The sequence below is a fragment of the Triticum urartu genome, chromosome 2 (assembly GCF_003073215.2).
Source record: "Triticum urartu cultivar G1812 chromosome 2, Tu2.1, whole genome shotgun sequence".
In the NCBI taxonomy this organism is placed as follows: domain Eukaryota; kingdom Viridiplantae; phylum Streptophyta; class Magnoliopsida; order Poales; family Poaceae; genus Triticum; species Triticum urartu.
In genome coordinates this window covers 75124030-75196118 of record NC_053023.1, presented here as the reverse complement: position 1 = coordinate 75196118, position 72089 = coordinate 75124030, and the positions used below count along the sequence as shown (strand labels likewise).

At 46.3% G+C, this 72089-nt stretch overlaps 2 protein-coding genes and 2 long non-coding RNA genes across 7 annotated transcripts; all 4 read right to left on the bottom strand.

The window, feature by feature from the left end:
* Positions 1-19004: 19004 nt before the first annotated feature.
* On the bottom strand, positions 19005-20691 carry LOC125535142 (probable glycerol-3-phosphate acyltransferase 2). The gene is made up of 2 exons (XM_048698192.1): positions 20537-20691; positions 19005-19887 (listed from the first exon to the last, which is right to left on the bottom strand). The coding sequence occupies exons 1-2, from the start codon at positions 20689-20691 to the stop codon at positions 19005-19007; spliced, it is 1038 nt and encodes a 345-aa protein (XP_048554149.1).
* A 4581-nt stretch (positions 20692-25272) lies between these two features.
* Positions 25273-28032, bottom strand: LOC125541090 (probable glycerol-3-phosphate acyltransferase 3). Its single transcript, XM_048704576.1, has 2 exons — positions 27312-28032; positions 25273-26316 (listed from the first exon to the last, which is right to left on the bottom strand). Exons 1-2 carry the CDS (start codon positions 27984-27986, stop codon positions 25408-25410), a joined length of 1584 nt encoding a protein of 527 aa, XP_048560533.1. The 5' UTR covers positions 27987-28032; the 3' UTR covers positions 25273-25407.
* A 2977-nt stretch (positions 28033-31009) lies between these two features.
* On the bottom strand, positions 31010-32444 carry LOC125535909. Its single transcript, XR_007294855.1, has 3 exons — positions 32307-32444; positions 31843-31982; positions 31010-31463 (listed from the first exon to the last, which is right to left on the bottom strand). It is a non-coding gene; the product is annotated as an uncharacterized LOC125535909 (long non-coding RNA).
* A 6-nt stretch (positions 32445-32450) lies between these two features.
* On the bottom strand, positions 32451-36551 carry LOC125535908. Of its 4 annotated transcripts, none has more exons than XR_007294854.1 (5): positions 35583-36551; positions 35285-35467; positions 34610-34753; positions 32724-34340; positions 32451-32518 (listed from the first exon to the last, which is right to left on the bottom strand). It is a non-coding gene; the product is annotated as an uncharacterized LOC125535908 (long non-coding RNA). The 4 variants fall into 4 exon arrangements; XR_007294852.1 differs by adding an exon at positions 34428-34516 and having other exon boundaries at positions 32452-34340; XR_007294853.1 differs by having other exon boundaries at positions 32452-33939; positions 34102-34340; positions 35583-36550.
* Positions 36552-72089: the final 35538 nt, after the last annotated feature.

Here is a 72089-nt window from a genome sequence, read left to right as displayed (position 1 = left end):
AATGAATATAAAATATTCTAATAGCTACCGCTAGTGTGTGATTAGCAGTGGGACTTCCTGCGCTCTTTCTTCGTCCACCGAACGCACAGTCTTGTTCATTTCCTTTGTTTTCAATTCCTTGGTGTTGTACTTGAACTCATTCCCTATTCCTGCACATTTTTACATTCCTATGGCTTAGAACCCTTTAAAAAGAACGGGGCCTAAAGGAAGATAAGAGTGAACTATTTGGTGGCGTTCGAGAGCTTTGTCTTTTGCACCTCTCCAACGTGTAGATTAGCACCCCCTAAAGAAATGTGAACTTGGGGATACATCCACATCTTTAACTTTTGTGGTTTGTCCAATCCTACACCTTTGTTTTTGTTGGTTGCTTACTAGCTTGTTTGCTCTTGCTTACTTAGTGTATTAACTTGTTCGCCATATAAACTTTTTCCACCATAGATTGCATATCTAGAGAACTTACGTTATCAGCACATCCCTAACGTTCGAAGTTAAGATTTTAAAAAAATAGTTTCCCATTCACCCTCTCCCCTTAATTGACCTCTTCAATCCTTTCACACATATATCAGGGAGCGACAATACATCGCCTGATCGCAATGAGCAACCATCCATGGACCTCCCCAATTAAACAGCAGGGTGGGGACATGATCTCAGCCAGTTTCTGGGGAGATTTTTTTAGTTTTCTTCTGTTTTTATCTTTAAATTTGGTGTGGAAGTATATATACTTACTCATATTCGACCTCTAGTCATAATCCTACATCTGAGCTTCTCCACCATTGACAAACCTTAAAGCTCGATTGATCTTCATCCCTCCACTCAAACTCTACTAAACTTTGAGGATGGAAAGAGATTCACACGATTTACACTTGGACCTAACCAATTTAATATCTCCATAATTTACACTTGTTGCTCAGAGATTTAGGACTCCTAGGCAGTAGGAGTCAAAGACTGGAAGCTTCCTTGTGTGTTTTGTTCTCCAAGGAGTTTGTGAACATTCGGTGGTCGCCTTCAAGACCAACCACAAGCAATTTGTGGCTAATTCGTTGGACATAAGTTAAAGGGAGATAAGAGTGAACTATTTGGTGGCGTTCGGGAGTTTTGTCTTCTGCACCTCTCCAACCTCTCTAACGTGTAGATTAGCACTCCCCAAAGAAATGTGAGCTGGGGATACATCCACATCTTTAACTTTTGTGGTTTATCCATTCCTACACCTTTGCTTTTGTTGTTTGCTTGCTAGCTTGTTTGCTCTTGCTTACCTAGTGTATTTACTTGCTTGCCATATAGATTTTTCCCACCATATATAGAGAACTTACTTTATCAGCACATCTCTAACGTTGGAAGTTAAGATTAAATAATTGTAGTTTCCTATTCACCCCCTCCCATTAATTGACCTCTTCAATCGTTTCACACATATAGCAAGGAGCAACAATACATCGCCTGATCGCAATGAGCAACCATCCATGGACCTCCCCAATTAAACAGCAGGGTGGGGACATGGTCTCAGGCAGTTTTTGGGAAGATTATTTGTTTTTTAGTTTTCTTCTATGTGTTTTCTTCTTTTTTTCATCTTTAAAATTCGTAAACACTTTTTAAATATTTGTGAATATTTCTTTAAATTATAAATATTTTTGAAAAATGTTAATATTTTAGTTCATAGTTTTTACAAAAAAGAAAATTTTAAAGTTAACATTTCATAAAATTCACATAGTTTTGTAAAATCCACAAACACTTTTCTTTTTGTCGTATTACGTTTTTAAAATCTCCCAAAAAATACTGGCAGTCTGTTTTCCTTAGAGCCAATTTTTCCTCGTGAAATTAGCACACATCTTTGGTACATCGTGGATTAGGACTGGTGATGCTCAGTTCTTGCAGTAGAGCTTTAGCCTTGGCATCCTCCGCATATCCATCCACGATGGACTCCAACCAGCGAGGGCAGCAGAGGGAAATAACAAACAGTTCATTCTCGGAAGGTTGTCGAGATGGTGCATCTGCTGCGGTGTTATCTTTGCCCTTCCGATAAACCAACTTATATTGCAGGACCATAAGTTTCACAAAAGCTTTTTGCTGCATCACACTTGTCAATTTCTGATCAGACAGGTGCACTAAACTTCGGTGATCGGCGACAATAGTGAATGGAGCAGTTTGTAGATAGGCACACCGCTTGTCTATTGCAAGAAGGATAGCGAGGCATTCCTTTTCATATGTGGACATTGTTTGAGCAGTGGGTCCTAGAGCCTTACTGAGATAGTCAATTGGATGGCCACGCTGCATAAGAACGGCCCCAACTCCACGCTTTCTAGCGTCAATTTTCATAGTAAACGAAGCTATGAAATCCAACAAGGCTAACACAGGTGCTTCCAACATATGTTGTGTTAGATGATCAAAAGCTTCTTCTTCGCTCAAAATCCACCGAAAGACATTGTTCTTCTTGAGTAAGTCCGAGAGCACCCGACTGATGAGACCATAATATTGGATGAATTTGTGATAATGCCCTCCCGCTTGGACGCCATGGACAGCTCGATGGTGGTGGAGGTGAGCATATGTCCAATTTGGTGGTGATCTCCGTGAGGCGCGCAACATTCACTTGCCCTACTTCCGCGGTCGTCGTGTTTGCTTTCACGGCAGTGGTCAACAGGCCCTGCAGCTCCGCGAGCATGAGTTCAACACTCGCCATGTGGTCGCTGAGGTTAGGCTTGCCCGATTTCACGTTTGCAACTCATTGCGGGATCTGATTCAAGAGGGTTTGGGGTGGAGATCGGGAACATTCCCCGGGATCGAACTGTGCTGATACCACTTGCTCACGCACAGGCGGTTGGATCCAGTCCAGCGATATTACAGAGGATTTTTATGTCTCTGTTTGGAGAAAGGGGAATGTTTGGAGAAAGGGGAAGAACAACGAGTAGGTCAGAAGAAGATACATTATGGACTCTGTGTTAGAGTTTATGTGTAATACGTTTGTAATCTCAACTAAACCCCTCTTTCTCTCTCTCTTATCCCATATCACATCTAATCACCGAATCCTAGAGATCGGTAGGTTTCCAACTTGTACTTCAAGCTTGGCCTTGCGCCCTGATCAATATAAATCCAACACGGCTCCCTTACGAGGGAGTAGAAACGCTTCCTGACATGGTATACAGAGCCAACCTCTTCCCATCTATCTAGCCAGAAAAGCTTCTCCTTCGATCACCACCACCAGATCACGATCACCACACCACCATGTCCTCCTCGGCCACCAACGCCATCAACCTTGGTGCTCCACCAGCCGAGAAACTCACCAGAACCAACTATATCCTATGGAGGACCCAGGTCATGCCGGGACTGCGAGGAGCGCAAGTCACCGGCCTCCTGGATGGATCCGACGCTGCGCCACCGAAGACAGTGCAGCAGCAGCAGGCGGACAAGACCACGGCAGAGGAGCCAAACCCTCTGTATGCGCAATGGGTCTCGAAGGACCAGCAGGTCCTGAGTTATCTCCTGAATTCTCTGTCAAAAGAGATTCTCGCCCAGGTCACGAGTAAGGAGACAACTTTTGATCTTTGGACTGCTATCACCACTATTTTTGCCTCGCAGTCCCAATCTCGCATCACAAACTTGCGGATTGCCATCACCAACACCAAGAAGGGATCCATGTCGAGCACCTCCTACATCGCCAAGATGAAGAACCTGGCGGATGAGCTTGCCACGGCGGGTCGCCCTGTCTCTGATCTAGAGATGGTCGACTACGTGCTTGCGGGTCTCGACAGAGACTATGACGCTGTCGTGGCGGCTATCGGCGCAGTTAAGTCGACGATCTTAGTTGACGATCTCTTCGCCCAGATCGCGGCGTTCGATCAGCGGGTGGAGATGCTAGGCGATGGCGTCGATGCTGGCTTCAACTCCTCAGCGAACATGGCATACAGGGGACGCGGGCGCGGCTACAACAGGGGGCGTGGTCGCGGCTACAGCAGAGGTCGTGGCCGAGGCAGGCGCTCCTCCCCGAGTCCATCTGGCGGCAACGGCGGCGGCGGCGGTGGCCGCGGCGGCCCACAACAACAATGGCAGCAGCAGGTTCGTGATTATCCGGAGTGTCAGATCTATCACAGGCACCATCTAGGGAGCGCCCGTGACTGCTGGCACAGGTATGAGAAGATGAGCCTGAGGATAAGGGGGCCAACATGGTCACCGATTCCTACGGTGTTGACACGAACTGGTATGCGGACACCGGCGCCACTCACCACATCACCGGAGAGCTGGACAAGCTGACCATCCGGGAAAAGTATCACGGACATGATCAAGTGCACACCGCGAGTGGTTCTGGTATGCAAGTTCATCATGTTGGTCATTCAATTGTTAGAACCCCTAATAAAAATCTACATCTAAACAAAATCCTTCATGTTCCTGAAGCTTCAAAAAATCTTCTATCTGTTCATCGATTTACTCGTGATAACCATGTCCTCATTGAATTTTACCCTTATTTCTTTCTTGTCAAGGACTTGGCCATGAGGAGAATACTTCTTAGGGGCAGATGTGTGGGAGGACTTTACCCACTCATATCTTCTTCATCATCGTCATCGAATAAACAAGCTTTTGCGTCTATCAAGCCTTCATCATCAAAGTGGCATAGTAGATTAGGTCATCCTTCGTCAATTATAGTTAAACGTGTTCTTAGTGAAAATAAACTTCCTCACTCCCATGAAGTTAGTATTGAGTCAGTTTGTGATCCATGTCAACAAGCTAAAAGTCATCAGTTACCTTATCCCGTGTCTACTAGCATCTCCACTGCACCCCTACAACTTGTATTCTCAGATGTATGGGGACCAGCTCCCACTTCAGTTGGTAGATACTCATATTATGTAAGCTTCATTGATGATTTTAGCAAGTTTACTTGGATCTATCTTCTTAAGAAAAGATCTGAAGTGTTTCAAGTCTTCTCCAATTTTAAAAATCTGGTTGAGAGAAAACTGAACACTAAGATTATTGCTATGCAAACTGATTGGGGGGTGAATACAGGAAGTTGAATTCCTTTTTTCAGCAACTTGGCATTTCTCATCACGTTGCATGTCCACATGCACACCAACAGAATGGTTCTGCAGAGAGAAAACATTGTCATGTTGTAGAAGTAGGTCTTGCCCTACTTGCCAATGCATCTATGCCACTCAAATTTTGGGATGAAGCATTCCTCACTGCCACATATCTCATCAACTTGCTCCCTAGCAAAGTCATTAATTTTGAAACACCCATCACATGTCTCTTTGCCACCACTCCATATTATAAATCTCTTCGAGTGTTTGGTTGTGCATGTTGGTCCAATCTACGACCATACAATACCCGCAAGCTTGCTTTCCGTTCCAAAAAATGTGTTTTTATGGGGTATAGTCTTCTCCACAAAGGAGTCAAGTGTTTAGATGTCACCTCTGGCAGGGTCTATATATCACGAGACGTTGTTTTTGACGAATCTTTCTTTCCATTTGAGTCTCTTCATCCAAACGACGGAGCTCGTCTAAAACAAGACATTCTTCTTCCTCCTCCTAATCTCCGGTCCTTTGATCAAGGGGGCGACAATTGTACTGACCATTATGGCTGTTCAACCAGTTCTGGTGTTGCGTCTACTCATGTGCAGGTCCATGGTGAAAATACCGAAGAAAACGGAGTTGAAAATGATCAAAATCCAGCACAAAACAGAGGTATATTGCATGTGGAGGAAGAAGACGGAGCCGGCGCTGAATACGAGGAAGATCCGCTCCAGCCTGCCACGCCAGTGCGACAGGATCCCTCGGGATCGGTGCGGGGATCCGCCCTGGATTGCGCGCGCACGGCGGACCAGCAGCGAGCTGCCGCGTCATCAGTCATCGCGTCGGTCCCGCGTCCCATGCATGGGCAGGCGACAGCGACCGCGCAACAGCCATCGGTCGGCTCGGGATCCAGCCCGCGCGTGCGCATGGAGCTGCATGCAGGATCTTCTGCGGCAAGAGACTCTGCGGCAACTGGCTCCAGCAGTACAAGTGCAGCCATACAGCAGGTTACAGAGTCTGGGATCGGATCTCCTACGCAAAGCAACGAATCAAGTGCATCTCCAGGATCTTCTGCGACAGAAACTCCCACGTCCTCTCCTGTGCAACAACCTGCTTAGTCTCAACCGGTGGTGACATCACGTGTTACCACTCGCCTGCAGAAAGGTATAAAAAATCCAAAGGTTCGAACTGATGGTACAATACGATATGGCATGATGTGTATTGCAGGAGAACCAACAAAAGTAGAAGATGCACTTGGAGATGTGAGGTGGAAGCAGGCAATGGATGAGGAATACTCAGCACTTATGAGGAACAAGACATGGCATCTTGTACCTGCACAGAGAGGTAAAAATATTATTGATTGTAAGTGGGTGTACAGAATCAAAAATAAGGCAGATGGCTCAATTGACAGGTACAAGGCACGGTTAGTTGCAAAAGGCTTCAAACAACGGTATGGATTAGATTATGAGGATACATTTAGTCCTGTTGTCAAGGCTGCAACCATTAGGCTTGTGCTATCTATTGCTGTGTCCAGGGGATGGAGCTTGAGGCAGATAGACGTTCAAAACGCGTTTTTGCATGGTGTTCTGGAAGAGGAGGTTTATATGAAACAACCACCTGGGTATGCAGATAAGAAAACACCTCATTATGTGTGCAAGCTTGACAAGGCACTTTATGGCCTAAAACAGGCCCCAAGAGCATGGTACTCAAGGTTAAGCTCTCAGCTGAGGTGTCTTGGTTTTGTTGCATCCAAAGCTGACACGTCACTCTTTATTTATAACAAGGCAAACACAGTCATATTTGTGCTGATATATGTTGATGATATTATAGTTGCAAGTTCTTCACAAGATGCCACTAATGCTCTTTTGCATGATTTGAGATCAAAGTTTGCCTTGAAGGATCTTGGTGATTTGCACTTTTTCTTAGGCATTGAAGTTAAGAAGATTCCAAATGATATAGTCCTGAACCAGGAAAAATATGCTACTGAACTTTTAGCTCGTATGGGAATGAAGGACTGTAAGCCTTCACCCACTCCATTGTCTTCTTCAGAAAAACTTCCAGCCTTTGAAGGTGAGCAAGTCAAAGAAGAAGAAAGCACAAGATACAGGAGTGCTGTAGGAGCTTTGCAATATCTGACACTTACAAGACCAGACATATCATTTGCAGTCAATAAGGTTTGTCAGTATTTGCATGCACCTACTTCTGCACACTGGACAGCTGTAAAAAGGATTGTCAGGTACATCAAACATACTGTGAGCCTTGGGTTACAATTTAGACGTTCTGGCTCTACTCTTGTGAGTGCTTTCTCTGATGCTGATTGGGCAGGATGTAGTGATGACAGAAGATCAACTGGAGGTTTTGCTATATTCTTTGGTTCTAATCTTATATCTTGGAGTGTTAGGAAACAAGCTACAGTGTCAAGGTCAAGTATTGAGGCTGAGTACAAGTCACTGGCAAATGCAACCGTTGAGATTATCTGGGTTGAATCCTTGCTTAATGAGTTGGGTGTTAAACAACATCGTGTCTCATGTTTTTGGTGTGATAACTTGGGAGCCACCTATCTCTCTGCTAACCCAGTCTTTCATGGTCGAACTAAGCACATTGAAATTGACTTTCACTTTGTAAGAGAAAGAGTTGCAGAGAAGAAACTGGATATCAGATTCATTCCATCAAAAGATCAAGTGGCAGACGGGTTCACCAAGGCGTTGCCAGCTCGGCCATTTGAAGAGTTCAAGAGGAATATCAACCTAGGATAGTTGAGATTAAGGGAGGGTGTTAGAGTTTATGTGTAATACGTTTGTAATCTCAACTAAACCCCTCTTTCTCTCTCTCTTATCCCATATCACATCTAACCACCAAATCCTAGAGATCGGTAGGTTTCCAACTTGTACTCCAAGCTTGGCCTTGCGCCCTGATCAATATAAATCCAACGCGGCTCCCTTATGAGGGAGTAGAAACGCTTCCTGACACTCTGAAGATAATCTATGCCTTTTCCCCTGTTGACACGCCGGCCCATGGACGTCCGTATGTCTCTCTGTCGACGACGCCTGGTACCTAGTGTCGCTGGAGGGATCCTGAAGGGCGGCCCTCCAGGGGAGAAGGCTAAGCCCAACGTCGTGCCATCGCACCACCCATCCCCCACTACTGCTCTCTCAACTCCTCCTTCCAGCCAGCAGCAGCCGCCTCCCCCTTAGCGTCCCAGTCACTATTGGGCAGCGCTGGCTTGCTCCTACCGATGAGCGTCGCGGCTGTCGTACCGGCCGCACGCGACGCTGGATCCCTCGGCTTGGAACGGCGAGGTGGGACGTCGGCTGCATTGCTCCTCGACGCCACGCCTTGGCGAGGTTTCGGTCCACCGTCCGCCCGTCTTCTGCTACTACCTAGTGTGCACTTGATAATGAACCCCGCTGACCACATGGTGTGCACGCTCATTGGCGCCAATGTGTCCGCCTTCATGCTCCGTGCCTTAGATTTGGCGCAAGGTGAGGCCGGAGAAGGGGTGGAAGGCCGGGACGGTGAACCCTGCGGTGAAGAGGGGCTGTGGGTGGAGGGGCACCCTGGGGTTGGGCTGGGGCAGCAACAGCTTGCTGGCGTTGGTGGTGGATGGCGTCTATGGCAGACAGCGGAGAACCGTGCGGCGCGAGGTCGTGGTGCAGCCGATGTGCGAGAGAAGGAGGCAATAGAGGTGCTCTGATGTGCGAGGAGGAGGGGCGGACGCGGCGGCCTGGACTCGCCGGCCGGCGAGGGGCGCAGGAGCGAGCTGCTACTGCTCTCCGTGATGCACATGAGGTGCTCAATGTATTGCCAAAGAGACAGAGTAGGAGGAGGAGGAGGAGGAAGAGCAAGTAAACAAGTCTACGTGGCACCTTTTTTTCTAACTCAGCCTGATAGATGGGCCCGACCGATTAGTGATGTCAGCAAAATACTTAGCATTCACCATCAGTGTTTTCTACCACTATCAATTTTTCAATGCGGTGAGAAGTGCACTAACTTCTAAAGTGTTGGTTTTTTAGCTAATCGCGTGGCAAATGTGGAGGTTACGTGATTTTTACTTGATTTCTTGAGATTGGAGAGCGAGTGCGCTGCGCTGAAAGAAAGAAGAAGATTCACCTCTTCTAATTCTAATTGTAATTGCTGGTCATTATGTTAAGGAAAGGGAAGTGCATTTCGTGAGATAGAGTGTGAGGGCGCTGAAAGTAAGAATTGATTGAATCACAAACCATAGAAACAACTTGTCATTTGTTTTATTCATTCATTCTTTTGTTCATACATCCATGGATACAAGTTGTGAGCTCTCTCTCTCTCTCATCACAAGATACTACTAGATTGTTGCTAGAACTGACAACATGGGTAGGGCGGAGCTCCGTACGTCTTGTTGGGCTCCCACCCGGCAGTTTTTCGATCCTTCTATAAAAAATATGCTGGGGGAGGGGGGCGCTCGCCCCTTTGTTTCGGGTTTTTTAGAGTGGGGCCTGCAGGGGTCGATGTGGGTGTAGCGTACGTTGAGTTTACCCATCGCAAGTAGTTTGTCAATGACATCGCGTGTCTCCGCCATGGCGCCGAATGCAGCTCCGCTAAGCTCGAATTGTGGGTTGCCTTGCAGACAAGAGCCTCTGCGACACGTATCTTCTGGGAGGCCGGGTAGCAAGGGGAGTACTTGTCTGAGTCCCAGCAGCTAAGCTCCCAACAGGTGCTGCAGACTGCTCCGTCGGCGAATAGGTCGAGGGAGACGGTAGTCACTGACTCACCATGGAGCTTCATGCGGCATCCTTCACGGCGTCCATGTAACCACACTCGCCTGCTGAGAAAAAAAATATAGTAACAAATAGAAGAGTCAGTTTATTTAATCGGATTCGCCTCTTCACAATCAAATATTACCCAGATTATAAGTGCCACACATCAGGTGTGCGGCAGTCCTGCCCTGACGTTTTCCGAGGGCAATCCAGTCACGCAAGGATGGCAAATTCCTATAACATACGACAAGTTTCTTTCAAAAATAATGCTAAGCCCCAAAGTTACCATGCTTGACAACTAAAGTTTCCATCCTTGCGACACTAACTTGCCATAAAAAATATTCGGAGTTTCCGTGTACTGGTGCCACACATTAGGTAGTTATCAGGGTCCATTCATTACTACTCCCGCCCACCCCACCTTGGCTCCTGGCTCCTTCCGGAGCGCCGCTATCACCAATCACCTTTTTAGGCATACGGTGTCCATATATTTCCATGCCAACCCCTGGATCGAATTGTCGGCACGCACGGTAACAATGTCGTACCATACAAAAATGCGTCCTTTATTACATAGCATGATTCAGAAAGGAAATAGTCTTACAGACTCTGCCATAGGCTAGTCAAATGCATAATCTTACAATAAGCAAAAAGAGTTCATAACAAGCAGAAACAAAAGCAAATCTAAGGTAGATGTCTTGGTAAGCTCCATCAACACCACGCGGAAGCATGTCAGGTGGAGGCATGAGACCCTACGTAAGTCACTCCCTCCTAGTATTCACCTGCAACATGATACATTGTAGCCACTAGGGTCAATACATTAAATGTATTGGAAAGTCCACAGTTCATTTGTAACATGTTCACCTACATGCACTTTGGCTGGTGGGGCTCAAGGCTTTTCGCAGAAAGTTAGTTTTTCCCCTATTTATTTTAATAGTGGTCTACTCTAGTAGCTAGACATACCATATCACATAGTAATCCTAGACAGATTGTGTCACGCGATCGTCCATAGATGCAATTGAGCATTACCGAACTACTCACACACGAAGATTAGATCACACGACGAACATATCATGAAGGTAGTTCTGATTGATAGTATGTCTTACAATTGCTGCCGTGTGTGATACACCATTATAAGTATGACTAGATGAGGAAGAACTATGGTGGCTATGGAGATGAGAAATGGCGGCGGCTTGGGTTGATGAAGATGGCTCTGTTTTTCGGCTCCTCCCATGGTTGTTCTGTTGACAATTCGGCCTCGACTCATTTATAACATCTGTTCAGGTGGACAAGAGGCATCGGTTTCTGCGGCATACGACCACTCATGCGAGTAGGCACGGTCACATGGAACACCGTCTTTTGCATTGTTTCTTCTGGCGTGCCTCCGCTTAATTTCTTCCATATCCTCCTTTACTCCTTTCCTTGTTCTGACTTGATTTGTTCCATAAATATCCCATTTCCCATGGAAACAAAATAAAGAAAAGATTTTGGAATCCTATGAATTCATTAGTCACTAGTGGCAATATCAGAGCAAATTTCTTGGTTTTAATGAAACTAGCTAACCCCCCACGTGTTGCTGCGAGAATCAGTTGAAATATTTTGGATGAAATTTTAAAATGAGAAAAAATTGTATTAAACTAGCCGTCAGCTATTCAAATCACTAAATGCCTACCAGTATGTGCCTTGAAGAATTTTCAACACACGCACTTTCCTTAATAGAAAGAGTGAAGATGTATCTAGAGGAACTAATAGCAAGTACCACGGCACTTGAAAGCCTAATATGTCATATTAGCACTTGCAATGCTTAAAAATATAATCCATCCCATGTGGTCATATAAATAAACTGAACTGTCAAACTCATAAGAAAACTAAGATAGTACAAAAAAGGCCTTGTCTTTTGTCGATATGGAAAAAGAGCAGATCAATATTATAGATTACCTTGTGTGATCAGTAAATATAGGTGCCAAGTACTCCCTCCGTTCTTAAATATTTGTCTTTTTTAGAGATCTCAAATGGACTACCACATACAAATGTACATAGACATATTTTAGAGTGTAGATTCATTCATTTTGCTCCATATATGGTCACATGTTGAAACCTTTAGAAAGACAAATATTTAGAAACGGAGGGAGTATACATCAAAGAGTAGTATCACCATCATCACACAATATGTAACTACATCAAACTAACTTTTTTCCATGTCTAATAATATGGGGAACCAAGATAAGGTTTTTTGCAATGAGTAAAGTTGTATATAAAAGAATAGCAATTAACACGGAACATCAAAGCCTACATCAAACAAATATTAGCATTTTATGCTTTCTGCACATGACAAAAGTGATAGTGAAGAACAAATGAAAGCAGCCACAGACCTGTGAAATAATGAAGCCAATCCGGGCAGCAAGATAATATACGAAGCATAAACTCGAGCACCTTTCGATCAGCAGCGCAGCCTGAGAAGTTCAAAATCAGGGGCAGTTAAAAGTAGGGAGCGTACAACTACCAGACCAGTGGATGGTTCGCAGATTAGGAGGCGAGTAGGCGTGCGTGCTAGAATACAACTGCAGTAGAGCATGATTGATAGTATAGTCAAATGTCAAAAAGTCACTTTGGAACCCAGGTGCATTGGAGCCCTATTTTTTGAACTGTGCCAAAATGCTTTTTTTGAAGTTTTAAAAAATTCTGAAAACAAATCAACATGTTTATATGAATGTATATTGCACATGTGCAAATTTTGATGCTGAAATAAGTAACCATGTGAGTTACACAAAAATGACAAAATCGTGCTTTTGGAAAGATGAACAGTGCATGCATTATTCACTATTTGGAAATCACCATTTTGTCATTTTTATATAGGTCGCCTATTTACTTATTTCATCACCAAACTTTACACATGTGTAATATACATCCATATGATCACGTAGAATTTTTTTCAGAATTTTTTGAAACATTAAATGTGATTTTCAAAGTATTTAAAATAAGGTCCTCCAATACACCCGGGTTCCAAAAATCCACTCTCAAAAATGTTAACTATAAAAAAATGTCATGTCATTTATAGCCAACATGTATAACAATTAGCTATAAATAGATGCTACTTTATTAATACATGACCCATCTTTCACTCTTACATAATACCTAGGAGCACACGTTGTAGCTAGCTCTTGCATGAAAGCCCCTTTAGACTAGTCATAATGGGGAGTAACTTAGACTAGTAACATCATATTTTACTAGGCTATGTTACTACATCTACAGTGGGTAGTAACATATGTGTGTTGTCATGTTATGGTTCATTTATTAAACTATACACTCATATTGTCTTGGTATGTGTGATGTTACAGTAACTAGCTAAGTTACCACCATCACCTCTCTCATCATTAAATATGTGCCACATAAGTAAAATTATCTTGAAAAGTATGATGTTACTAGTGATGTTACTCCCACTGTGGCCAGCCTTAGGCTACTTCCAATGCATTGGTGCTTACATAAGGTGCTAAGCACATTAAAAACTTTAGCAACTAAAGCCCCCAATGCCTAGGTGCATAACTTGTTGGTGCTAAGCATCCTTCATTTAATGATTTTGCAACTAAAGTTCTTCATGCATTGGTGGAATTCTTTCATTTAAGTGTTTTGCCTAGGTTCTCGCGCTTAGCATTGTTTCTTTCTGGGGTCACCACACTCATCTCTTTCCTCTTAATTACCTTGCCACATCAGATTTTTTACCTACATGGCAGCCTGAGCACATGTACAAGGTGAAGCATTGGGAGGGGCCTAGGGCATCTCTAACAGTTTGTATGTTAGCTTGTTGGTAAAATATGTCATGTCATCAACCGACACCTTTACATACAACAACTCCAATGGGTTGTATCTAGTTTGCCCAATAGGATGTGAGATAATAAATAAGGTGTTCTCTCATTCTACATTGAAACTTGTGCAAGGGGTGTTGGCTCATGTACATACAACCTTCATCTCTTTCATTATTTGTTGTATGACACAACATCAAAGATCCTATGTGGCAAAGTCTACCAAAAACTATCTTACAACCATTAAAGATGCCCTTAGAGCATGATTAATAACAAAGCCTGTTGCTGGCTATATAGTAGTGCCATATCATCTAGAGCTCATAAAAAAGTCCACTGATATAGTAAACCGGCTGTAGATTAGCTACTAGTTGATTATATTATTTAATCCATGCGTGAAGGAAGGTAGGTGATTGGAAGGAGAGGAGCTAGCGCCTGCTTGTTTGCATTTACACTGGTTGCATGCAAGCTTTTACCTTGTTTGTTGTGCTGTAGCCGGTCCTTCTTTCTCTTTCTTCCACATAGTATTTTGAGGACATGGCAAATGTTATAACCTGCTGATTAGGACTTATTAGACTTGCTCTTACATTTTCTCTTCTATCCTGTTTTCTACAACTAAGCATAAAAATATTATTTTACTCCTTACAATCTGCTGACTGTACCTTATTGTATTTGCTCGTACAAAGAGGTATATAAAAGCGCTTGCTTCCACATTCATAGGGCAATGGAGGGTCAGGTAATGAGGGACGATGAATGTTGTGGTGTGTTGGTTAGAGCATCTCCAACAGCCGCGCTAAACTAGCGCCGCGCCGCAAATTAGGCCGTTTTAGCGCGCGCGCAACGCGGCGGGTCGCTCCAGCGGGCGCGCAAAAATGACGCGCGTGCTATAACGGGTTGGGCGCGCGGTTGAAAACACTTACCCGCGCGGCGTATTTCGGGCGCCAGCTATAGCGCGCGGCACACTCGAGCGCTCGCGCCGCACTCTCTCCTCTCCTTGTCCTACGCCCCGCGCGCGCCGGCGCCGGCGCCCTGCCACCCACCCATGGACGCGCACACCGGCGCCCCGCTCACCCCGCTGTACAGCCGCGACCCCCCCTCCCCCCATCGCCGCCGCAGCCGCCGCCGCCGGAAACCCTAGCGCGGCGAGCGCTGGCGTCGCCACCGCTGGAGCTCCGCCGAGCGTCGGCCTCGCGCGCAGCCTCTTCTTGCCGCCGCGGATGACCACGACGCCGTCCCGTGCCGCCGCCGCACCGTCGAAGAAGGTCCTCAATGCGGCGCGGACGAAGAAGGGCAAAACATCCGCGAAGAAAAACAAGGCGGCAGACGGCTCCGGCACCACGAAGGCGAGGGGAAAGAAGCTTGCAGGGCGTTCGACGGCCGCGGCGGCTACCGAAGCGCCGCCGAGCTCACTCGTTGAGCCGGCCGCCGACGCGCACCACGTGTTCGACGAAATGCCCCCAAGGTGAAAAAATTTCCAACTTTTCTTTTCTTCTTATTTTTTCAATGCATCATCATCACATATAGATAGCTTATTTGCATTGTTCAAAAAACTTTGTAGTCTCAACGATGATGCATACATGTCCACTATGGGTGTTGGGTCCAACAATTCGCATTGGTCTCAAACCAATGACATCCATTTCGAAGACCATGAGTTTGAGGTGGACGAGGAGGGTGAGGGAATTGTCGAGGCGCCGAAAGGAAGAGCGGGCAATTACTCAACCAACGATGACAAGTTACTATGCCATACTTATTTGCAAGTGTCGAGGGATCCATCCATTGGAGGTGATCAAAGTAGAGACACGTATTAGGGGCGAATGAAAGAACACTTTGATGCTCACAACTTGAGTGGAATTGACCGCTCCGAGAGATCACTTCGGTCCCGATGGTCGACAATCAACTCGGATTGTCAAAAGTGGGCGGCCGTACAAAAGGCAGTTGACAAGATTAACCCAAGTGGCACAAATGAGGATGATCGAGTAAGTGGCATCTCATATATGTTCATCATACTTGTTTTTGGTGACCGAAGTGCTAACTTGTTTTGTTTTTCTTGTAGAACAACATTGCACAAAACTTGTTCAAAGAAGAGACAAGGACAACCAAGAAGGGGAAGATCAAGAAAGGCAGGGTCTTTACCTTGCCTCATTGCTATGAAGTGTTAAAGGATGATGAGAAATGGAAGAAGCGTGATGGTTTGGAGGATTTGCATTTGAGAAACAAACGGAAGCGAGCAATTGAGATGAATGATGATGAGGAGGAGGATGATGCATCAAGTGATGACGGCAAGAGAAGCCCCACACCCAACTCGGTTTCATACTCGAAGCCAAAACGACCGGATGGGTGCAAGAAAGACAAAACCGAAAAGAAGAAGAGGAAAGGAGATGATGAGCTCAAAAATGCTATGGAAGCTATTGTGAAGGCAAGGGTCGAAGCCAATGAGGTGAGGAAAATGGCAAGGAACCAAGATGCCGTGGCCGAGGAGAGGAGGTTGGCGGCCGAGGAGAGAAGGGTGGCGGCCGAGGAGAGAAGGGTGGCGGCCGAGGAGAGAAAGGTGGCTTTGGAGGAGAGGAAAGTGAGCAACGAGGAGCGAGCTAAGTTGTTGGAATGGGAGAAACACTTGTTCTTCTTGGACACATCTAACCTCAATGCGGCGCAAAAAGAGTATGTCAATCTTGCCCAACAAGAAGTCTTGATCCAAAAAAGAGTCTTGGTTCGTGCAATGGGTGGCGGTGGCCTCGGCGCCATGGGAGGCGGTGGCTTCGGAGCCATGGGAGGCATGGGTGCACATCCGGCCGCCATGGGAGGCATGGGTGCACCTCCGGCCGCCATGGGAGGCATGGGTGCACCTCCGGCCGCCATGGGAGGCATGGGTGGCTTTGGAGCACCCTCCGACGCTATGGCCGCCATGAGAGGCATGAGTTTTGCTTCTCTCATGGGAGGCATGGGTGCACCTCCGGCCGCCATCGGTGCAATGTCTTTCGATGTGCCTTCTCACACACATTCCCATCAGGGACGGAGCTCCGATGTATTCACTGGTGTCAATTGACACCAGTGCCTTCTGGCTTTTCAGCTAATAGTATTAACAAAAACTGCGTATGACCCCAGCCCAAAAATTCCATTGACCCCAGCCCAGCAGCAGACCAGCTAATCCCTAAAGCCTTAGCCCATAAAATCCATTAAGTTCTAAAAGAAATCAACAGCCTGCGGCAGCAAACAACGATACAAGGCCAGGCCCAATGCGTACGCACTATGTATCAATTAATCGATGTACGCTACCCGATTGCTGTACGCGTACACAAACAGACAGACGCCCTCGTCTCTTCGCCTCCTCATCTCGAATGCTAATTCCGCAGCCGCCGCAGCGAATCGCGACGAACGACGGCGAACTCGAGACCGTTTCTTCAGGTGAATGTTGACATCGGCTGACCGTCCGCCAGTGCATAATCTTTAATTTGCAAGTGTTGGCTCTTCCAATCCCAGGAAATTTGCACCTTCTCTCTCGCCTCTCGATCTCTAGATTGTCTACAGACTACGATTCTACATGTGCAATTATTTCATGATGGCTATTGGCTAAGTAATTTTTTTAGTTTATTTTCTTTGATTTGCCAAGGACCAGGAAGATATGGATAATTTTTTGTTGAAAGGGAAACGACCAGCACTAGATAGTAATGTGGCAAGGTCTTCAAGGCCAGTTAGACCAGCACTTGATTTGCTATGTGGAGAAAAACATATTTTCTACAATAACGAATGACGATGTAATTGATCTATTTAAGAAGATGAAAGATCGAGAAGGGAAGTTATGAAATGTGAGTCTCGTATCACTTTATTTTTTCCTTAACGATACTTATTTTTTGCACTATTTCTTTCTTACTATTGTTGTGAATATAATATGTTCTTTTGTTCATCCTTTACAAAAAGTTACAAATGAAACGTTCCAAAGTCATCCTTTTGCGTATTATTTCCGGAATATGTAAAGAAGTGTTATTTTATGACTTTGCTCAGCCAATACTCGCTACTCGGTATGATTTTTTTAGATGTAATAATAATATCACCTGCATATTGTTGCTTTTTATATCGCTCTCGGCCATTATCTATGGTGTTGCACCACTATAATTTCTGCTAGCGGCTTAGCGTGGGAAGCGGTTGACACCAGTGCCCATTTTTTCTAGCTTCGTCCCCGATTCCCATGAAGATGCCGTTGAAGGTCTTGCCAACACCGTCGGAGCTTCACATGATGCGGTGCGTGATGAGAAGAGGGAGGAAGATTCATCTTCGGAGGCGGAAGAGTCGTATTCGAAAGATGAGGACGAAGACGAAGACGAGGAAGATGAAGATTGATATGTCTTTCATGTCTTGAACTTTAGTTTGCATTTGAACTTGGTTGGATGAACTTGTGGGCATGATTTTAAACTTGTGAGCATGGATTTTTATTCATCAACTTGTTTGTGTCAAATTTCACATGTTCATTTTTGTCCAAAATATCATATATGCAAAATGCCCGGCGAGTCGCGCGCGCTGTATTTTTGCGCTCTGCTGGAGCGGCGCGCGCGCTGCATTATAGCGCGGCTGCTGGAGTCAGCGCAGGCGGGCGCGCAAAACCAACCGCAGCGCGCGCGGTAAACAGGTTTTTTGCGTGCGGCGCTTTAGCGCGGCTGTTGGAGATGCTCTTAGTTTGGTAGGGAAAGATGAAATAATGAGAAAGTTAATATGCATGTGTAGGCGGAAAAGCGCCCGTCGTGGCAAGCTAGGGGAGCGTGGGTCGTGCCAGTAGACGGGTAAGCGGTGGTGGGTGCCCGGGAAAGCTTCAGGGTTGGCGGTGGCTGGTCGGACTGGCGTGCGGAGCGTCAATGGTGGTGCTGGAAGGGGTAGAGGTGGCGCTCGCGGATGGGATAAATCACACTGGAGATTAAGGATGGCTGGGGAACTGGCCGGCAGGCCAGGGGAGCGATGGTGGTAGCGCTGGAACCTGGAAGGGGTAGTGGCGGCGGCTTCAGATAAAAGCATATATTGCGATGGATTTTTTAGCGGAATAGATCAGGGCAGATACATTTTGATGATGGTGATTCTACTCTTTATTAGGGATGGCTTCGGGAAAACGACTTACAGGAGCGATGTTTTTCTTTCACACATGGGCTAGGAACGTGCAAGATGGCCACTTCCAACGAACGAACCAAAGAGCTAACGTTTTGAATGAGAATTTTTTTTAACAAAAAGACAACAATCACTGAAGCAAGCCAAAGGCACACCGACTTATCATGTCTCGCAATAATTTTTCAAATTTGCTCTCTTTATTCCTTTTTTCAGTATGCACATGAATTTTCAGACATATATCAGGTGAAAAACATAGAGACATAGAGTATAGGTAGATGTTCATACACCCAGGCCAACAATAAGTCCATTTACAAATACTGGTGAAAAGAAATCAAAGCAATAAAGAATTACTCGTACATCACATGATAACAGATGCATGAAAATTAAACTAGCAGCACGCACACCTACGACTTCTTGGCCTTCGCTTTGACGATGCCTTCGTTCCCGGAGAGCATCATGTATTTGTCTTTCCTCGTCTGCTCGGTGAGCTGGAACGCAAGCGCCTCGCCCAGCACACGCTGCACCCGGTTCGCCACGTGGATGTTGTGGCTTATGTCGTCGTGGCCGTGGCCGTCGGCCACGGTCATGGTATCGACCGGCTCCAGGAATTCGACGCGGTACTCGGGCCGCGGGTTCATCATGAAGTACAGCGGGTCGAGCACTTTGGACGTCGGCTTGGTGGACGTGCCGTAGAACATGTCGACCCGGGTCTCGAGCGCGATGGGGGTAACCTCGGCGGCGAGCTCGGCGAACAAGGGGCTCAAGCGGAGCAGGTAGGGCTCCCGGCAGGTCGTCCCCTCGGGGCACACCACAAGGTTTCCGCGCGCCAACAGCCCCTCCATGCGTCGGCGGTCCTCATCCCGGTCCCGGGTCAGCCGCGCCGTGCGGATGGGCGCCATCAGCTCGGAGACGGGGCTCACGCTGTAGGTGACCGCGGTGACGGGCTTGCGGAGCCCAGCCACGACGGTGATCGGGTCCAGGAGGGTGCGGTGGTTGCACACGTAGAGGCGGCCGTCGGCCTTGTCTTTCTCGACGGCGTCGGCAGGCCCGGCGATGATGCGGGAGCGCATGCCGGTGAGGGCCCCGATGGGGACAGAGACGCGGTAGGGGAGGAGGCTGTATGCCGTGCTGCAGACGATGGCCAGGAAGATGCCGAAGGGGATGTACGTGTACATGGCGATCGCGGCGGAGAACGTCGGCGTGAAGGCGAGGCGGCCGTCGTGGAAGACGAAGGGCTTGGGGTACTTGTCCCTCAGCAATACCTGCCATGCCGCCTTGTCGGCCTCGCTTTTGGAGGATTTTGGAGCATTATTATAATTCCATTTAATTTTTAGAAATCTCGAACAATTTTGAAAAACAATAAAAGTTTTTTTAATGGGAAGCTTTTTTGAAGTTTCAAATATTTTTTCAAAATAGCAACAAAATTTTGGAAGTTTTTTGATTTTTTTTTATAATTTGATTTTTTTAATTCTGAAAGTTTTTTGAGAATTTTGAATTTATAAGAGAAATAAACTTGGAAAGGAAAGAAGTGATAGGGGAAGAAGAATAAGAATAGAAATAAAACACAGAAACAAACAAAAATGGGCCATCCCATTATTTGTTGTCATGTGCGAAGTTTGACTATTTGTCGCCCTGTGCAGAAAATAGAATTTTTCCAGCTACATGGGCAAAAAAATAAGTCTGCTAGCTTCGCTGGGCCACAGTGTGAGGCCCACGTGCGAAATTCTGGAAAAGAAAACCTTTTTTTAGCAGACAAAGACATAAGATATTTTTTTGAGATCTGGAGTAGAGTCTCTACTCAGAAGGGGGAGTACATTCAGCGAGCATCAAAGAATGAAGACTACTCGGGACGTTTGCTATCATCATCTGCTCCCCGAAGCTCCTAGCAAGAGCGGCAAGGCCATGGGCCAAAGCGTTGCAGCCACGCCTCATGTACTGAACTTTGCATGTAGCGAAACCTGCCATGACCTGCTTAATGTCCATGATCAGACCATAATGAGCAGAGCGCGTTGGGGTCTGTGCGTTCAGCTCGTTGACAATTGCTTTGTTATCCAACTCCAGCACAATCTGCCCATTGTAATAGCCCGCCATCGCTTGTTAACCCGCTAGAGCAGCACGGGCTTCGGCCTCTTCAGCACTCTGACAACGCGATAGTTTTCTGCTGATGGATATGTCGACGAGTCCACGGTGGTTTCTGGCGACAGCTCCGACAGCGCTCTCTCCGGATTCTGCGAGGAAGGCCGCGTCCGTGTTGATTTTGGCCACACCCAAGTCAGGTGGCGACCATTTGTCCAAGGCCATAGCTCCAGACTGCGCATCCCCGCTCCCAACTGTCAAAGTCTCCCTCCTGTCAGTCTCCTCACAGATATCAGCTGCAGTTCTCAGCTCCTCTTCATATTTCAGCAGAAACTGATTTGAGCTCTCAATTGATTCTTTACCGCAGTTACGAATGCAGTCTTCTCGTAAGTGCCAGCTTCTCCAGAGCAGCAGCAAGAGTTTTGTTCGACCTTCGTCGTTCACCGTGTCCAACAAGGTTTGCAACCAATTCTCCCCCGTATACCTGAATTTATCTTTAGAGGGCAAACTCCACTCCTCCCTCATGGCAGACCTGAGAGCTTTGCTTTTTGTGCACATGACCATCGCATGGTGTTCATTCTCAACTCCATTCCCGCATATACATCAAGTATTGTCCAGTTCAAGCGTTCTTTTCCATTTGTTTTCCTTCGTGCCGTGCGTGTTAGTCGCCACTCTCCAACTGAAAATACGCACTTTACCGCGAACCTTTGCTTTCCATATAAGATCCCAAATACTTCTGTCATTTGGCTCACTGTTCGAGCTCGAAGGATTCTGGGCTAGTTGGGGAAGGCTTGCGGCAGCTAACTTGTACGCACTTCTTACCGAGAAGATTCCGTTCTTCGTAGTGCCAAGCAATTTGGTCACCCACCTCCACTTTAGGGATGTTTAGTTCGTAGATTTCATGAGCGTCAAAAGGGTAGAAGAGTTGTCTAATTAGTGTCTCATCCCACTCTTTCTGGTCTGGGAGCATGAGTTGACTAACCCAACAAATTCTCGATCTGCGGATAAACGAGGTGGTTCTCAAACCCTCCAGTCTTGGCATCCATTGGTCTCTTTGTATCTGAATGTGCCTCCCATTTCCAATCCTCCAAATGATACCTTTTTTCAGAAGCTCAAGACCGAATTCAATGGCTCTCCAAACAGGAGACGCATCAGAGGCGAACACTGTGTCCAGGAGGTTACCGTTGGGGTAGTATTTGGATTTTAGCACCCTTGCACATAAACTCTTCGGATTTTGAATTATTCTCCACCCCTGCTTGGCTAGAAGTGCTTGATTAAAGAGGTGCATATCTCTAAACCCTATCCCTCCCGTCCTCTTAAGCATTATCATCCGCTCCCATGACATCCAATGCACCTTCCGGTGCCCGTCTTCATCTCCCCATCAGAAATCCCTAATCAACCGCTCATATTTTTTAAATAGGAACACAATTTTGGAATTCATAACATGAACTTCGGAATATACTTGGCAGCATGAACGATTTTCTAAATTACGAATAGTTTATTTAACTTCCATACATTTTTGAAAAAAACAAGAACAACAAGATTAAGCAGAGTATTTCTTAAAATTCACACACATTACTTTAAACCATGAACCTTTTATAAAAATACGAACATTTTTTAAGTTTTGAACAAATTTTGAAAACAGGAATATATTTTGAACATTTAGAAGAATTTTAGAATTTTTTTCTTTAATGTAAACATTAGTTTCAATTTATGAACATATCGGTAAACCACGAATATTTTTTGAATGTGGAACATTTTCAAATGCATTTTCTTAAATATTGACCAATTCTAAAAAATACACACATTTGAAAAAAATGGGATTAATTTTTAAAATCCTGAAAATTTTGAACGACAAAGAAATCCCAAACATTTTCTAAAATATGAACACATTTTTGGAATTCGGAATTTTTGCCGAAAAATTGAATAAGAAGTGAAATTACGACATTTTTGAAAATTTCAAATTTCAGAAAAAAAGAAAAATAAAATTGAAATGGGAAAAATAAAAAAGAAACGGAAAATAAAAAGAGAGAAACAGAAGAAGAAAAATAGAAACAAAACATAGAGAAAATGGGTGGCCCAGTCTTGACGCCCTGTGCGTACGTTAAACTATCTACCTCCCTGTGCGGGAAATAGGTTTACTTATTGCTGCCTGTGCAGGAGAAAATGGGCTGACCTTACTGGGTCGTAGCGCGGGCGGCCCATGTATGTTATTCTAGACAAATCTTTCTCTTTTGCTAACATACGGACATAAAAAAGTTTAGTACCACCTCGGATAGAAAAAAGAAATCTTTTGGCGGTGAACGGATGAATTTTGGAATTCATAACATGAACTTCGGAATATACTTGGCAGCATGAATGATTTTTTAAATTACGAATAGTGTTTTTTAACTTCCATACATTTTTGAAAAAAAGAAGAACAAAAAGATTAAACGGAGTATTTCTTGAAATTCACATACATTACTTTAAAACATGAACCTTTTTTTAGAAATACGAACATTTTTGAAGTTTTGACCAAATTTTGAAAACAGGAACATATTTTGAACATCCAGAAGAATTTTAGAAAATTTGTTTCTTTAATGTAAACATTATTTTCAATTTATGAACATATTGGTAAACCATGAATATGTGTCGAATGTGGAACATTTGTCAAATGCATTTTCTTAAATATTGAGCACTTCTAAAAAATACACACATTTGAAAAAAATGGGATTACTTTTTAAAATCCTGAAAATTTTAAACGACAAAGAAATCCCAAACATTTTCTAAAATATGAACACATTTTTGGAATTCGAAATTTTTGCCGAAAAATTGAATAAGAAGTGAAATTCCGACATTTTTGAAAATCTCGAATTTCAGAAAAAAAGAAAATAAAATTGAAATGGGAAAAATAAAAAAGAAATGGAAAATAAAAAGAGAGAAACAGAAGAAGAAAAATAGAAACAAAACATAGAGAAAATGGGCGGCCCAGTCTTGATGCCCTGTGCATACGTTAAACTATCTACCGCCCTGTGCGGGAAATATGTTTACTTATTGCTGCCTGTGCAGGAGAAAATGGGCTGACCTTCCTGGGTTGTAGCGCGGGCGGCCCATGTACGTTATTCTAGACAAATCTTTTTCTTTTGCTAACATACGGACATACAAAAGTTTAGTACCACCTCGGATAGAAAAATGAAATCTTCTGCCGATGAATGTATGAAATAATTGAAGAAACACACCTTACTTTATTAGCAGGTATATAGGTATAGACGTATAGAGTATAGATATAGATGTAGATGTACATTAATTTCCACACATATCAAGTGAAAAACATAGAGATATAGAGTATAGGTAGATGTTCATACACCCAGGCCAACAATAAGTCCATTTACAAATACGGGTGAAAAGAAACCAAAGCAATAAAGAATTACTCGTACATCACATGATAACACATGCATGCATAAAAAACTACTCCCTCTTGTTCTTTTTACTCTGCACATTGGATTTGCCGAAAGTCAAACTTTATTAAGTTTGACCAAATTTATATTAGAAATTATTAGCATCTATAATATCTAATAAATATAATATAAAAATATATTTCAAGATGAATCTAATGATATTGGTGTTGTTATGTGAATGTCTATAATTTTTTATATAAACTTGGTCAAAGTTGAATGAGATTGATTTTGAACAAACCTAATATGCAAAGTAAAAGGGACCGGAGAGAGTACTTGACGATGCCTTCGTTCCCGACGAGCATCATATCATGCTTCTGTCTTTCCTCGTCTGCTCGCTGAGCTGAAACGCAAGCGCCTCGCCCAGCACACGCTGCACCCGGTTCGCCATGTGGATGTTGTGGCTTTTGTCGTGGCCGTCGGCCACGGTCGTGGACTCGTGGTATCGACCGGCTCGAGGAATTTGACGCGGTACTCCGGCCGCGGATTCATCATGAAGTAGAGCGAGTCTTCAGAGAGATGTTTGAGGGGGGCACTACTTCTTTCCGAAGGGCAAATTTCTGATTCTCATGCAGCTCTCCAACCTCTACTTCGGCATGCTACACCATTGGAGACGGAAGGGGATTGAGTTGGGCATTGTGTACAATGACTCTCAACGGGAAGAGATGTAGGAGAGTTTAGAGAGGTCGTGTCAGTTGACTTTTTTTTTTTGCAAGAAAAACTTTGGATCTATTCATGAACTATCATGGTAGTACAAAGAACATCAAGAATAATTAACAACAATTACATCCTGGTCTGCAAACTAACCTATGGTTGGATGGTTAGAGGGACTGTGGTATCCCTAACCCACCAGAGTTCAAATGCTGGTGCTCGCATTTATTCCTGAATTTATTGACTTCGTAAATCTCAAGATGATATGTCGGCTCTGTGCGTTCATAGGGGTGAGTATATGCGCGTGTATATGAGCACTTGTATCTGTACTGATGCTCAAAAAAATTTACATCCTGGTCTGCAGACCACCTAGCGTCGACTAGAATCATTGGAGCGAGCCAAAGGCACACTGCCTTATCGTGCCTCGCAACAAAATTTTCATATTTGCTCTCTTTATTCCTTTTTTGAATATGTACATAAATTTCCACACACATCAAGTGAAAAACATAGAGACATAAAGTATAGATGTTCATACACCCAGGCCAACAATAAGTCCATTTACAAATACCGGTGAAAAGAAATCAAAGCAATAAAGAATTACTTGTACATCACATGATAACACATGCGTAAAAAACTAGCCGCACGCCTACTTCTTGGCCTTCACTTTGACGATGCCTTCGTTCCCGGCCAGCATCATGTATTTGTCTTTCCTCGTCTGCTCGGTGAGCTCGAACGCAAGTGCCTCGCCCAGCACACGCTGCACCTGGTTCGCTACGTGGATGCTGTGGCTTTTGTCATGGCCGTGGCCGTCCTCATCGCCGTCGGCCACGGTCGTGGTGTCGACGGGGTCCAGGAATTCGACGCGGTACTCCGGCCGCGGGTTCATCATGAAGTAGAGCGGGTCGAGCACTTTGGATGCCGGCTTGGTGGACGTGCCGTAGAACATGTCGACGCGCGTCTCGAGCGCGACGGGGGTGACCTCGGCGGCGAGCTCGGCGAACAAGGGGCTGAACCGGAGCAGGTAGGGCTCCCGGCAGGTCGTCCCCTCAGGGCACACCACAAGGTTTCCGCGGGCCAGCAGCCCCGCCATGCGCCGGCGGTCCTCGTCCCGGTCCCGGGTCAGCCGGGCCGTGCGGATGGGCGCCATCAGCTCGGAGACGGGGCTCACGCTGTAGGTGACCGCGGTGACGGGCTTCCGGAGCCCAGCCGCGACGGTGATCGGGTCCAGGAGGGTGCGGTGGTTGCACACGTAGAGGCGGCCGCCGGCCTTGTTTTCATCCATGGCGTTGGCGGGCGGTCCAGCGATGATGCGGGAGCGCATGCCGGTGAGGGCCCCGATGGGGACGGAGACGCGGTAGGGGAGGAGGCTGTATGCCATGCTGCGGAGGATGGCCAGGAAGATGCCGAATGGGATGTACGTGTACATGGCGATCGCGGCGGAGAACGTCGGCGTGAAGGCGAGGCGGCCGTCGTGGAAGACGAGGGGCTTGGGGTACTTGTCCCTCGGCAATGCCTGCCATGCCGCCTTGTCGGCCTCACTCACAGCATACGTTTCCTGCAGTTCCAAGGTGCTCTAATTTAGTGCGTAGTTCATATAATATACTTACGTGAAGTGTAAATCTCTGGTCAACTACTTCAACTGTACCATGAACATGGCCATCAATATTTTATCTCGCTAATAGTATATTTTACTTCAGAACCTAAATAACATGCTCTCAGCACGACACTTTGGTAGGTTCTCTTTGCCACCAAACTTCAACTAAGAGGAGGATAAGCATGCCTCATTTCTGGAGCGTGAAATATGCTGCTCTGCCCCAAGTTTCACACCAAACGCCGCCTACTCTCATTCCTTTCTACAAGTCATCTACGAAGTCAAAATATTGGCAACATGAAGTTTAATTTATTTATTTTCCTTCTACATCCTTCGTAATTGGTAGTAGTACTGACGACGTGCATGTACTCCACCGTACTATAGAACCATATAGTACATTGCAATTAGCATGCATGGATATGTCTGGGTGCTACTTTGTAAATTCATGATTCAACTTAACTACGTAATTTCTGATTTGTGCATATGTATATATAGTCATATTGCTTGAATCCCAAACTTCTTTGTTACACTGTTTTGAGAAAAATATTTTATCATTACAATAATGTGGTTGATCTAACATGGCTAACTTGCACATACCTAAGCATACACATCCTGGCTGCTACGTGAATAGTGTTTTCTTGTGAAAATTCCTACCTAACATTACCAAATTTCACCTAAGTAACCATGGATTGTTCTCTATTCTGACCTTTAAATTTCTTACTGACAATATCACTGGGATGTGCATCTGTCTACCTATAATGTGTGCTCTACTATCTGAATATTCTGGATTTCCTTGTAAGCGAAAAGATAGAGAATGTCTTGCATATGAGAATAGCTTGTGTGTTAAAACACCCCGATATTATTTCTGTAATTAGTCTTTTGTCCTTTCATTTCCTAAGTTTAGTTTTCTTACTACAATAACATATTCCCTACTTGCCTGGAATGATAATAAGACTCACCTTGCAATTATGGGAAAATAAATGGTGCATCTTGCCGCCAACTTTGACAAGCCCAACCCCTTCATCATGCTTGCCCTTGTTCATCATCTCCTCTGCGGCCACCGCATCATCTGTGATAACTCCGATGTAACGCCCGGCGACCACCATGACCTCCCTTCCAACCACAGTGTCCACACCAAGGTACTCCTTCAAGAACCCCTCGACCATCACCCTTGGGAAGACCGTGCTCACCGCCACCACCGTCCTCGCCTTCTTCACCGCCTCGAGCCCCTGGCTGGCCACGTCTTCCAAGAAGAGCTTTGGCAGGACGGCCTTGCTAACCCTAAGGACCTCCTTCTCACGCAGCCCGAAGAAGGACACCATGACCATGGCCCTGAGGCGCATGTCATGGCCAAAGAGGCACATGAGAGGATAGGTGAGCAGGAGAAGGAGGCCGCGGAGGAAGCCACCGGCCTCGACGGCCACGAGCATGAAGTAAGGGAAGGTGGATAGCCGGGACATCAGGAGCCACGCCTCCACGTCGACTATTACCGTCTGGCCCTGCAGCTTCTCCGTTGGTGGCACGGCCGCACCTTTTGCCGTTGAGTGGCGGTGGTGCCGGCCGGAGAGGGTGCGCCGGAGGAGGCGGCGGAGGGGGCTGAAGGGCTTGTGGAAGGGATACGGCTTCTTCACCATGCTTGGTGCGCGCGCGCGGTGTGCTCTTGCGTGCCGTCGTTGTGGTTTTTGCTTGTGATGATGAAACTCGGAGTGCATCCGGGTGGTGTTACTTATAGGGAAGGCGGCTATGCGAGCACTCGGCAGGAAGCATCTGAAGTTTGACCGGTCTTTGTTGGGTGGGGTTAGCGGAACAGCAGGAGAATGCTCGAGCCTCGCTTTGGGGCCGTATGGTTGCAGCTGTACGTTGACAAATTGCATCGTTTTTCAAATGGACAACGTACCTAAATATATAAACAAGCGTCCACGTAATAACTGTACTAGTACTAGGATAACTGAAACCATACCACGTGTGCTAATTTTCTGCCAGACAAACGCGAACCTCCAACGTTATCGCCCCGCCACGGCACCACGTACAGCAACCAGAGGACACAGGAAAAAAAATAGGTTCGAACAGCGGCTAGATACCCAACTCGCAACAAAAGAGGGGGGGGGGGGGGGGGGTTAGTTTTCGACCATGGCACACACGATGATAACAGGATCTCTACTCCTAACCAGTAGAACGCTCAGATGTTCAAAAAAAAAACTAGTAGAACGCCCGTACGTTGCAATGGGCTTTATATAACTTGTAGTACAAATGCATTACTTTTAAAGAACTATAATGATCTTGGTATCCATAGAGCTAGAACAAATAAATACAAATAATTAGAGGCCTAGATATCCAACATTAGATAGCCTCGTGTAAGTTGCATATAATAATCCTTGTAAATGTTTTGCTACTAATAAATTTGTGGTGGGCTTTTAATCTGCTGTTTTAGATCTCCAATAGGAAATACATGATTCCCTATCGGAGGTATAAATATGTGTAATTCTTAATTGATCCGTTTCTAAATCTTCTAGCTAATAACACCATAATTCCAATGATTGTGCCACATACTTTTTGGACCTTATGCATAAGCACTTATTCACCTTACAATATTTTGCTGGGGTCAAACTGAATTGTAAAACATGCGTCTCATGATAGGAATTGCAAAGTGAATGAGACTAAACGATCAACATTTTGCAAGGAGTATAGTGAATGAGACTAAACTGATCTACAACTTCAAAAGTTATGATTTCATTAACATAAAAGTATATGATATACTTGTAGATATCCATGAATTTTGCTTGATATGATATAGCAAGAAACATGGGACAACTTTTCTTACCTTAACATATGGAGCAAATACTGACAATCTAAAACTATAGCTCAACGACGTAAATATTTTTTGCATATAGAAGAAAAGAAAGAAGGTCCCATGATTTGAAATAAGAGAAACCACATGAAAGAAAGGAACAAAGCAATAGGAGGAAAAGGAGGCATGCCAAATCATCACCGTGTGTATGTGGCAATATCACTAAAGTGGCTGTCGTGGCCTCCTAGGCTATGGGGTGAGGAGGTGCTGGTATCAACTCCAAATAAGATGTCAGCAAAATCATTATGGTCATCGTCCTCGAATCGACGATAACATTGACTCGGTGGTCACTCCTCCGATGTGCCTTCTTCCCCATGGTTGGGCTTTCTCAAATAGCTTGATCTTCTTCCTCCAATCTAACAATGATGCATGTTGGCACGCTTCGGGCCGACTGGACATATATGCAACCCGTGTGAGACATACATGGGATGCTGAAGGGCATCCATGGCGCTCATGTCAATGAAGAAGAGGAGGTTGGGCTTGTCATAGTGGTCGTTGCCGTTGAATCAGTCGATGCGCTCGAACCACTATGGTGATGACACATACGTAGCAGGCATGATCTCCACCGCAGCCGAGCTTATAACACATCCCTTCTCGAGAGTCGCCTAGTTGTGCACATAGTGATTGGAGGAATCTAAACCATGCCAGTAATAGCACACTACCGTCCATCGCCTCAAACACTGCCGCCACAAGGCTGAAGCATGGTGCCGCCACAGATAGCACCCAACCGACTAACCCCCCTTCCCCCCACAACGTAGTACCCACCGCCGTCATGCGCTCAGTTACAAAGCGATGATGCCATCATCATCCCTGTTGTCTCTTCCTCCTCCAATTCTGCTAACACCTTCGGTTCTCCCGGCCTCGTCCCCATGGACGACGGCGCAGAGTAAATCTTCGAAGAGGCAGTTGTTGCCTTCTCCGCCAGCACTTTGCCTTCACTCTGGATAGCATCATGGGGCCGGTGAGGGAGGTCGGAGCCCATGAGCTCATGTTTCTGTAGGGCCTCACGAGCGCGTCCCCATCCTCCTCTGCAACCTCCACACCTGCCTCCCGCACTATGCTCTTCATCCCTAGCCATGCCCAATCTTGATCAGGATGTATGACATATACTGTCTATGTAAACATCTAACACACACCTTCCATGCAGACATAATAATTATGCTATTCTTCTCCTGCCCCAAAGTTGCAGAAGTGGAGTCAGTGAGTGCTCGTGTTTCCGATCCACACTGATCTAGACAAGGATGGCACGGAGGAGATGGTGGACAGATGCAACCCACGCTGATCTAGCCAAGGATGGCACGGAGGAGATGGAGGACAGATGCAACTGCTGGGTGGTTGAGGGAGAGGGAGGTGCCGCTGACAGTGGCGGTCATCTAGGGTTACGCCTTGATGGAAGGGTTTGCTCGCTCATGTGGGGGAGAGGTGAGAGAGAGAGGCGACCGACTAAGATGTAAAAAAAACCATGGATGTCCTTGGACATCAGGTTGTGCCAAATATCACATCCATAAGAACTCTAAAGTAAACCTAGACTTGAAATAATATTGACAGTACACCAAACTGCACTTGAGAATTCCAAACTGAAGATTTATGTCTAGCATATCATATGTCATGTATCTGTTCTACTCCATATTCCAAAATGCAGGAACACACTGTCAAAAAAAAAAATTCTGCAGCACAAGACGCCATGTATATGTTCTATTAGGCTCCATTGCCATTTATTCTTTACATGGCCTTCTGTTCACCAATAAATAAATTGCGCTCAGAGGAACTCAATTCCTTTTAATTCACAGTAAAGCTTGCGATACTGAGGAAAAAAAGCAAGCAAGCAAGCAGCCACCTTAATTTATTAGTAGGGTCTCAATCTGGCGCTTACAAGCTTTCACACTACGACAAAATAATTCAGCGAGCATGTTGTAGGCACAAGAAGAAAGCAAACGGCCAGCTTAATTGAACAGTAGGACCTTGATCGCTTAGACTTTTTCTATTGCAGCTGGAAGACACAAGACCAATTACCTACAGGCTGCAGGTCCGTTGTTGCAGAGACATTTAAAGCTCTCTTCAACATCATTTACATATTTGCATCTCGCGACATTGTCCTCATTTACAAAGTTCTGTCTTGAACATCAGAGACATTGTCTGCTAAAGTTCATCATGAGCTTCTTTAACTTTAGCAAGTCTATCGAAGCTTGACCATGGATGCCTCATTCCGCATATGTTCCGGGCTTCCGGCATGACCACCAATACCCCTAGATGGACAACTAAGCTACACAAAAAGAGTATATGAATAAGAGATTAGCAAGTGTTTTCTCGCTCAACTCGAAAACATATCAAGCAATTTTTCTTCAAAGTAGGTATACCCTCTTTTTTGTACAAAAAAGGGGCAGACACCTTCATGTCTAATAAAAAGTTCTATAGCAAATCAACCGAACCAATCAGGCTTCTATTAACATGCTTATATGCATGATAGTATATTCCAAATTGGAACTAAAACCGACTTCAATATACATAAGTGTTCAGTAAACTGCATCTTTGCCAAATTACTCAATATACACAAGGATTGAGAGATCATCATGCAACGTAAATGGTGCACTGAAACAAGATTTGTGGATATCTGGTTAGGAGCATGAACTGCTAATCCTTACTTTGCAAATATAGTCCGGTTACATCGTCTCAATATACTTGATAAGCCTTTGGTGTGAGAAGTATATAAAAAAAGATGCATGCCCATTGAAAACTTCGAGTCTTCTGAAATCACAATTTCCACCCTTGCTTTCCTAGATATCTGCTCAAAGAAAAATGATATTATATACACTTGCATGTATTTTTTTTGCTCATGATCTTTCTATATGCCAGTGTTTTATGCAACTACATATCTAAGGGGAAAGGCATTCCTAGCACCGCGTAGGAATACCATAAATTTTGAAGTAGCCACTATTCACTACTGGTTGTTGTAATCTATGTTGCTACGTTAGGTCAGCGGTTATAAACATGGGAATGCCAGACTACAAGTTCAGTACAAGGGTGATCTAAATATAGTTATGTTACAGCTTAGTCGCAACTGACTGGGTTAAGCATCTCCGCGGTTCTAGCGCAAGAAGAAAAATACCTTGACCAATATGAAAGGAAGGCAGATGCCATTAACATTCTCTAACAGCTGTAACTGAAGGAGATATCAAATACACCAGTATATATAAAATAGTAAGAGGCAACAAAACCAAAGACAAGTTGTTGCATAGTGTAAGCAGCTTGCCTGTTTTCGATTTCCTAGAGGAGTGCCTTCTTGCTCCTAATCTTGTTGACGAGTCCTCTCCGAAATTCCTTCAAAGAACAAGATGGTAGAAATCAACTCATAATCATAATTGTAACTTGAAAGGCCCATCCGCCGTATCTCCTTTTTCTATTTTGCCGTAACAGGAAGTGCAATGAGAACGTTGAAAGCATCATACACTCCCCGCCTAATATTCTTCTCATCAAACAACAAAGATAATATTTATTTGAGAATCAATGGGGGGAGTTTCCTCACCTGAATATCTCTACTCAAAATCAACGAATGTCATAACAAACACGAACCTTCACAGGGATCTCCACCATCGAAAATCATAACGACAACCAACTTTGTGAGGCATCTTGCTCAATCATTGAGCTAAGATGAACCGAGAGCACGAAGCTCGCCGCAACATATTGGCAGCCCTGAGAGGGTCTTGAGCAAGCATCACGAGAAGCGGCGAAAAGTGAAGGCAACGAAGGGGGGGGGGGGGGGGGGGGGGGGGGTTGGTGGAGCGGTCATCGTCGAAGAAGCGGAGGCAAGACAAGATAGGTGCACTCCATACCACGCCTCCAGGGAGGTTTACGGCGCAGGGGAGCGACACCGTGGTCGATCAAATAGAAGATACGATCATGGATTTCCCCCAGAGTTCACCTATAGCCACCGTCAGGCCGATGATCAAACAACGCCATTTAGATGGAAATGGTGTGAAGCATCATCGTTGTCTTGGCCAGCAGCATCTATCCAATCATGGTTTTCTCCCAATCCCCGGCCACACCCCCCCACATGACGAACGCAGAGCAGCCGCCAGATCTAGGTGATTCCTGCCAGCAAAGCAAAGCCAGCAGACATCAAGATGTTGTAGTAGCCAGACGAGACTTTTGATCGCACAACAACAACCAGACATCGGGGAGGAGGAAGTGGAGTGCTGCAGTAGCCAGACGAGACTTTTGATCAGCAGGAAGGGTGGTACGGACGGAGGAGGAGTAGATGCAGAGCGGGGGCACCCCGGAAGATCCAGATGCGCCAGCATCAAGGATGCAGAGCAGCACCGCGACCAGCAGGTCGACGCTGCTCAGGGAGGGTGGCTGGCGATGACATGGAGAGGCCTGGGTGGGAGGTTGGTGGAGAGCAGGGCGCTTGGGAGAAGCACGAAGAAGAGCGGCGTTGGATGGACATGGCACGGCAGATCCGATCACTGCGATGTTGTTGTGTTCCACTGTCGTAGTTGCAAAGACAGTAAGGCGACAGTGCTGGTTAGAGGTCTATAACATGTGGATGTTTGTAATAAGCTTTCTGGAACCATGACATTTGGCGGGCCGGCACTCTTTGTATCAGTTCCGTGCTAAATGGAATTGGGAGCAATGCTTCTTAATTCGCAGAAGTGGAAAGGGAATAGAGAAGTCCATATTATACAAACCCCTGGACCAATATGTGCCATGGACTTCAGCTCTGAATAAATCTCATCTGCAACCTGTAATAGACAGTAGCTGGTTGAGGTAGTTGATGAATCAAGAGGGAAGAAAATAAATCAGTTCCCAAGCATATATATTTGAAAGACGTGTTATGTATCAGCAAAAAAATGGCATGGCAACAATGTAATAGAAGTATTGAATTTTATGCCTTTCAGCATCACCTCCACAGGATAATTATTTTGCGGTGGCATTCAGGATACTCTTTAATTTGTGCTTCTTAAGCAGACTGCATAGTTACAGTTTAGATAAAGCCATCCAAAACTATAGCAAACTCCATCGATATTTAAACGTGGCATTCGGGGATGATTTATCATGGCCAATTAGTGAAGGATACATGCGTTTGAACTTTGGAGAACACCTCACTGTATGTTGTTCTTCCTTTGGCTTCCACCCTCACAAACTACAAAATCACGTCAAATGCTCATTAGATAAAAGTACCATCGTGTTAGCAATTCAAGTTTACATTCATGACAGAAAAACATCTCACTTCGAAAAGGTTATTGCACAGCCGTTACAGTAGATGGTAGAAATCAACTCATAAAACACAAGCAGAGGATGTAATTTGAATCAGATAACCTACAACGGCAATATAGTTTTCAGAAAATAAACATTGTACTGGCTAAATAAATGGCGATATAGTTTTCAGAAAGTGAAATATACAAGATTCACCTTATGCTTGGAAAGAGGCTTTCCAATCATCTTTATCGGTCACCAAACACCATCATAAGTCTTGCATTTGAGTGCATATCAATCTTCACCAATGACTACAATGCCACATGATGCTTGTGCTTCTTTTAAAGTGGACCATCCGTTCTGAAAAAGCATATTTGATTTATCAGTGGATTTGATTTGAACGTGCAAAAGTAATAGAATAATAAGCATATATGAGTTTCATACTACACTTATTTATTACTACAAGGAGGTAGCACTGCAGTGTTTTTATGATATGCACAAATTTAGGAGCTTGGAGCTGATTCAGTTCAACCAAATTGCCATTTCCCAGTTCTCATCTGGACAGCCTGAAAAAAAGGAAAACTGCACAATAGAGGCTAGAGAACATACACCTGGTTCATGTAATTCACAGGAAGTGCTCAACGATGCAATACCAAAATTTAATCTAATGAACACACTTAACGATGCAATCTCCTAAAAACCATGATCTGACCATGGACAACGAAGACAAAATGGGCAAATAAACTATAAATAGAGTTGTAGCAACTTGATTGTGCACCAACAAAAATTACATGGCAGTGTGATGGTAATGTGCATTCAACCCTGTGTTACAGGCCACTTGCAATTGGACAAGGATTCAAATCAGCACCTGACAATTTGTCGAACACTTACCGATGAGTCAGAAATATTGCAACCGATGCGGGACGAGCTTGGACACATTGAGGATGACGACAAAACGGCCGCCGGCCCCCTCGATCATCTTCTCATAGAAAAGAAAGCAGCTGCTGCCCTCTCAGGCCGCCGGTGTGCTGCATGCGATGCTTGGACTCCACTGCAGGTCTTCCTTGCCGAATCCTGCATCAGTTCACATTTACCTAGCACATCAGTAAATCCTTCCAAAGGAAAGGAGCTACAGAATCCGTCAGTTAAACTTCTTGGTATTTGTCTGAAGTCTTAAGTAATCAATCACCTGAGGGTAGAGCCTCTCAAACCGGTAGTAGTAGGACTCTTTGTTGATGGACACTATTGTACAACATTCTTCATCTTCTCATTAAGCCTTCAGGCCACTAATCCAGTTGTAGCCCACGCCGTCACTGAACTGCATTCCTTCTGCCTGTACGGATGTTTCCTTCTGGCTGTGGAGGGGAACATTGCAGTTGCAGAAAGCATTAGTTCAGAACGCGGCCCATGCGCAGGCGACCGAGGGCCCCTGCTCAACGGTGTCAACCACCGCTCCTTGGCCACGACCACCGCGTCAGACTGCTCCGGCTGGGCTCCGCTTCATGTTCAACGTTGTCCTCCAGCAGTGCGCCCACACAGAAAGGCCACGAAGGATGGGAGGCGACGGCGAAGGCTTGAGCAGGAGGACAGAGACAGCGCGAAGAGGAAGAGGTCGTCGCGGCCTCGCCCGGGAGGCACCACGTCGGCCTGACCGCCTGAGGTGGTGGGCCAGACTGCGTGGCTCCGCATGTTGGCCATCAACGAACCGTGCAATGGCAATCTCCAATTTCATGGATCAGACGACGGTGAACCTTGATCTACACGGATCTGGCTACTGCTACCTCGATCTGGCACAACGCTACCCTCCAAGCTCAGACCATCACGGCTCGATCCTTCTCCTCCGCCCAGCGCGGTGGAGCCACTGCCCCAACCGTCCACCCACTAAGCGACACGACCGACCCGCTCCCATCCTCACTGCCCGTAACATGAGTCGCGGCGGGGCAGCGAGGGTAAGAAACCCTAGCGGTAGCCAGGCGTGGGGGTGGGGGTTTGGAGTGCTGTTGCGTGAGGGAGTGAAGAGGTGGAGATGCTCCTGCGGCCGCGCCCGAAGAAGAGGTCGGGAGATGGGGGCGGCGGCGGAGCAGGAGATGGGGGCGGCGGCGGCACGGGAGAGGAGGGAAAGAGAGAGGTTGCATCGGGATCGAGAGGAGGGGCATCGTACGGGTTTTTCTCAGCGGGAGCGGTGGTGCGGAAAAACCTATGACTACGAAAAAAACCCGAATGAAAGTGGTGGGACGAAAATTGACCGGCGGAGACTACCAATTGCTCCCTTCACTTTCGTCCGGTTTTTTTCGTAGGTTAACCTTCGTAGATTTTTTTTCGTCTTGTTTATTTTTGTCTCACCTTCCATTATTATATCCTCACGGTGATTTTTTTCACTCTCCCATTAAAAACTTTCTTAACTTTTGCAAACTTTCCTAATCATGCATGTCACAAACGGGTAGGTATTGATATCACGTTACAAACAATAAAACCCATTTTCATGGAAATCAATTGAAATCCTAATTTCCTAACACATTGATTCTTACCTTTTCTAATCTCTACTCAGTTGGTAGGCATGTCACAAACGGGCACGTATTGATATCACGTTACAAACAATAAAACCCATTTTCATGGAAATCAATTCAAATCCTAACTTTTCTAACACGTTGATTCTTACCTTTTCTGATCTCTACTCAGTTGGTAGGTGGTATCTTCGCTTCCTACTCCCAAACCTCGATCGCACAATCCCCGAGGATTCCCCACGATTCTGCACGCACAAAAGAAACAAGCAAGAAAAACCAGCGTGACTGAAACCTACGAACCTATGTCCCTCTTCCTCCCCAGCCGCGAAGCGAAGCCGGCCGGCCGCCACCCATCGCGTGCGCCTAGGGTTCTCGATGGAGCCTGCGGCCTCCATGTCGTCGGCGAATAGGCGAAGGGCGGCCTCAGAGGCGCTGGAGCTGCAGCTACGGCGGAGGACGCTCGAGACCATGCTGGAGCAGTGCGGTTATCGAGACGATGTTCAGGAGTGCGAGGACGGGAATCTGGGCTAGGGGCGGACGGCTGGGCGGCGACATCAGCGACAGGGAGGGGCCACCCCCGGCGCCGGGGTTGGCGTATCCGAGGGCAGTCCACGGTGGCTGCGGCGAGGGTGGGCTCATATCCCGTTCATGGAGCTCCGGCACCGCCGCCCCGTTTCCCATCTCTTCCCGATCCGGCGCCGCAACCATCGTCTCCTATCTCTCCCTGAAGTCACGATACTGATGGTTGCCAGGGGCTCGATCCAATGAAACGTAGGATGGTCGGACACTCCAGTGCGGATGCTTGCAAGGGCGTGCTGGCCCTCGCTTGGAAGGGGATGAGACTGTCAGGAAGTTAACTTGGTTGGCGAAAGACCAGGCGCAAGATGTGGTGGAGTGGAGACGACGGAGGTTATGGTTGGTGTGGAGATCACGTGTCAGCTGCTGGAAGGATCACGACGATGGCCTGTGTGCGTTCCAGGCATTGGGCTGGGTAGCAATGCATGATGGCTATGCGACTTCCATGGCGATGCAGACGGAACAATCAACGTCAGCATGGCCTTGGTTGGCTTGGGAAGGCTTCAAAAACTGTATATTGGTTTCATCTTGCTTTTTTTCTCTTTCACAAGTACATGTTCACTGATTCTATTTTTTAGCTGATGTTCTTTTGGTTTTAATGATGCATGAGGGTGTGATAAAAATGATTAGAAGTAATATACACTAACGTTAGGTTTAGCATTGGGGGTAACTTGGTAAGTAGTAACAATTTGTGGGTTCAAGCCACGCACCAGTAGAAGGATGCCATGCCGAGGAGTGTCGGATGTGGCCAGACCTCCAGTTTTCAAGGAAGATGGCGGACGAGCCTCCACATCAGGGAAGAGATGAGGGGCTCCGGGGCACTTTCCAAAGAAGCTTCTCTTTGTAGTTTCTGTGTGCCAAGTTTCAATTGTCGGTCTGTATATTTTTCTGAAAGCAGTTTGTGAATTCTGAACCTATTTAACTAATACTGAAGCCATCTCTTGTTTTCACTCCTTCTGAACCTAGCAAAATGACCTGCTTGGGTCGAACGAGGACATGGGCATGGTGGTGGATATAAGAAGCATGGCAAACATTCAGCTACAGAGGAACATTATGAAAGGTATGTACGGTAACTCTAGCCATGCATGGCCACACACCAACATATGTTTTGCACTGTTGTATATGTTCTAACCTAAACAAAATTGTTTACTGTGAACGGAACAATGATGCGTCGTGATACAGAGGTTGGAGAGGCTGGAGGAGACCATATGCCAGCACAAAGCGCATCTTGATGGCCATCAATATGAGGAGCTGGACCTACCCACCATTTTTAATAAAATCAGACCCGTAAATCAGGCTAATTGCAAGCATCGGGTACTTGTTAGCTATTAATTAAATCTCTTGTCATGCAAGAACATGTACTTATTTGGATGAAAGGACTGTAGCACGACTCAATGAAGAGCCAGATCGACCGTCCGCTCCCAGCGCACTCCCCGGTTCTGTCGTGCTGCCCCGTGCACCAACCATCCAGTAAAGATTTTGAGTTTAACATCTTTTCAGGAAGAAATTATCTATTGATCCACATGTTTGTATTTTGGCAGACATGAGTTAATTTACCATCTTTTAAGGAAGAAATTACTAGAGAGAAGAAAGCCTAGTTTTGCAAGTAGTGACAGTCCAACATCATATTGACAAATCTGGTTTCTCTTTCCATATATACTAGATCATTGAAGGCGCGCGTTGCTGCGCCCGTCCCTTTTTACAATGGAAAGGTAGGTATTTATAAATGTCTGAACGCATGATTACTACCCAGATCCAAGCCACATAATAACTCTGTGGTGGTCGAAATCACGATATGGCACCTATAATTTCATTGAGTCCATACATATATGAAAATGGCACTGATCGTTACTTCTTCTTTCTGAACAAACCAGTACAAAGATAACATTTTAAGGTAAGAGAGCTCTGTCATTTTTTCTCGTCTGGAAAGGCAAGCCCTTCTGTTGTACTTCCAGGAACGCTTTGGCCTTACCAAAAAAAGTGACAACTTTAGCGTGCTCGTACCAGCAGAGAATTAACGCATCAAACCTGCAATAACTGGACAACAGATGATACAAAGGTATACCGAAGAGACTACACTTGCTCAGAACAAAATGCAAGTAAAACTATTATCAAATGAAGAATTTTACCCAATAATGGCAGATGCAAGATCCAAAAATAAAATAAAATCCATGGACTATCTCCCAAGGCGAAACATAGTTTCTCTCAGACTGATATGTGAAAGTGCCTCGGGCCCTCATAGTGCCCATGAACAGTGATCGAATTGGTAATATAATTGCTATATGGATTATAATCGCTACTGTAGTGGAACTAATTTAGCAACACAAGTAGCACAAAAAACTAAAATCAAAGGTAAACCTTCTTCTTTTTACTCTCTTTAGCACAAAATTAAATAACACACTGAAAACTGGTCAATGTTGAACAGTGTTAGATGATAAAAATAACTTGTACCCACCTAGATCTGTGTATATATATTTGCTCAAATTCAAACTAATGGTCACCAAAGGAAGAAATCTCCCTTCCAGATAGAAGTAATTTACGAACTCAAGAAAAGATAGAAATCATTTAAATGACGGACTAATTTTCTTGCGGAAGTAACCTGCAGGCTAAAAATGTTTTTTGAGAACTGAAGCATACTACAAATTGACTGTCTATTTTGGACGAGCAATTAGAAACTACTTATTGTTTTGTATATAGCAGATTGAACAACAATTCTTTTTTTCTTCTTCTAAATTTGGAGGAACACAGTCCTCAGTATGGTGACTATATAATCTGGATTATCGAGTTGGAGTTTGTCAACTTATGTTATTTGCATATGTGCTATAGTGTTGGTAATGGAGGAGGCCAGGAGTGTAGGTTCTAGCAATCTCAGAAGTGGGATAGGTAGAACGACAAAAAGTCAAACTAAATTTAATGGAGCAATGATAATAAACAAAACCAAGACCTTAACTGGTAATAACAAAGTACACCATCTGCGTGCTTATAATCGAATCCAACCTTAATTTTAGTGTATATAACAGCAACATGGATGCAACTATGTGTTTGGAATTTACAGTCTTTAGGCCCATCTAATCACGTGAAGTGCAAATTCATACTACAAATTAGCATGGGGAGATCCATCTAAACTTTCAGTGACTAAGATAGTGCAACGTTTGCTAATTTTGGGCTATCACAGGATAAAGCCATGCACTTGTTGGTGCGACAAAGCGACATGCTAGAAGAAACATTGATCACAAATGTAAAAGCAGATAAATAAATCAGCAATTTACTGTAAAGAAAAACTACTTAGAATCATGAGAAATTTGTGTTCTTTGGTTCACACAAAAATGAGTTTAAAGGAAGAGCATTGAGCAATATCCCCTATGAATAGGAAGAGCTGCCACAACCTTGTTATGTTTATGAATTTTTTTTCTGGATAGTTGGTGATGCAAGGTAGTAATGAAAATAAATTGGTATACTGAAAGCATGATCCTCTAGTCTGAACAGTATCTCTACAAAAGAAAAGACGAAACAGACCTAAGTCGCAAGAATAGAAGCAAGTTACAGCAAGAGTATCTCATTTCTATGTACATTGTATTTGTCAGGCAAGATAAACGCACATGATATCATGTCAGTTAATTTGATTTGCTACAATGTTGGTCTAAATCAGATTCACTCCGTGCATCAATAGAGCAAATTATATCTCAGAGTAGGCATGTGAGAGGTTTTATCCAATAATATTGTGGATGAAAGCAAACAAGAAGGCATGGCAGAATAATCGATCATGATAAAAGAGAGAGCAGTACCTAGAGGTCTTCGACGTTTGACACAAAGGTCGGCGGAGTCCTTTTGGTTGCACAATGACACATCAAGTTGTTCTACTATGAAGTTATCAATGCGAAACTGCTCAGATGGATCCCGTGACATAACATATCTTTTATGTCAGCACAATATCAAGACAAAATAAGTATATGTTTGTTGAGAGCTTGAGATACATACCTTCCCAATCAGTACTGGCCAATAAGATTAATGTGACCCTGTCCATAGAGAAAGATGACACCTTTCTTCAGTAAATTGTGATATCCACCTAATAAAAACACAGATATGCGCTAGTTATAATACAAAAAAACAGCATACCAGAAGTTCTAAGAAACCAGTGACAGCTATGAGGACTTGTCATTATCAAAATTTCACCTATATTAAATTAAAATGTACAAACTGCGACATATTATAACTATGGGCACACCTTCACTCTGAATAGAAAGATGGTTAGTGAACTTACCTTGAGAGCACCTTTGACAACGCAATCAGATCCTCCATCTCTTAATTCAAATGTCTCATATATTCGTAAATCCAATTATCCAAATATTAAAACTGAACAGTTCCGAGGGACCTTAGATACATTACATCATTTCTTCTCACTTTATTCCGGGAGAAATTTGGAACTGTCATTTTACTGATTTTATTATTCCGCCTGTACATATATAATTCTTCCTAGATGCACAATCCCTGCAGACTGTCATACTTATCGGTACAAAAACTTGCATCAGTAAATCAAGAGATTTAGCAAGAAAGAGAAAGGAGCATCCGAATGGAGAGGTAGAGCAATATCATTAGACAACGATAGGGGAGATAGAAGAGGGGTAGAAACGGATTACCTGCAAAACTGCAAGGTTGTTACAGACGCAGAGTGGTGAATAAGGCAAGGCGAACATGGTGAGGGTGCCGGAGGTGTCACGTCGCGTCGCATCGGCTGAGCTGTCCGCCGATCTGGACACGCCGCCATCCCACGCGAGCACGCGCGACGCAAAAGGTGAAGGGGCAGCGTCGGGACCAATAAGGAAGATGGAACGCCGCCGTAGCATCAATCTGTGTCGTCGCGGAGGAGGAGGGCTAGCCCGCTGGGTTTGGATGGGGCGAAGAAGATGGGTTCTGGGAGGGTTTGGGCATCCGCATCGCCCAGTGTCAGTCACCGCCGCCGTTAGCGCGATCAGAGAAGGGTTGAAGCCGCCAACGAGAAAGGAGAGGTCAGGATGGGAGCGAACGATTTAGCATGGAGGGTAGTTGGATTGGGTCGCCTCACGGGGTCCATGCGCACTGACAGCTCAATGGGCTTACCTGGCCTCTTTCTAGCCCAGTAAACCATAGTGCTCCGATTTTGTTTTTGGAGCAGCAGCCCGGAAACTGTAGCACTAAGGCACATCCAACGACCAAAAACGCCCGCATCGTGAGATCTAACGGCTAAAACAGCTAGGGGCGTGAGAGAGTAGGGAAAGTGCTCAGTTATAATGTTTTTAAATAAGTGTATAATTTGTTTTGATTAAGAAAGAAATGTATACATGTTTTTTATATATGTATCTCCCCTGATCTGCTTGTAGTAAAACCGACTTTGGTGTTGCAGTTTTCCTCATATTTTAGTGCTATAAGTACTAACTCGCTTTAGTAGCAATATTTTCTACTCAGGTAGATGCCTGTTTCTGTCCAACCATGGACCTATTATATTGCTTTGTTGTAAATTATTAAGCCTGAAACAATCAATGCATTTCCTGCAGCCTATCTCACGCAGGTAGATAGGTGTTGCATTCACAAGCAAGCCACTACGCGCGATTAGGCTGTTCAGATTCTCCTGTGGTGTCAAATTGTTTTGGTTTGTACTTTGTTCTCTTCGTTTTAACTGCTATCTTCTCTTACCTCTTGCAGACTAATGTTTTCTTATGGGAGAGCTGCTAATGGTGAGCGATATTCCTTGGGTCATAACAAGATATGAGTTGAACAAGTACAAATAAAGGTAAATGGCATATTTTCACTGCAAAAAAATGGATACTCTTATCATTTGCTTGTCTTACCACAATAATTGGTGCGCTTGAAATTTCAGAAAACGAAATATGTTGGCAGTTTGATTAATGCATTGATGATGTAATTATATGGCTAATATATGAGATAAAAATAGCTACATGTTGGGACTTAATTTGGAGTTTGTTATGGTTTGTCCCATGTGGTGGATAATGGGTCAGTAGACATACTCGATTGGTTACTTCCAAGTAGTTTGGTTAGTACGTGAGGACCTTGGAGGGAGGTTTGGTGTTGATTAATATGTGTTAGTGACCATGAGTTAGGATGACACTGTCTGATATTGCCGGATCCTTCTATACTGCATCGAGGTTCATGTGTTCAGTTCATGTGTTGTTTCCTCAGCCCTTACCGCCATGGTTTTCTCAAGTGCAACCGCAAGCTTAGTAATAGCAAGATAGTAACAATATTTTTTTTCGAGGGTTGACATGATTATGAATGTTTGGGGAATTCTATTTTTGTTTCTACCTGATGATTAACTGTTCGCAAGATGTGTGTTATTTTTTATTTTATTTTTGGTAGCTTACCAAGCGGATCGGACCACTTGGTAAGATGTGTGTTTATTGACTATGTGGCGGTGAAAACTTGAGAATAGGAAGGGATTTAGCATGGTGAAAGGAATATATTGAACTATTATTGTTTTTCATAATATAAGGTATGCCAACCGTATATATTTTCTCAACAAGGAGTTAAACACATATTGAGGATGGTAAAAAGCTTTGTTTGGACCTATATTATGACATTAAATTATTGGAAATTTCCCTTGGGTTGAAAGAGTAGTGGACTTCAATTTCTAGGTCTGTAATTACAGAAAATTTATGCACTTGTGTTGTTCACTTTTCCATGTTTTCTTCAGGCATTGGGCAAGGCTCCTCCTGTGTGGACCGCGAGAGATTTAGAAGGCCGAAATGGTTTAGGCAATTGTCGACCATCCAACTTATCGAGAGATTTAGAAGGTCGAAATGGTTCAGGCAACTTATTGGGCAAGGCTCCTCCTGTGTGGACCGCGAGAGATTTAGAAGGCCGAAATGGTTCAGGCAATTGCCGACCATCCAACTTATCGAGACCATCATGGATTCCAACCGAGTTATTTGTGATATCCAGAATATAACCCGGCACAAAGAGTTCTTTGTGATGCCAACCGAAGTATAGAAGTACATGCATTTGCAAAAAATAGATAATGCATTACTCTTATATTCTACTCCATTTGTAAACTAATATAAGACTTTTAAGATCACTAAAGTAGTGATCTAAAAAGTCTTCTATTAGTTTACAGAGGGAGTAGTATGCTATCTACATATTTTTGATATTCTTAAATTATCAGAAATCCACCTTTAGTGAAGGCATTACTATGCATGATTATTTTATGAAAGTTAAACATACAACATAAATCGACGACTTGATAATTTGTTATATTTGTTGGAAACTGACCGTGCGGAGCATAAAGTCACTTAGGTGAATCGGGTATCTGAGACGAGGAGCACAAGATACCTTATTCCACAAATTTTGGAGATAGAATAAGTTCATGGTGTGAAACAGGATGATGCGACACACACACACAGGTGTGGTTCGTATGTGGTCTCACCCATCTCGCACCAGAAGCACACTTCTGTAGGCCCACACATGGTCCACATTTCTTGGCCCGTGGCAAAGCACAACGTGCATCCATGAGCAATTGGTGGCTATATTTTATTGCATCGGGAGCAAGAATGCGTTTTACTGTTCTTGCCAACGGATTATACGCGCCAGTGTATATCTGTAGAGTCACCTCTCTTCAGATTGTGTAGAGGAGCTCAGACCAATTATTAGAATTTAAATTGCATGTCTACTCCAATACACATCAAATTATTAGCTTTTATGTGTGCACATTGTATATTCTGCAGTCTGCAACATCAAATTATTAGCTTTTATGTGTGCACACTGTATATTCTATAGTCTGCACACATCTCAGAAACGTTCGGGTGCCTGTTTACTACTCCCTCCGTAAAAAAAATATAAGAGTGTTTATCTAAAAGCTTCCTTCCATGTACTTTTGGCATAGTTTAGATTTTTGTGTCACCTCTCCTTGGGAATTAGGGGATGTCCTACATGTCAAAGCATTTCTGGTCTAATCCTAATCTGCCGTGTTTTGGAGCTTATGAATTTCTTAAAATTCATTTACTTAAGAATGCAATCTTCCGGTGTTCATTGATATAACGTGTTGTCTTTTGCATACTTTTTGTAGTTTCAGTAAGATTGATCACATAGATGGTTCTACATGGATAGAGATATCCACTTAGTGCACATCTGTTGAGATTCAAAAGGTAATTGACATTAGTTGAGATTCAAAAGGTACTTGATTTTTGTGAAAATTATCGGTTCATGTTGTGCCCATTTGTAGACTTTTTCTCAGTTTTTTTAAAATTGTATGTACAAGCCGAATTCAGGTGCGGTACAAGCCATGGTGCACTATATATTTATCAAGGGTGATGTGTTGTTGGTTGAAAAATTGCCGCAGTTAATAGCTTCGGCTTAATATTTGACACGGACTTGAACCATTTGCAGTGTCATTGTCAGGCTGATTATTGCTATGGAGAATGAAACATCCATGCTATCGATGAAGAACAATCTCACAAAATTGAATATATCTTCTTGTGCTATTATTGCTGAAATTAAGAGGCGCACTATAAGTCTGAGGAATTGTCAAGCTTTGTGTACCTTATAATAGTGGAACCCATGGATGCGTGAAGTTGAGTAATATTAATACTACTTAATCGTTGACGACATATATCTAGTTAGCGAACGATTTGATTGGTTAAGGAGACACAATAACTACCGAGAAGAAAACAAGTGGAAGAGAGTCTTTATTTGTCCATGTATGATGGAAATCAGATGCCCACCTTGCTTAACACATATTTCTGAATTAAAAGAATAATTTGATCAATGTTTCTATGTTTTTTATTATTATGTGACAACACATGGACATTCGTCTTTTGCCCGTTGCAACGCACGGGCATTCCGCTAGTGTACATAGAACACGAACGCGAATATAAACCCATGACGATTTATTGTGGAACGCAAGGGGTATGGCACAAAGATTTTGGGCCGCATGATTGTGTCGCGATCCGTGAAGTGGATTGGTTTCTGCATTTGATTAGATCAACCCTAACATGTCGATCCATTTCGTTCGTGTTGGTCCGTGTGGGTCCGCGAGGCTGAAAACCATGGCCCATTGTGCTGACGCAACTCAAATATTGTCCGTGCACTGTTAATCTGAACAAATTTTTACCTTAGAACTGGGCGAGTTTTAGGAGCACACGGATACAAGACAAACACGCTGCATGTTCGTTCGGCGTCCGCCTTGGGTCCGCATGTTGGCGTCTAACTACCACCATCGGTCCAAGCTCGTCCTTGGTGCACCGGCCAGCCAACTTCACCATTGCGTCATGGCTGGCATGCATGCCCCTCTACCTTCCCGTTCGTCGATGCCGCTACGACTGGCAGCAGTGCATCCCGGCGCCATGGCCGGATGTTCATCTGCTACACGGCTGACACCTCAACCCCGATTGGGTGCCCGTGTCGATGTTGTCGCAGTGTGTCCACACTCGGATGGACGAGATCCTCCGCCACCGTGCTGCACTCCTGGCCGAGTTGCGCGCCCATCGGACTACGCGGTGGACTCTCCCAACTGGGACGCTTGGCTCGCCAGGGAGCATGAGGTCTGCCGCCGGCATAGCTTGTGTGTGACGGTTGTGCGGGCTACACATGCTCCACCACCGCCGATGGTGGTGCGAGAATAGGAGGATGCCTTCCTCCCGACGCTCGAGGAGGCCAACAGGCGGGCCTACGAGGAGTCAGAGCTCGAAGAGATGGCCTTGTGGCCTGGCCTTGCGAAGGCACTGGCGGATTCGGTGGCCGGCGTGGAGGCCAACCTGCCGCTACCACCCACGCACGCGCCCAAGGAGGAGGAACTGCTGCACATCTACGTGTTGACGAGCACGATGCCTATCTACGTGTCGTGCCCAACCGTTTGGATCGGCGCGACCGAGGAGGAGGAACTGCTGCACATCTACGTGGAGGCAGAGTTGCACGACCTATAGCAGGAGGCGGCACAACAGCAGCAGGCATATCCCCTGGGCGTAGGCACCAGCATACGCCGACGTCGCCAATAAGGACGACGACGGTGAAGATGACGCCTAGATACACCACCCCCTAGATTCCCCGTTGCCGACGTAGATGTTCAATTTTTAATTCTTATTTTAATGTTTTTAGTTTTATTTATTGTATGAATGGAGTTTTGCCGACTATCTTTTTTAAAATCCTATGTCTGCCCGCAAATCTCGAATGTGTTAGCCGCGTTGGGCGCACCTAAGGCCCACCGGATGAAATCGGACATCTTCGTCCGTCTAGCCAACCCGAACGAGCAAATAGTTGACCAAATGAGCGTCCATTTGTGTCGGCACGTTGTAGTTGGCCTTAGAGTTTTGTCCCTTGTGAATTCCTGACTGAGACAACATTTGGCAGTAAGACGCAGCCCACCCACCACGGCTCTTGCTTTTTCTTTTGACTTCAAAATTCCAATTTGTTGTATCTTTTGAGCCGAAAGTCCACTTTGTATTTCAATTGCACATTCGTGTTTTTTTGTGATGAGGGCTTTGAAACAAGACCACTCTTGAACACGTTCGGACAAGTTTTAAAATTTTCATCAAGTTTCAACTACTGGAACTTCTTAAGAATGAATGATAAATTCACCAAGTTTCAGAACTAAAACTTGAACACAGACCCAAGGCCTCGAGTTTCTAAAACTGAAACTTAAAGACTAAACCATAAACCCTAGTCCCTAAAAGCCCTAAACCCCTAAAAGCAAATGAAACTTGATAAAGACAATAATATTATGACAATCAAGTTTAAAAAATTGAAACTTGCAATTTTTTTTAGAAAATTGTTGAATTGTATTCAAGATTGTCCTTGCTTGAAAGTTCTCGTCGCAATGAACATAAATGTGCAAATAAATTTTAGTTTGGACTTTTGATTCAAAAGATATTGTTGATTCAAATTTAAAGATGAAATGAAAAGACATGGGAGGTGGGATGGATGACACATGCATCTCTGGCAAAAACTGCCAAAAGCAAGCATGGATAGACCCTCGCCCTACAATAATCAAAGCCTTAGGGCAAACAACTTTATGAATCTTAAAGCAATCCGATGGCTGTATGAATGTGTGCTCCCGTCCCGGCGTACCTTTGCGAGTTTCCGACCTATAAACCGTGGAAACTCTCGTCTTGAGGAAGCCTACAATTCCAACAAGTAAAACATGTAAAAAAGAATATTTTATTAATATAAGCCTTAGCATAAGTGTGATACCAGTTTGATCTCCTTTTTTAGCTAAAAGGACAAAGGTCATATACTCATATGAGGTTACGGAACAGTGAACGGGAAGAAGGAACGAGTGAGGCTTTCATTGGTCAAACAATATGCCCTCCTCACTTGAGGAGAGTGAAGGTCATGACTTATTGAAGAAAATTGTTAATTGGCCAAGAGAAGGGGAACTCCTTTTGTCAGCCAAAAGCTTACCTCTTTCATCTCAATTTCACATCTTGATCTTGCTCACTTCGCCCGCCTATCGTATCGGCTTGGCTTCCTCCGTCAAGCGACAACTTCTACCTCTGACGGCTTCACTATCGCTCATGACTGGTAGTAGTTGTATCAAGTAGAACTAACCCTTACAAAAACACACCAATGAAAACTTAAAATTACACCCGAATATTTGGGGTGTCGAAGTCTTCTTTCCCTTACGTCCATCGGCGGCGCGCCACGAGCAAAGCTCGTTGCTGCCTCTGGGCATCCATCTCGACCAAAAAAACCTTGTGTAAACTCATGAGCTTATATAAGCAGTGACCGGAAGACTCCCGGCAATGATCCACATAACAAATCACCGCCCCGGAGAAACAATTGTTGAAGGGGGCCTAAAGAGCACCCCCGTTCCGGTCAGAGTGGTTGGAGAACACAAATCACACTCTTATCGATGAGGCTGTCGGCGTTCTGGGAACGGGGGTCCCCAGACTTGCATGCCTACGGCCTGCAACGTGGCTCAGGTGGGGCCCCATCGCAGCCCATCTTCATCAGCCCAAGCTCAAGACCCTCGCGAGGGGCCAAGCCTCGCGGGGTGGACGACAGGAAGCTTCCTCAAGAGCGGCCTCATCAGGCAGGCTCACGAGGAGGCGGAGAGATCAATGTAAGGGTACCTCGCGAGGATCCCATGACGCAAGCCATGACGATCAAGGCCAAGCGGGTGCCGGCCTGCGCAGTGTCCTTGTTTCCCCTTTGGTGCAAAGGAGGCAAGCACATGCCAAGGTATCAGGCAAAGGTAACCATTCCGGTGCAACGAGACCAAGACCAGCCGGACAGAGGTCACCGTGGAGCCCAAGACGGCGTCATCACCAGTGCTTTTGGCAGGCGAAGACCACCTTTGGTCAGGATAACTTGTACTAGATGTTCCCCTTCAAAATGGGCAATTGTTGGCGCCTTTCCCGCTCAATTATTCGGGGAGAGGCCCAGGGCCTCTATAAATAGAGCTAGCCTCCACAAAGAGAAGGGGAGAGAGAAACCCAGTAGAGAGTAAGTAGAACACACCGCACCAGCTCAAGAACACCCCTCTCGAGGCTGTTCTTCCCTTGTATTGTCCATCATCAGCCCCAGAGGCAATCCATCACACCACACACTGGAGTAGGGTACTACACCACAACGCTGGCCTGAACCAGTATAAACCTCGTGTCTCTTGTGTTGTTCATCATTTTCATCTTAGTTCGCACGAGAGGATTGGACGTAGATCGGTAGGGGAGAGATCTCCACGCGCACCCCAGTGTTCGAACCTCAAGGGTCTGCCGGAACCCGAAATTCGACATTTGGCGCGCTAGGTAGGGGTGCGCCAGAGGCCTTCTTCCTCCGCGTCGCGTTCCGCCGCTTCGCCGCCCAGATGTCAAGCAACCCGGCTACCAACGCCGACCGCTGGGCGGCGTGGCCCGCCCACGCCGTGTTGCCGTCTTAGGGCGACCTCAACCTTGCGCCTCAGGTAGCTCGCGCTCCGCAGGGCGCTGCGGGACGCGGGTGACGCGGCCAGACGCCGCCTGCCCTCACGCCACGCAGGTGCGGGCCGCAGCAAGGGCCTCGAACCACGCCACTGCCATGGCACCATACACCCGACGGGAGCAGGCGAACTCCAGGGCCGCTCTCACGGTGGCCCGAGAGCTACTACGGCGCCGCTTGCTGGAAGGCGGTCGCGACGTGTTGTTGGAGCGAGTGGCCGAGCTCCTGGATGCCGCCGCCTCAGGAGCGCCCCCTTTCTGCATCCAGCTGCCGCCCCAGATCCAGGACAGGTCGCACGACGGAATTATGCGCGCCCACGCGATTTCAGGCGGGCCCCAGGGCCGGTCCAGCGCCAACACCTCCGCCAGCACCGGGCGGCTGATCGCGCCAGCCCTTCCCCAGGCCGGCGAAGGGATGCACGCCACGGCCTTTGGCCTCGGCGGACCACCGCGTCATCACATACAAGGCGACGCCCCAAGCCAGACTGCGTGGCATGCGGGGCGCTACAGCGACGTCCACGAGGTGGTCGCCCCGGAGGCCTATGTACCCCGCATGGTGGATCAAGGGCGCGAGCTGGAAGAAGGTCACGGCTCGTTCCTCGGGCCTGGCTGGGACGAGGAGGCGCCGGAAGCCGAGCTCTTTCAGGAACCCCAAGAGAGCACCGACAATCGCGCCAACAGCAGCAACTATCGGGTACCACTCATCCCTCAGGAGCAAGCTTACGCTAACCATGTGAAAGTGCAACTATCCCTAGGTGGTTTTGGTAATTCATAACAACATATAGCTCATTGAGCTAATTCTATTCCAAGATGATTATTTCAGGAAAGCTCAATGATTGGCATGGCATGGATGTGAAAGTGGAACCCTCAAAATGCTAAGGACAAAGGATTGGCTCAAGATCAAAAGCTCAAGACTCTTCATTTTATATTTTAGTGATCCAAGATCACATTGAGTCTTTAGGAAAAGCCAATACTATCAAGGAGGGATGAGGTGTTGCTTAATGAGCCTCTTGCTTCATGTGCTTAGTGATATGCTCCAAAACCCTCAACTACTTTCCCATATCCACATTTGACCTAAACCCTAAGCCAAACTCGGTCCTACCGATTCTTTCTATCCGGCGCCACCGAGTTTCACTTGTCATAAGCCACTGCCAAACCCTAGCAATTCGGTTCTACCGATAGGGATCTCGGTCTCACCGAGATGGGATTGCAAACTCTCTGTTTCCCTTTCGTAACTTTTCGGTCTCACCGAAAGAGCAGATCGGTCCCACCGAGATTGCAATGTAAACTCTATGTTTCCCTTTTGTAACTTTTCGGTCTCACCGAAAGAGCAAATCGGTCCCACCGAGTTTGCCTGACCAACTCTCTGGTTAGCTAATTACCAAAATCTGTCTCACCGAGTTTGTGTAATCGGTCTCACCGAGATTACGTTATGCCCAAACCCTAACCATATCGGTCCCACCGAGTTGCATGTCAGTCCCACCGAAAATCTCTAACGGTCACTAGGTTTACCTTTTCGGTCCGACCGAGTTTGTTGATTCGGTCCCACCGAGATTGGTAAATTGTGTGTAACGGTTGGATTTTGTGTGGAGGCTATATATACCCCTCCACCTTCTCTTCATTCATGGAGAGAGCCATCAGAACACATATACACTTCCAACTCATATGTTCTGAGAGAGAACCACCTACTCATGTGTTGAGACCAAGATATTCCATTCCTACCATATGAATCTTGATCTCTAGCTTTCCCCAAGTTGCTTTCCACTCAAACCTTCTTTCCACCAGATCCAAATCCTATGAGAGAGAGTTGAGTGTTGGGGAGACTATCATTTGAAGCACAAGAGCAAGGAGTTCATCATCAACACACCATTTGTTACTTCTTGGAGAGTGGTGTCTCCTAGATTGGCTAGGTGTCACTTGGGAGCCTCCGACAAGATTGTGGAGTTGAACCAAGGAGTTTGTAAGGGCAAGGAGATCGCCTACTTCGTGAAGATCTACCGCTAGTGAGGCAAGTCCTTCGTGGGCGATGGCCATGGTGGGATAGACAAGGTTGCTACTTCGTGGACCCTTCGAGGGTGGAGCCCTCCGTGGACTCGCGCAACCGTTACCCTTCGTGGGTTGAAGTCTCCATCAACGTGGATGTACGATAGCACCCCCTATCCGAACCACGGGAAAAACATCCATATCTCCAATTGCGTTTGAATTCTCCAAACCCTTCCCTTTACATTCTTGCAAGTTGCATGCTTTACTTTCCGCTGCTAATATACTCTTTGCATGCTTGCTTGAATTGTGTGATGATTGCTTGACTTGTCCTAAAATAGCTAAAATCTGCCAAGAACTAAAATTGGGAAAAGGTTAAGTTTTTATTTGGTCAAGTAGTCTAATCACCCCTCCTCTAGACATACTTTCGATCCCACAAGTGGTATCAGAGCTTTGGTCTCCATTTGCTTTGATTTCCATAGCTTTTGGTGGTCATATCCTTGGTTTCACAACCTAGGAGAGTATGGCGTCTAGCGAGGGAAATTATCACCGTAGAGGTCCTTACTTTGATGGTACTAATTTTGCTAGTTGGAAGCATAAAATGAAAATGCATATTCTTGGACATAACCCCGCCGTTTGGGCTATTGTGTGTGTTGGTTTGCAAGGTGACTTCTTTGATGGGAGAGAACCAAACCATGAAGCTACCGCGGATGAGTTGAAGATATTGCAATACAATGCTCAAGCTTGTGATATTCTCTTCAACGGATTGTGCCCCGAAGAATTCAACAAAATCAGCCGCCTTGAGAATGCAAAGGAAATTTGGGACACTTTGATTGATATGCACGAAGGTACCGACTCCGTCAAGGAATCCAAGTTGGATGTGCTCCAAAGTCAACTTGACAAGTTCAAAATGAAGGATGGTGAAGGTGTCGCTGAAATGTACTCTAGGCTTGCTCTCATCACAAATAAGATTGCCGGCTTAGGGAGTGAAGAGATGACCGATAGATTCATCATCAAGAAGATTCTAAGAGACTTGGATGGAAAATATGATACCGTGTGCACATTGATCCAAATGATGCCCAATTACAAAGATCTCAAGCCAACGGAGGTGATTGGAAGAATTGTTGCTCATGAGATGTCACTTAAGGATAAAGAGGAACTTCACAACAAATCAAGTGGTGCCTACAAAGCCTCATGTGAAGCCCCTACATCATCAAGTGAGAAACAAAACTTCAATGAGGAATTGAGCTTAATGGTGAAGAACTTCAACAAGTCTACAAGAGTAGAAGCAAAGATAGAAGCTCCAAGTCAAGGTCCTACAATAACAAAAGATCTTCTAGTCGAGAGCGAAACTGCTACAATTGTGGAAGACCCGGACACTATTCTAATGAGTGTACGACTCCCTACAAGAGAAGAGAAGACTCTCCAAAAAGAAGAAGCAAAGAATCACCACCAAGAGAGAGAAGGAGTAGAGATGATCGTTATGAACGAATATACTCACGGAGAAGCAAGGATTCGGAAAGGAAGGAAAAATCATCAAGGAGCTACACAAAACGAAGACATCTAGCTCATGTTGGTGAATGGGTATCCGGCTCCGACTCCGACAGCCACTCCAAGAGAAGTTATCACTCCGACTCCGAAGATACTCAAGATGAAGGTGTTGCCGGTCTAGCACTTGTGTCAACCAACTCCTACGACATATTTGACTCACCAAATGAAGGAATTGGAAGATGCTTCATGGCCAAAGGTCCTAAGGTAACACACCCCGAGTATGTTGATTTTAATAGTGATGAAGATGACTTGTTAGGTGATGATGATTTGCTTGTTGACAACTCTAGTGATGAATACTATGATGAAACGTTAATTAATCATGCTAATCAAGATAAAATGAACGACAATGATAAGGAGAAGATTGAGGCTCTAACTAAAGAACTAAACACTCTTAAGTTAGCTCATGAAACTATCTTCGAAGATCATCGAGAACTTTTAAGAGCTCATGAGAAGTTACGCTTTGAAAAGCTCAATCTTGAGCAAGAGCATGAGTTTTTAAAAGCAATCAATGATGATCTCCGCAAGAAAAGTTCTTCTTACATTGCCAAGCGTTTACTCTTATCCACTTACATGCCTCAAGTCAAGTCTAGTAACAAGAACAAGAAAGATTCTTCCTCTAGTAGTAACAATGATCATGCTAAATCAAATATTGTTGCCTCTAGTAGTTCTCTTGATTCCACTAATGATTCTCTTAGCCAAGTTACACTTGAGCAAGAAAATAGCTTATTGAAGGGAATTATAGAGAAAGGAGTGTACAAAAGCCTTGCCGGGAGTAAGCAATTCGAGGAAATTGTGCGCAAGCAAGGAATGCACTGGAAGAATCAAGGTGTTGGTTTTGAACGAAAGTTCAATGCCAATGGAGTTGAGTGGGAAGAAGATCAATACCCCAAGACAAAGTTTGTTCCTCAACAAGAGAAGTATGATACTTCCTTCAAGGGAACACAAGCTCAAGATGATCTTCCACCACAAGACTACAAGCAAAAAGGCAAGGACAAGCTTCAAGAGGAAATTGATGCATTTGAAGAAGCTCCTAAGACCTTAGTCAAGTGGATTCCCAAGACCGCTTCAAGTTCCACTTCATCAAGTACGACTACAACTCCAAGGATTCCCATCAAGATGGTGTGGATCCAAAAGAAGAAGAACTAGAGAGTTCTTGAGGGTGACTTCGCCAACATACTTCACTCTTATCATTTTGGCAAGAATAAGTGCAATCAACTTCCACATCTTGCACTAGTTCAAGGAGTCACAAACCCTCTTGTTGGTAAGACAAGGGACAATGTAACCTAAAAGTTTTCATGGACATCATCTTGTGTGTGCATCACTCTATGTCTATGGATATCCTTGTGTGTTCCTTGTGGGACTAACCCATGTAGGTATTGAAAGTGCAATTCACTCAAATGGATAGCTCTAAGTGATCTACATCAACATTGAGCATCCACATCTTCAACATCTACATGAAGTCGTCATCGACAAAACCCAAGGTTAGTTCATCCCTCTTAGGGGGGATATCACATCTAGGGGGAGCTTTACTCTAAGACTTGAGCTAAAGCAACTCTAAAGATGTGAACACAACAATGCTTTATGTAAAAGTGGTAACCCCACTTGAGCTTAAACGATGAGTATGACCTACGATCAAGTGTTCTCACTTGACTCCTAAGTCAATATACTCATATATAGATGACCTAGTCATCGCAAATTGCTTGATAGATGCTAGAATTGGTTGTGCATGCTTTGTCACATATTTTATTTGCCATCTTATTGTGTGAGCATGTTGGTTGCATATTTTACTCATTCGAGGACATCCACTTGTTGTTTTGATTGTTTGGTTTTATTTCCTTTTGCCAAGTGGATGGACAAGAATGCCTAAGAACCTCCTCTAGCTATCTATGCTTTTCTCGTCTCAAACTCTATTCATGCTACATCACAAAATTTGATCAAGTCAGATTCGAACCACTCTGTGTGAGGAGCGCTCGGAGTCCCCGATTCGTCATAGACTTAAACTTCCAAAACCTCTTTGTGATTCTCGGTCTGACCGATATCCTACTTTCGGTCCTACCGAGATCATTAAGTTGATATAGGTTTTCTATCTCGGTGCAACCGATTTGAACCATTCGGTCACACCGAGTTGCAACAACTGTATACAGTTTTGCATCTCGGTGCCACCGAGTTGTTCCACTCGGTCACACCGACAGGGTCGGGCTATATATAGTCACGGACAAAAATTTGGAAAGTTCTCCGAACCCCTTCGCCCGCGCGATAGCCTGCTCTGCCAACGTGGTCTCCGGATCGTCTCCTCACCGCCAGCCGCCTCCAGTCGCTGGTCTCCGTCGCCGTCAACGGGAATCAACCCCGCCGTTGCCGCCGTAGCGAGTCTCCGCCGAACTAGGGTATGGACTCGACCTTTGTGCTATTCCCCAATCCGATTCTAAGCTCATTGTGATCATCATGATTCTTGCCACGTTTGAAACACTTCTATCCAGTCAATGAACTCGTAGATTAGGTTTAATTCGAAAATTTTAGGGTTAGGTTTCCGCCGAAACCATCTCGGATCCACCGAGTTGAAAAACTCGGTCCCACCGATTTGGCTTATGCCATTGCACAAGTGAGACTCGGTCTGACCGAGAATTACTAATCAGTGTGACCGATTTTGGAACTTTATGAAACCCTAGGAGTCTCGGTGCCACCGAACTGTGACTCGGTCTGACCGAGTTCACTAGTTCAGGTGCCAAAACTGCTTCGATATCACCGAGTTTAAAAATCGGTAGATCCGAGATGATTTCAGTGGGAAACTAAAACTAAGTTTTTGAATTATTCTTTTGCAAAAATCTCTGCATTTTGTGATGCTCATCCACTCTATCTCATCTATAACCTATTCACAGGGTCAGCAGTCAGAGTTTGCAACATGTCTGATCAAAGTGATAGCCAGAATCTGTCAGAGCAGCAAGTGCAGATGAGTGAGGGCACTAGTCCCTCAAGTTCTTCAGATGATGGCAGCAGAAGTACTCCTAGCAACCTGCCCAAAGCTGCCACAAGACAGAGAAAGAAGAGAACCTCAGAATCAGAGGATGAGGATTATGTGGCAGCAGAGGAAGCAACTTCCAAGAGAGTTGAGCCAGCTCAAGGCACAAAGCCAGGGTTAAAGATCAAAAGGCCAGCAGGCAGGCAGCCTATGTCAAAGGCCAGAGCTTCATCTGAGAAGCCCACTCCCATAGAGCCAGTTGCAGCTGAAGGCAAGAAAAGAAAGGAAAGGGTCAAGAAGACCGTAGCCAGAGTGCTTGGAAAGGCTTCCATCATGGAAGATGAGGAGGAAGAAGAAGAGGTAGCTGCACCAGCACCAAAGGCACCCAAGCTGATGGGTGATGCCATAAGATCAGGGGCAGCTGCTTCCAAGGCCAAGCCAGCTCCAAAGCCAAAGCCAAAGAGGAATACAAGAAGCATCCCAGCTGTTGAGAAGAACAAGGCCCCAGTGTCTGACACTGCAGAAGATGATAAAGAGCAAGTTCTCAGAAAACTCAAGCCCAAGATCCCAGACCACAACAATGCTCATCCTGTGGCTGAGGACATGAAGCTCAGGAGAGATTCAGGGCTCCGGAAGTGGAGAGAAGCAGACCCGTATGCTTCAAGGAGAAGGACTGCTGTGGACTACAGATTTCACACCAAGGAACAGCAGGACTTCTATGAGACAGTGCTGCTAGATAAGAAGCCAATTGTATGTGACATGAGATGGGTTGATTGGCAATACATCAAGGACAACGAAGAGTACTACCCTGGAGTGAAGGACAACTTCAAGGCATGTGGAGTAGAGGACTTTGTGTGCTACCAAACGTCACAACGTAACTGGGTGATTATAAAGGTGCTCTACAGGTGTCTCCAAAGGTACATGTTGGGTTGGCGTAATTCGAGAATAGGATTTGTCACTATGATTGTCGGAGAGGTATCTCTGGGCCCTCTCGGTAATGCACATCACTTAAAGCCTTGCAAGCATTGCAACTAATGAGTTAGTTGCGGGATATGTGTTATGGAACGAGTAAAGAGACTTGCCGGTAACGAGATTGAACTAGGTATTGAGATACCGACGATTGAATCTCGGGCAAGTAACATACCAATGACAAAGGGAACAACGTATGTTGTTATGCGGTCTGACCGATAAAGATCTTCGTAGAATATGCGGGAGCCAATATGAGCATCCAGGTTCCGCTATTGGTTATTGACCAGAGACGTGTCTCGGTCATGTCTACATTGTTCTCGAACCCGTAGGGTCCGCACGCTTAATGTTTCGATGACAGTTATATTATGAGTTTATGAGTTTTGATGTACCGAAGGAGTTCAGAGTCCTAGATGAGATCGGGGACATGACGAGGAGTCTCGAAATGGTCGAGACGTAAAGATCGATATATTGGATGACTATATTCGGACATCGGAAAGGTTCCGAGTGATTCGGGTATTTTTTCGGAGTACCGAAGAGTTACGGGAATTTGCCGGGGAGTATATGGGCCTTATTAGGCCATGTGGGAATAGAGGAGAGAGGCCAAAAGGAAGGAGGCGCGCGCCCCCCCTTTGGTCCGAATTGGACAAGGGGTGCAACCCACTTTTCCTTGTTCCTCTCCCCCTCTTTCCTTCTCTCCTACTCCAACAAGGGAAGGAGGAGTCCTACTCCCGGTGGGAGTAGGACTCCCCCCTTGGCGCGCCCTCCTCCTAGGCCGGCCGCGTCCCTCCCTTGCTCCTTTATATACGGGGGCAAGGGGGCACCCCATAGACACAACAATTGATCATTGATCTCTTAGCCGTGTGCGGTGCCCCCCTCCACCATAATCCTCGATAATATTGTAGCGGTGCTTAGGCGAAGCCCTGCGACGGTAGAACATCAATATCGTCACCACGCCGTCGTGCTGATGGAACTCTTCCCCGACATTCTGCTAGATCGGAGTCCGGGGATCGTCATCGAGCTGGACGTGTGCTAGAATTCAGAGGTGTCGTAGTTTCGATGCTTGATCGGTCGGGCCGTGAAGACGTACGACTACATCAACCGCGCTGTTATAACGCTTCCGCTTCCGGTCTACGAGGGTACGTAGACAACACTCTCCCCTCTCGTTGCTATGCATCTCCATGATCTTGCGTGTGCGTAGGAATTTTTTTTGAAATTACTACGTTCCCCAACAGTGGCATCCGAGCCTAGGTTTTATGCGTTGATGTTGTGCACGAGTAGAACACAAGTGAGTTGTGGGCGATATAAGTCATACTGCTTACCAGCATGTCATACTTTGGTTCAGCGGTATTGTTGGATGAAGCGTCTTGGACCGACATTACGCGTACGCTTACGCGAGACTGGTTCTACCGACGTGCTTTGCACACAGGTGGCTGGCGGGTGTCAGTTTTTCCAAATTTAGTTGAACCAAGTGTGGCTACGCCCGGTCCTTGCGAAGGTTAAAATAGCACCAACTTTACAAACTATCATTGTGGTTTTGATGCGTAGGTAAGAACGGTTCTTGCTAAAGCCCGTAGCAGCCACGTAAAACTTCCAACAACAAAGCAGAGGACGTCTAACTTGTTTTTGCAGGGCATGTTGTGATGTGATATGGTCAAGACATGATGCTAAATTTTATTGTATGAGATGATCATGTTTTATAACCGAGTTACCGGCAACTGGCAGGAGCCATATGGTTGTCGCTTTATTGTATGCAATGCAATTGCGCTGTAATGCTTTACTTTATCACTAAGCAGTAGCGATAGTCGTGGAAGCATAAGATTGGCGAGACGACAACGATGCTACAATGGTGATCAAGGTGTCGCGCCGGTGACGATGGTGATCATGACGGTGCTTCGGAGATGGAGATCACAAGCACAAGATGATGATGGCCATATCATATCACTTATATTGATTGCATGTGATGTTTATCTTTTATGCATCTTATCTTGCTTTGATTGACGGTAGCATTATAAGATGATCTCTCACTAAATTTCAAGATAAAAGTGTTCTCCCTGAGTATGCACCGTTGCCAAAGTTTGTCGTGCCCAGACACCACGTGATGATCGGGTGTGATAAGCTCTACGTCCATCTACAACGGGTGCAAGCCAGTTTTGCACACGCAGAATAGTCAGGTTAAACTTGATGAGCCTAGCATATGCAGATATGGCCTCGGAACACTGAGACCGAAAGGTCGAGCATGAATCATATAGTAGATATGATCAACATAATGATGTTCACCATTGAAAGCTACTCCATTTCACGTGATGATCGGTTATGGTTTAGTTGATTTGGATCACGTGATCACTTAGATGATTAGAGGGATGTCTATCTAAGTGGGAGTTCTTAAGTAATATGATTAATTGAACTTTAATTTATCATGAACTTAGTCCTGGTAGTATTAGCATATCTATGTTATAGATCAATTGCTCGCGATGTTGCTCCCCGTTTAATTTTATATGTTCCTAGAGAAAACTAAGTTGAAAGATGTTAGTAGCAATGATGCGGATTGGATCCGTGATCTAAGGTTTATCCTCATTGCTGCACAGAAGAATTATGTCCTTGATGCACCGCTAGGTGACAGACCTATTGCAGGAGCAGATGCAGACGTTACGAACGTTTGGATAGCTCAATATGATGACTACTTGATAGTTTAGTGCACCATGCTTAAACGGCTTAGAATCGGGACTTCAAAGACGTTTTGAATGTCATGGACCATATGAGATGTTCCAGGAGTTGAAGTTAATATTTCAAGCAAATACCCGAGTTGAGAGATATGAAGTCTCCAACAAGTTCTATAGCTAAAAGATGGAGGAGAATAGCTCAAGCAGTGAGCATGTGCTCAGATTGTCTGGGTACTACAATCGCTTGAATCAAGTGGGAGTTAATCTTCCAGATAAAATAGTGATTGACAGAATTCTCTAGTCACCATCACCAAGTTAGTAGAACTTCGTGCTGAACTATGATATGCAAGGGATAACAGAAACGATTCCCAAGCTCTTCGTGATGCAAAAATCGGCGAAGGTAGAAATCAAGAAAAACATCAAGTGTTGATGGTTGACAAGACCACTAGTTTCAAGAGAAAGGGCAAAGGGAAGAAGGGTAACTTTAAGAAGAACGACAAACAAGTTGCTGCTAAAGTGAAGAAACCCAAGTCTGGTCCTAAGCCTGAGACTAAGTGCTTCTACTGCAAAGGGACTGGTCATTGGAAGCGGAACTGCCCCAAGTATTTGGCGGATAAGAAGGATGGCAAAATGAACAAAGATATATTTGATATACAGATTATTGATGTGTATTTTACTAGTGTTCGTACAACCCCCCGGTATTTAATACTGGTTCAGTTGCTAAGAGTAGTAACTCGAAACGGGAGTTGCAGAATGAACAGAGACTAGTTAAGGGTGAAGTGACGATGTGTGTTGGAAGTGGTTCCAAGATTGATATGATCATCGTCGCACACTCCCTATACTTTCGGGATTAGTGTTGAACCTAAATAAGTGTTATTTGGTGTTTGCATTGAGCATGAATATGATTTGATCATGTTTATTGCAATACAATTATTCATTTAAGTAAGAGAATAAATTGTTGTTCTGTTTACATATATGGTTACACACCCAATGAAAATGGTTTGTTGGATCTCGATCGTAGTGATACACATATTCGTAATATTGAAACCAAAAGATGCAAAGTTAATAATGATAGTGCAACTTATTTGTGGCACTGCCGTTTAGGTCATATTGGTCTAAAGCGCATGAAGAAACTCCATGCTGATGGACTTTTGGAATCACTTGATTATGAATCAATTGATGCTTGCAAACCATGCCTCATGGGCAAGATGACTAAGACTCCGTTCTTCGGAACAATGGAACGAGCAACCGACTTATTGGAAATAATACATACTAATGTATGCGGTCCGATGAGTGTTAAGGCTCACGACAAGTATCGGTATTTTCTGACCTTCACAGATGATTTGAGCAGATATGGGTATATCTACTTAATGAAACACAAGTTTGAAACATTTGAAAAGTTCAAAGAATTTCAGAGTGAAGTGGAGAATCATTGTAACAAAAATAAAAATTTCTATGATATGATCGTAGAAGTAAAATATTTGAGTTACGAGTTTGGCCTTCAGTTAAAACAATGTGAAATAGTTTCACTACTCACGTCACCTGGAACACAATAGTGTAATGATGTGTCCGAACGTCGTAACCGTACTTTATTAGATATGGTGCGACCTATGATGTCTCTTACCGATTTACCACTATCGTTTTGGGGTTATGCATTAGAGACGACTACATTCACGTTAAATAGGGCACCATCTAGATCCGTTGAGACGACACCGTATGAACTATGGTTTGGCAAAAAACCTAAGCTGTCGTTTCTTAAAGTTTGAGGTTGCAATGCTTATGTGAAAAAGTTTCAACCTGATAAACTCAAACCCAAATCGGAGAAGTGCGTCTTCATAGGATACCCAAAAGAAAATATTGGGTACACCTTCTATCACAGATCCGAAGGCAAGATATTCATTGCTGAGAATGGGTCCTTTCTAGATAAGGAGTTTCTCTCGAAAGAAGTGAGTGGGAGGAAAGTAGAACTTGATGAGGTAACTGTACCTGCTCCCTTATTGGAAAGTAGTTCATCACAGAAATCTGTTCCTGTGACTACTACACCAATTAGTGAGGAAGCTAATGATGATGATCATGTAACTTCAGATCAAGTTACTACCGAACCTCGTAGGTAAACCAGAGTGAGATCCGCACCAGAGTGGTACGGTAATCCTGTTCTGGAGGTCATGTTACTTGACCATGACGAGCCTACGAACTATGAGGAAGCGATGATGAGCCCAGATTCCGCGAAATGGCTTGAGGCCATGAAATCTGAGATGAGATCCATGTATGAGAACAAAGTATGGACTTTAATTGACTTGCGCATTGATCGGCGAGCCATTGAGATTAAATGGATCTTCAAGAGGAAGACGGACGCTGATAGTAGTGTTACTATCTACAAAGCTAGAATTGTCGCAAAAAGGTTTTCGACAACTTCAAGGTGTTGACTACGATGAGAGTTTCTCACTCGTATCTATGCTTAAGTCTGTCCGAATCATGTTAGCAATTGCCGCATTTTATGAAATCTTGGAAATGGATAAACAAAACTGCATTCCTTAATGGATTTATTAAAGAAGAGTTGTATATGATGCAACCAGAAGGTTTTGTCAACCCTAAAGGTACTAACAAAATATGCAAGCTCCAGCGATCCATCTATGGACTGGTGCAACCATCTCGGAGTTGGAATATACGCTTTGATAAATTGATCAAACCATAGAGTTTTATACAGACTTGCGGTGAAGCCTGTATTTACAATAAATTGAGTGGGAGCACTACAACATTTCTGATAAGTATATGTGAATGACATATTGTTGATCGGAGATAATGTAGAATTATTCTGCAAAGCATAAAGGAATGTTTGAAAGGAGTTTTTCAAAGAAAGACCTCGGTGAAGCTTCTTACATATTGAGCATCAAGATCTATAGAGATAGATCAAGACGCTTGATAAGTTTTTCAATGAGTACATACCTTGACAAGATTTTGAAGTAGTTCAAAATGGAACAGTCAAAGAAGGAGTTCTTGCCTGTGTTACAAGGTGTGAAGTTGAGTAAGACTAAAAACCCGACCACGACAGAAGATAGAGAGAGAATGAAAGTCATTCCCTATGCCTCAGCCATAGGTTCTATAAAGTATGCCATGCTGTGTACCAGACCTATTGTATACCCTGCCCTGAGTTTGGCAAGGGAGTACAATAGTGATCTAGGAGTAGATCACTGGACATTGGTCAAAATTATCCTTAGTGGAATAAGGATATGTTTCTCGATTATGGAGGTGACAAAAGGTTTGTCGTAAAGGGTTATGTCAATGCAAGTTTTGACACTGATCCAGATGACTCAAAGTCTCAATCTGGATACATATTGAAAGTGGGAGCAATTAGCTAGAGTAGTTCCGTGCATAGCATTGTTGACATAGAAATTTTCAAAATACATATGGATCTGAATGTAGCAGACCCGTTGACTAAACTTCCCTCACAAGCAAAACATGATCACACCTTAGTACTCTTTGGGTATTAATCACATAGCGATGTGAACTAGATTATTGACTCTAGTAAACCCTTTGGGTGTTGGTCACATGAGTAGAGACTAAGTAGAACACACCGCACCAGCTCAAGAACACCCCTCGCGAGGTTGTTCTTCCCTTGTATTGTCTATCATTAGCCCTAGAGGCAATCCATCACACCACACACTGGAGTAGGGTATTACACCACAACGGTGGCCCGAACCAGTATAAACCTCGTGTATCTTGTGTTGTTCATCATTTTCATCTTAGTTCACACGAGAGGATCAGACGTAGATTGGTAGGGGAGAGATCTCCGTGCGCACCCTAGTGTTCGAACCTCAAGGGTCTGCCGGAACCCGAAATCCGACATTTGGCGCGCCAGGTAGGGGTGCGCCGGAGTCCTTCTTCCTCCGCGTCGCGTTCCGCCGCTTCGCTGCCCAGATGTCAAGCAACCCGGCTACCAACGCTGACCGTTGGGCGGCGTGGCCCGCCCACGCCATGTCGCCGTCTCAGGGCGACCTCAACCTTGCACCTCAAGTAGCTCGCCCTCCGCAGGGCGCTGCGGGACGCGGGCGACGCGGCCAGACGCCGCCTGCCCTCACGCCACGGCAGGTGCGGGCCGCAGCAAGGGCCTCGAACCACACCACTACCATGGCACCATACACCCGACGGGAGCAGGCGAACTCCATGGTCGCGCTCACGGTGGCTCGAGAGCTACTACGGTGCCGCTTGCTGGAAGGCGGCCACGACGTGTTGTTGGAGCGAGTGGCCGAGCTCCTGGACGCCGCCGCCTCAGGAGCGCCCCCTTTCTGCATGCAGCTGCTACCCCAGATCCAGGACAGGTCGCACGACGGCATTATGCGCGCCCACGCGATTTCAGGCGGGCCCCAGGGCCGGTCCAGCGCCAACACCTTCGCCAGCACCGGGTGGCTGATCGCGTCGGCCCTTCCCCAGGCCGGTGAAGGGATGCGCGCCACGGCCTTTGGCCTCGGCAGATCACCGCGTCATCACATACAAGGCGACGCCCCAAGCCAGACTGCGTGGCATGCGGGGCGCTACAGCGAGGTCCACGAGGTGGTCGCCCCGGAGGCCTATGTACCCCGCATGGTGGATCAAGGGCGCGAGCTGGAAGAAGGTCATGGCTCGTTCCTCGGGCCCAGCTGGGACGAGGAGGCACTGGAAGCCAAGATCTTTCAGGAACCCCAAGAGAGCGCCGACAATCGCGCCGACGGCAGCAACTATCGGGTACCACTCATCCCTCAGGAGCAAGCTTACGCTAACCATGAGTCGCAGGAGGTATAGGTCGCTGCAGCGGATGGCTGCCCCAATACTGCAGCCTCTTATCCCTCAGGAGTAGGGTGCAGGGGGCTGTAGGAAAGGGGCCGAGATCCGGGCTCACCCTCGCGGCGGTTGGGTCAAGGTGTTCTCAGGAGGTAGGCCCTCTGCCGGGGAGGTGCCCCATGGCCTGCCCCGGCGGAGGACCCGTGGTCGTCGGGGGAACCGCTAGCGACCACTCTACCCCATTGGCGTCGTCCTTGGTTTCCGGCCGCCGTCAATGGTGGTAGAGTGAGGCGCAAGGCGGGGCCCTCGCCTGGTGATATGAAGCAAGGCCGGTACTTGTGAGGAAGGCCCAGTGCCTGTGAAGCTCGCCGCCCCGTGACACTCTCACGTAATAATGAGTGGGGCTATACACGCCCCGGAGTCTCAGGAGCGCCTAAAGGAAATATGCCCTAGAGGCAATAATAAAGTTATTATTTAATTCCTTATATCATGATAAATGTTTATTATTCATGCTAGAATTGTATTAACCGGAAACATAATACATGTGTGAATACATAGACAAACAGTATGTCACTATTATGCTACTTGACTAGCTCGTTGAATCAAAGATGGTTAAGTTTCCTAGCCATAGACATGAGTTGTCATTTGATTAACGGGATCACATCATTAGAGAATGATGTGATTGACTTGACCCATTCCGTTAGCATAGCACTTGATCGTTTAGTTTGTTGCTATTTCTTTCTTCATGACTTATACATGTTCCTATGACTATGAGATTATGCAACTCCCGTTTACCGGAGGAACACTTTGTGTGCTACCAAACGTCACAACGTAACTGGGTGATTATAAAGGTGCTCTATAGGTGTCTCCGAAGGTACTTGTTGGGTTGGCGTATTTCGAGATTAGGATTTGTCACTCCGATTGTCGGAGAGGTATCTTTGGGCCCTCTTGGTAATGCACATCACTTAAGCCTTGCAAGCATTGCAATTAATGAGTTAGTTGCGGGATGATGTATTATGGAATGAGTAAAGAGACTTGCCGGTAACGAGATTGAACTAGGTATTGAGATACCGACGATCGAATCTCGGGCAAGTAACATACCGATGACAAAGGGAACAACGTATGTTGTTATGCGGTCTGACCGATAAAGATCTTCGTAGAATATGTGGGAGCCAATATGAGCATCTAGGTTCCGCTATTGGTTATTGACCGGAGACATGTCTCGGTCATGTCTACATAGTTCTCGAACCCGTAGGGTCCGCACGCTTAAAGTTTCGGTGACGATTGTATTATGAGTTTATGTTATTTGATGTACTGAAGGTAGTTCGGAGTCCCAGATGAGATCGGGGACATGACGAGGAGTCTCGAAATGGTCGAGACGTAAAAATTGATATATTGGACGACTATATTCGGACATCGGAAAGGTTCCGAGTGATTCGGGTATTTTCGGGGGTACCGGGGAGTTACGGGAATACGAGGAAGAAGTAATGGGCCTCATGGGACAAGTGGTGGAAGAGAGGAGGCAGGGCGCGCGGCCCCCTAGCCCAAATCGAATTGGACTAGGGGGCCGGCCCCCTTTCCTCCTTCTCCTTCCTTCTCCTTCTCCTCCTTCCTTTCCTCCTCCTAGTAGGAGTAGGAAAGAGGAGTCCTACTCCTACTAGGAGGAGGACTCCTCCTCCTGGCGCGCCCATAGAGGGCCGGCCGGCCTCCCCCTTGCTCCTTTATATACAGGGGCAAGGGGGCACCTCTAGACACACAAGTTGATCAGTTGATCTCTCCTAGTCGTGTGCGGTGCCCCCCTCCACCATATTCCACCTCGGTCATATCGTAGCGGTGCTTAGGCGAAGCTCTGCGTCGGTAGCAACATCATCACCGTCACCACGCTGTCGTGCTGACGGAACTCTCCCGTGAAGCTCTGCTGGATCGGAGTTCGCGGGACGTCATCGAGCTGAACGTGTGCTGAACTCGGAGGTGTCGTGCGTTCGGTACTTGGATCGGTCGGATCGTGAAGACGTACGACTACATCAACCACGTTGTGTCAACACTTCCGTTGCCGGTCTACGAGGGTACGTAGACAACACTCTCCCCTCTCGTTGCTATGCATCACCATGATCTTGCGTGTGCTAGGAATTTTTTTGAAATTACCACGTTCCCCAACAGCGCCGGCCTCAGGCCCTGGGGCTCCCACCCACGCCCAGTGGCAGCACTTAGCTCCGCGCTGGTGAGAAGACATCGAAGACTAGACTAGGTGCCGGACGCGACTTTTTTGCTTTTTTGCTTCTTCCTTGTCGGCAAGTTTCTTCGGTTTGGATTTAAGTTGGATTTAAGTTCGAAGCTTGCGTGCATTCGGGGAGGGGGTGTTTAGTCTCGTTCGACCAATCTCTCGCATTCTGGTTTCGGATTTACGCCCCAAGCTAGCGTCAGCCGCCCCCCCTCACGAGCCCCTCGTGAGCCGGGCCGGGCCAGGCACGCCTACAGCCGAGACCACTGTCTACGCACCCTCTCCGGAGGTCCTCGTCACAGGATCAGCAGGTTAATCGAGGGACGCCGGAGGCGTAGCATCCCCCCGCAGGCCCGCTCAAGGCACGCCAGGGCCGGAAGGTAAACGAATCAACCAAACCATCACCGGGCTAGCGACTAAACTCACGCATAACGTTGTGCTCACCAGAGTACGGATTACAAATCTTTACATGAGGGGCCTCCCCTCCCAAAATGCTCTTATATTCTTCAGGGCCAAGCCCGAGTCTTCTTCGTGTAGGATAAACTGCGGAGACATGCGGTCAATCGGACATGTCGCTCACCGCGTCTTCTGGGGCATCCTCGGAAGCGTCACTGGCATCACTGACATCGTCGCCCCCACCACCTGCGTTTCCGTCAGCGCCAGGCTCATCTATAACGCCGCCTTCGTCAGCGCCCACGACCACACCATCGTCATTAGACGCGAACGCCCTGACGAGGGCATCCACGTTGTTCTCCACCCACTGCGCCAGGTCGCCCCGGACAGCTATGGGCATAGGCGCGATGGCAGCGTCAAAGTCGAAGTGGGGGTCCATCTCCTGCAAATGGCTGAAGACACGGGAGAAGGCACGCCTGAGTAGGGCTAGGCTCCTCTCCTCAACAAACCCGCAGGCTCTCTCGAAACGATCCTCCAGAAGCGTCACCACGTCAGTGAAGAACCAAAGATTGCCTGCGTAGCTGGCCTCGTGCGGCTCCTTAGCGGCAGCCTCGCAAATCTCGCCTAAGGCTGAGTTGGCCCTCTCCCTGAGCGTCTGAAGCATGGGAGCATGCTCGTGCTCCAGAACCCTCCACTGGCGGATCTCGTCCTTGTTCTGTCGCGCGATGGCCTCGGCGTCATCGACCCTCCGTTGAAGAAGAAGCAGCTCCGCCTGGGAAGAGGACACCTCCACCTGTGCCGCACCAAGGGAGGCTGCGGAGGAATCCGCATGCCGCGTCTCTTCAACCAACTTGGCCTTGATGGCCGCTGTCCTGCCCTCAGCCTCGGCCCTGATCAGCATCAACCTCGCCTCGTATTTGCGCTCGAGGACCGAGCGAGCTCCCGCCACACGGCGGTCGACCTCTTCCTGGACCCGGGCTTCGCGCGCCGCAACGTCGTCCTCCGCCTGGGCCGCCAGGCGCTCCCTCGTCTCCAACCGCTCCAGGTCAAGGCTGCGCTCGGTGGCCTCAAGCGTCAGCGCCTCCTCGCGCCTCTGGAGCTCCGCCCGTTCGACGGAGGCCTCCTGCATCGACCCAAGGGCCGCGTGGCGCAGCTCTATTTGCTGCTCCAGGGAGTTGCTCCGGGCTTGGAGCTCCCATACACGCTCCTCCGCATCCTTGCATCGTCGGTTAGCCTCCCGAGCCTCCTCGACGGCCAGGGATCAGGCCTCTCGCGAAGCCGCTAGCGACGCTTCGGCCTTCGCGTTGTCGATGTCACGTTGATGACACGCGAGGGCAATGGCAACCTTCAGCTTGCGCATCTCCTCAGCAAGGCGCATGCCTTCAGCCTCGAGGCGTGCATCCTCGGCAGCAAGCTCTGCTCTGACCCGGTTCACCGCGTCCGCCGCCCCCTGGAGGAACTCTTCACGAAGGGCACGATGCTCCCGAGCGCGCCTGAGCACATCTTCCACATCACCCTCTTCCGCTGGAGCATGCAGAGGGCCCCGAGGCGATAAGCCCCCTCCAGGCGTGGGGCAGGGGGCTGCCGCCCCAGCCGTCGCCGGATGGACCGCCCTGAGAGTCTGGCCCGGCATCGATCCACCCACAGAGGAGGATCCAAGGACAGACTTCAGCCATTCGCATTTTATGACCAGAGGCACGGGTCAAGCCTGACGCGCCCCAAGAAGACTCGCAAAGAAAGGGCATCGGGCGAGCAAGCTCGAGGTGCCCTATGGAGCAGATCACTCCACCAACCGGTCCAGCGGCGAGGACGCCACCCGAGCTCGGCGGACCCGGAGCCAGCAAAGGGGGCGAAGCTGCGGGGGCCGGCTCCTGGGTCGACTCGGCGGACTCAGCAAGGTGGGACCTGAAGGGCCACAATCAGCCACAAGGATAACAGAGCAAATGAGCAAGGAAAGAAGAAGGCTTACTCATGCGCTTCAACAAGCGGCAAGGGCGGTCGCTGCCGCCTGAGTCCTCCTTCCTCTTGCGAAGGGCCTCGAAGTCTACGCGGAACCGACCCAAGCGCCTGGGGCGGGGGTCGGCCTGGGGTGCAGAAGAAGCCTCAGGATTGTCCGTGCCGGAGGTGTCAGCTTTGGGGGCACCGTCGGGCGTCGCCTCCCGAAGAACGGCTGGGGGCTCGGGAGCCCCGACCTCAGGAGCCGAAGACCAAAACCCTGCATCAACCGCCGCCCCAGGCCAGGCCTCGGGAGACATCGCCTCCGAGACTTCATGCGGTGCCACCACCTCGACATCAGCCGCCTCAGCTCCCGTCGGCTCTCTCCCCACTCTGTCACCTGAGGAGGGACCGCTGTGGGCGCTGGGGGGAATGACCACGACAACTGGGTTCTCGCGTGGCCCCGTGAGGCCAGCCGAGCGCAGCCCCCACTCGTCGAAGCTGGGCATCTGCTTCATGAAATCAGCCCTGCCGGAACAAAGGTACAGAAGGACGCCACCGCTCCGTAGGCTGCCTGGGGAAGGATCACCACTCAAGAGCCCAAAGCACCGTCCGCGGCACTTCGGGCGTCAAATCCTCCTCCTGAAGCCGCATGCGGTCTCCTCGCCCCGCAAAGTCCCACATCTGGCGTGAGTGGCGCTAGAGAGGAGCAACGCGACACAGAAGGAACTCCCTCACCACCTTGGGCGCTGTCACATTGTGGGCCCTCAAACTTTCGAAGCGGCGCCAGACGAAAGCGAGCCGGGGGCTCGCGAGCGATTCATGACCCTAGCCTGGGTTGGGAACAGCAGGCAAGGTCGGGTGCGAGAGCAAGGGGCTGGGCTGAAGGAAATATGCCCTAGAGGCAATAATAAAGTTATTATTTATTTCCTTATATCATGATAAATGTTTATTATTCATGCTAGAATTGTATTAACCGGAAACGTAATACTTGTGTGAATACATAGACAAAAAAGTGTCACTAGTATGCCTCTACTTGACTAGCTCGTTAATCGAAGATGGTTATGTTTCCTAACCATAGACATGAGTTGTCATTTGATTAACGGGATCACATCATTAGGAGAATGATGTGATTGACATGACCCATTCCATTAGCTTAGCACCCGATCGTTTAGTATGTTGCTATTGCTTTCTTCATGACTTATACATGTTCCTATGACTATGAGATTATGCAACTCCCATTTACCGGAGGAACACTTTGTGTGCTACCAAACGTCACAACATAACTGGGTGATTATAAAGGTGCTCTACAGGTGTCTCCGAAGATACTTGTTGGGTTGGCGTATTTCGAGATTAGGATTTGTCACTCCGATTGTCGGAGAGGTATTTCTGGGCCCTCTCGGTAATGCACATCACCTAAGCCTTGCAAGCATTGCAACTAATGAGTTAGTTGCGAGATGATGTATTACGCAACGAGTAAAGAGACTTGCCGATAACGAGATTGAACCAGGTATTGAGATACCGATGATCGAATCTCGGGCAAGTAACATACCGATGACAAAGGGAACAACATATGTTGTTATGCGGTCTGACCGATAACGATCTTTGTCGGTGTCAAAACCGGCGGATCTCGGGTAGGGGGTCCCGAACTGTGCGTCTAGGCCGGATGGTAACAGGAGGTAGGGAACACGATGTTTTACCCAGGTTCGTGTCGGGGAACGTAGCAGAAATTCAAAATTTTCCTACGTGTCACCAAGATCTATCTATGGAGAGACCAGCAACGAGGGGAAGGAGAGTGCATCTACATACCCTTGTAGATCGCTAAGCGGAAGCGTTCAAGAGAACGGGGTTGATGGATTCGTACTCGTCGTGATCCAAATCACCGGAGATCCTAGTGCCGAACGGACGGCACCTCCGTGTTCAACACACGTACAGCCCGATGACGTCTCCCATGCCTTGATCCAGCAAGGAGAGAGGGAGAGGTTGAGGAAGACTCCATCCAGCAGCAGCACAACGGCGTGGTGGTGGTGGAGGAGCGTGGCAATCCTGCAGGGCTTCGCCAAAGCACCACGGGAGAGGAGAAGGACTTGGGAGAGGGGGAGGGCTGCGCCAGAACATTGGTGCGGCTGCCCTCCCTTCCCCCCCACTATATATAGGGCCAAGGGAGAGGGGGGCGCAGCCTTGGCCCTTCCTCCAAGGAAGGGTGCGGCCAGGGAGGAGTCCATCCTCCCCAAGGCACCTAGGAGGTGCCTTCCCCCTTTAGGACTCTTCCTTTCCCTTATCTCTTGGCGCATGGG

Coding starts and splice junctions, on each gene's coding strand:
- LOC125535142 (XM_048698192.1), bottom strand. CDS start 20,691: ATGGCGGGCTATTACAATGGGCAGATTGTGCTGGAGTTGGATAACAAA. Junction 19,888..20,536: donor TTCGCTACATGCAAAGTTCA/GTACATGAGGCG, acceptor ATCCTCCAAAAG/CGAGGCCGACAAGGCGGCAT.
- LOC125541090 (XM_048704576.1), bottom strand. CDS start 27,986: ATGGTGAAGAAGCCGTATCCCTTCCACAAGCCCTTCAGCCCCCTCCGC. Junction 26,317..27,311: donor TATTTTCCCATAATTGCAAG/GTGAGTCTTATT, acceptor TTGGAACTGCAG/GAAACGTATGCTGTGAGTGA.